The following is a 72,089-nucleotide window of genomic DNA, read 5'->3' on the forward strand; positions in this document are numbered from 1 at the left end:
CCTCATGGCTCGGTCATAGGGTGCACAATATACATAATGTGCACGAAAAGAAAACATCAAGAGACCCCAATCAAGAAACTGGGGCAGAAATAAGAAAAGATTCCAAGAGTTGTAATTTTAAACCCATATCAAAACTGTTTAGCTTTTGATACCTTTCCATTTCCAACCACATACCAAAAAGACCTTTTGATCAATCTCAGAAAAATGCTGAATCAAGCAAATGAAGATGGTTCATAACACTCTGGTACGAACAAGAAAATAAGGTAAAAATGAGAGAGTCTTATAGGTGAAAACCCACGCGGGCACCATAAGATGAGAAGTTGAGAGAAAGTAAAATGAGAGAGTCTTATTGGTGAAAACCTTCGCAGGCACCGTAAGGTGAAAAAGAAGTAAGAAATGAACTAATGAGGAAGGTTTATCGGTGAAAACTCTTTGAGATATTGCAAGTCCAACAGATTTGTAAAATGAAAAATGAAGTTGGATTACGGGAATTTTGGGGAAAACAAAAATAAGACAATTAAAAGGAGATTGATTAAAATACTGGGTTGATTAATCCAAAATGCATACCCTGATCATTGGTGCCAGTAACTCCCATCAGATAAGTTTTTATTCCTTCTCCAACAGTCATCCAAATTTGGATTTTTCTTTTCATTCTATAATTGTCGAAATCAGCGTGTTTTGTCACTAATAATCTTACTTTTCTAAAGTTTTGAGATAAGTTTTATTCCAAACAAATAAGAAGGAATGTCAGGGTATACTACCAAGATTCAGGATTACATGATGCAAAAAACGGCTATGAAAGGCGGGAGATAAAAATAATAAGATATGGGAGGAAGAAAAGTGAAATCAAAAGTGGATCAGCAATGTCAGGAGAGACATATGATTACGGTTAAAAGGGTTTGAAGGAAAACATACAGAGGGGAATCCTATAGTCAAGGATCAATTACAAGGACAAAACAGTCTTTTTCAACCATTCCAAGGCAATAAAACAAGACGAAGAAGAAGCCCCACCATCATCAAGAATACCCCAGTTAACCACCCCGCTTTAAACTAACGAAGTTTTCTTTGATTTAAAACAGGGGCAAAAACAACATTTGTGTCAGGACACTTACAAAGAAAAGAAGAAGTCAGGCGTCCACCTGGAGAATGAGGACAAAGAAAAGAAGAAATCAGGCGTCCACCTGGAGAATGAGGACAAAGAAAAGAAGAAATCAGGCGTCCACCTGGAGAATGAGGATGAGAAATTGAAGAAATCAGGCGTCCACCTGGAGAATGAGGATGAAAAGAAAAGAAGAAATCAGGCGTCCACCTGGAGAATGAGGATGAGAATTAAAGAAATCAGGCGTCCACCTGGAGAACGAGGATGAGAGTTAAAGAAGTTAGGCGTCCACCTGGAGAATGAGGATGAGAAGAAGAAATCAGGCGTCCACCTGGAGAATGAGGATGAAGAATTAAAGAAGAAGTCAGGCGTCCACCTGGAGAATGAGGATGAGAATTGAAGAAATCAGGCGTCCACCTGGAGAATGAGGATAAGAATTGAAGAAGTCAGGCATCCACTTGGAGAACGAGGATGAAGAATTGAAGAAATCAGGCGTCCACCTGGAGAATGAGGATGAGAATTGAAGAAATCAGGCGTCCACCTGGAGAACGAGGATGAGAATTGAAGAAATCAGGCGCCCACCTGGAGAATGAGGATGAGAATTAAAGAAATCAGGCGTCCACCTGGAGAATGAGGATGAGAATTGAAGAAATCAGGCATCCACCTGGAGAATGAGGATAAGAATTGAAGAAGTCAGGCGTCCACCTGGAGAACGAGGATGAAGAATTGAAGAAATCAGGCGTCCACCTGGAGAATGAGGATGAGAATTGAAGAAATCAGGCGTCCACCTAGAGAATAAGGATGAGAATTGAAGAAATCAGGCGTCCACCTGGAGAATGAGGATGAGAATTAAAGAAATCAGGCGTCCACCTGGAGAATGAGGATGAAGAAGTTAAAAGAAGTCAGGCATCCACCTGGAGAATGAGGACAAAGAAAAGAAGAAATCAGGCGTCCACCTGGAGAACGAGGACAAAGAATTGAAGAAGTCAGGCGTCCACCTGGAGAATGAGGACAAAGAATTGAAGAAGTCAGGCATCCACCTGGAGAATGAGGATGAAGAATTTAAGAAGAAATCAGGCGTCCACCTGGAGAATGAGGATGAAAGAATTGTAGAAGTCAGGCATCCACCTGGAGAACGAGGACAAAGAATTGAAGAAGTCAGGCGTCCACCTGGAGAATGAGGATGAATCCGTAGTTAGGCACCCACCTGGAGAACAACGGAATACAATTGAAGTATTGAAGTCAAAAGCCCGCTCATATGAGAAAGGAGCACATTTAGAATCAATAAAGCAGAGTGATCCAACAAAGTCCCCAGCAGGAAACAAGAAGAATCCCAAACAGATAAAGAAAATATGGGACACAATGAAAAGGAATACGGAATAAGCCAAATGCACAAGAGTCACCAAGATATCAAGACAACAAGAAACGCAAGGGCATGATCTAGATAAAATTTTATAATTCATGTACCATAGTCTAGTTTAGCTTTTTGTATTACCTTTGAAGTAAGGTGTAATAAGGAGTTCAGCAAGCAGTAAAAACAGCACAAAGCAGCAGTAACATCACAGTCCCACGGTAGTCCCAGCTACCCAAAACTTCCCGAACTACATAGACCTGATTCCTTTATAGCCAAGGATATGTAGGAAACCTTTGAAGCAGAGGTTTGGTCAAATCTTTCAAAAAATGCTTCCCACGGAGTATTTGAACGGGCAAAAATCGCTCGTATCCGCTCACTTTATCTTTGCACGAAAACTCTTCGAGTTTCCGCACAAAGAGGGGCAACTGTGAGCACGTGATTTTTGCCTTACGAAAACTACTCCAAAATAAATCAAAAATAAAATAAATTTCTTTTACTGTGCAATTTTTGAATTTGCGTTATGTTTGTTAAATATTTGTCTTATATCCGTAAATATTTACGTTGCCATAATAAAATGAAAAATAAAATAAAATACATGTTGCATGCATATCTAGGATTTAATTATGCATTGATTCAAAATAAAATCACAAAAATATGCATTTTGTTCTATTTTAAATATTCCACTATGTGATTAATATTATTTAGAAGTTAAAGTTGTTTTATAATTAAAATTAGAAATTTAAATTAGAAAAATAAAAAATAAATTGAAAAATAAAAAAATATCGGACCTGGATTAAAATCCAGGCCCAAAACCAAGTTACCCCCCCCCTCAGCCCAATCCAGGCAGCCCAGATCCGGTCTTATTCAAACGAGTCAAAACGACAGCGTTTGGTCGTAGTTTATCAGTGACCGTTGGATCAAAGGCAACCAACGACTGAGATCCCACGAACCTAACCCGTAATCATTACCCGATCCGATACCCAGTTCAACCCGTCCCCCCAGCTTAAACCAAACGACATCGTTTGGTTAAGTGGATAAATCCTGACCTTTCATTCTACTAGATCTAACGGTCAGCATCAACCCACCCCGTCCCTATATAAGTCCAAACCCCTACCCCGGCCCCCTAACTTAACACCCCCTCTCTCCACTGTTCATCATCGTCTTCCTCAAACAAACCCCTAACCCTAGCCGCCCTAACATCCCCACCGCCTGAAACCCGGCGGCAACAACGCCGCCGGTCACCAAAATAACACCCCAGAACCCCCTAAACACCCTCTATCCGAATATGTTATCTGCTTGGCTCGAATCTCCCTGAAGGTTCTCGAATCTTCATTTGAAGAATCAAGCCAAGCTCAGATCTAAACCAAACAGCCCCTAGTTAACACCATAGCACCCCCTAGCATGCCTCGTTATGGATCTAGTGTTGGTTTGGTTTGAATCCCCTCAGAACTCTTCGAATCTTCTTTTGAAGGTTCGAATCAAAAATGAATTCACTCAGATCCCGTTCAAATTAACACCAAATCACCCCTAGGCTTCCCTCACCCTTGTGTCATCATTGGTTTGATTCGAATCTACCCAGAAGTGTTCGGATTTAAAATCCAAGATCTGAAACCCTAAATTTTCCAAGATTGGAATCATTTTCAATTCAAACGAAAGATTGAGGTTTAATCGACCTTAGTCAAAGTATTTTCAGTTGAAAATACTTCGACTAAGGTCTGTTTGATTTCAAAAAGCCCGAACCCAAGTTGAGTTTGAGTCCGGTTGAATTTAAAGGTTCAGAGGTAATTTTTCTGTTTCTTATGTGTATTCTACATGTATTCTATGTTTGTTTCATTAGTCTGTTTAATTTTTCATAATTTTCTAGTCAATTTTGTTATACTGTCTCATACTCGTCTATTTGATCAGAATTATACTATTGTTTCTGTTGTTTATGAGTGTTTATAATATGTGTAATCGACTCGATTAAGTTCGTCGATTAGTTGTTTTGTAAATTCTTATTGCCATTAATGCTGTTTGTAATACCCTGTTTATCTGTTTGGAATTGATTATCATTGAAATCAGTCAATTAGTTCTTCCCAATTAATTGATTCTCGTTTAATAAGTCAGAAAGTTTGTCAATGGTGTGTATATGTTGATTTCTGAACATTGAGTTTCAGGGCATTGTCAGTATATTGACAATGCTCCTGTGTTTGTTTGATTTTTGTTCAAAGTTAAAGTTTAGTTTGAATTATTATACTGAATTCAGTGTAATGTTGTTGTGATGTTAAGTTTGAATTCAAGCTTACAAGGGTTAGGTAGATACAATTATCTTAAGAATTTGTCTAGGATTGGTTCTAGTTGTTTAAATCAGAAGGATAATTAAGCCTGGACAGATTTTAAAATCTGTTTTGTAATAGATTCTGAATTTAAGGGCAGTAATAACAGTGATTACAACAAGATTTCAGGGGCATTTCTGGGGTAAAACAGTGAAGGTAATCTGATAATAATAGTGAGCTGAAAGTGGAATGTTAGTGGCTATAGTTTAAGATAATAATGGGGAACAAAGGGTAATGGGGCTGCTTAAAATCAGGATAAGATCATTTAAAGTATTCAAAAGCAGTTTTTAATGGAACTTTCTGATTTTAAAAGAAGAAAAGGGTCCAGCCAGCACTTAAAAAGAAAGGGACAGACCTGTATAAATACAGGAAGCCAACAGATTTTAAGAGGTCAAATTTTGAATACAGATTTTGAAGAAAGATAGAGATCAGATTTTAAGAGGGAATTGAGAGAGAGAAAAATATGATTTAAAAGGCAGATTTTGAAGAGAGAGAAAAATACAGATACATTTGAGAAAAACAGAAAGAAAGGAAGAAATAGAAATAGAATCAGAAACAGAAATCAGATTATTTTGTAAGAAGAGGAAAGAGAGGAAGAAAACAGAAAAAGAAACAAAAAGAGAATATCCACACACACACACAATCTAAAACAGATACAAATGCAGAAACAGAAAATTAGGAATGTGAATTTGAAATAGGAAAGAAACTGAAATCTGAAAAATGTTATTCTAGAATCTGTCCGTTGTTTGTTTGTGGATATTGTTCAGTTTGAATCTGAAATTTTTCCTCAAGTTTCTGTCACTGTTCATCTGGGTTAACGGGTCTTGTTCAGACTTGCTGTATACTGCTATTCTGCTGAATTTGTTACTGCTGCTACTGCTGAAATCTTAACTCCTTCTTCCTTCATTGCCAGGTACATATCTTTTAAAACCTATGTTGTGAAGGGTTTCAACATGACAATAAATAAAGTTTGAATTGTAATACTATCTTCTATTCATTTGAGCTCTTTAGTTAAAAATTCAGCTTTGTTTCATGATTAAATAAGTAGTATATGTTGACGGGATGACTGTAAGTTAAATGTCATTTCTTGAAGTTTGTATAAGTGTTGTAATAAGGTTAATTTCTAAATTTTCATTAAAGGAGGTTATAATTAAGTTGTCAAGGTAGGGAATAGGGCATGAATGTTGGCCATTATTTAAATTTTTTTTGGTGTTGTTAGCTAAGTAAAGAGTAATGTAGAAATATCAAGAAAACTACACTAGTAACATTTATTGTTAAATAAGATTAAAATGGTGTTGGTGGTGTTTTTCATGTATAAGATAATAGATGCGTGTATAACCATTGGCGAAAAGTGATATGATATAGCTTGTTACGATGTTTACGACATACAGTTAGGTTGCATGTAAGGCAATTTTATTGAATCATCTTGTATAATAATTCTTTTCTTATCAACTTGATGCCTATTTACCCTCATAAATAAATTAACCAAACAATTAGGCCTATTAGATTAAAAGCAAGTATATGAGAATGAAATGAGGTGTACAAGCATAAATTGCAATACTTTATATCAATGGTAAGTAGAAATAGAATTTGCACTAAATAAAAATAATAAAAATTCTTCAAAAAATATTTCTTCCCTTCATAAATCATTCTTGTTAGTTTCATATACAATTCATTCTTTGGCATATATATATGTTGTATTTGCTAAAAACAGTATTAATCATATTTTTATTCTTTTCTTTGAATCAGAATAGTGTGGATGAATATAATTTATACTCGGAAATTATAATCGACGGGCAATATTTAATAAATTGTGAATCCTTTAAAAAAAAAAATTAAAGGCATCCTAAAAATGTGAATTCCTCAGGATTTTCATATAAAATGTGTAGATATAACAAACAATTTGTGAAAAATCCATAATACTATTACAAATATTTTGCGCAATTAGGGATGCGTTCGCGTACCCTGATTATATTTTTAAAAGCAAAATCGGATTATGCGTACGCGCAATTTCGAGCGAATATTTAATAAAAGGGATTTCTTCGAGGATGTAAAAAAAAATTTCATATAACCCGGGATGTGCAGTTCACTGTTTAAATATAAGGGTGGTGACGTTCTTAATTTTATTTTAAATCACGAACATATGAATTTGTAATAAAGGATATAATATGGTCAATTATATTGTGTACACGTATGCGTGACATGATCCCCGTAATTATGGAAGGTATATAATACGAATATACGTACGCGTAATTCGTTTATATAATTGTAAATAATAAGTAAAAGCGGTAGTAAAATCATGAAATAAAAAAAACGTATTTAGTAAAATCAAAAAAATAATTAAGCCAATAATAAAAACAGTTAAGTGACCGTGCTAGAACCACGGAATTCGGAAATGCCTAACACCTTCTTCCGGATTAACAGAATTCCTTACTCAGGATTTCTGGTTCGCAGAATAATAAACAGAGTCATATTCTCCTCGATTCAGGGATTAAAACCGGTGACTTGGGACGCCTTAAAATTCCCAGGTGGCGACTCTGAAATAATTAAATAAATCCCGTTTCGACTGTCCTTCAATTGGAGAAAACTCCCCACGCGCCCCGCGGGCGCGGTAAAAAGGAGGTGTGACAGTATGGATGACAATTGTGCTTGGAGTTTCAAATCTTCTGCCGTTTTCAAGGCAAACATATTCAAAGTGAGAAGTTACAATAATAATCACACATGCGGCTATGGTGAAAGATACTTAACACAACGTCAAACTACTTCAGGTGTAATTGCTAGTATAGTCAAGGATAAGTATGTTAATCCAAAAAAGGTTTACACCGCAAATGATATAATAGAGGACATACAAAAGCAACACGGGATTGAAGTGAGCAACATGAAAGCATGGGGAGCTAAAGAGATAGCAATGGCAATGATAAGAGGGAGTCCGAGTGATTCATATAAGGAGTTGCCGAAGTATTTTTATATGTTGGAGCAAACAAATCCAGGAACGGTTACAAAGTTGCACAAATCAGAAGATGGATGCTTTCTTTATGCATATGTTTCGCTATATGCATCTATCAAGGGCTGGGAACATCGCAGACTGATAATGGTTGTTGACGGAAGTTTCCTTAAAGCAGCATATAAGGGTACCATCTTGACTGCTTGCACACAGGATGGAGCTGGTGAGTTGACTGCATCTACCTTGTTTCTGCAGTTTGTATAATATTGTAGTTTCATGTATAAAAGTGTATAGGATTTCACAACTGTTGTTTTTATAAAATTTGCAGTTGGTATAAAGTTGTATAATTGTGTATAACTGTGTATAAGATTTGTATAATTGTCTGAATCCTAATATCTATTTTATATAAACAGGAAAAATCCTTCCACTTGCATATGCAATTGTAGATTCAGAGAATAACAAATCTTGGGAATGGTTCTTTGTCCAGATAAAGGTCACTTTTGGAGTTAGGGAAGGGATGTGTATAGTTTCAGATAGAAATGAAAGCATCTTCAATGCCACAAAAGCTGTGTACCCAGAAGTACCACACTGTATTTGCATTTTCACTTGTGGCAGAATGTAAAGCGCACAATCAAGAAACATCACAAACAATTGAAGGATATCTTCTTTGCTTTGGCTAGAGCTTACACGATAGAGAAGTTTGAGTATCATATGACAGAGATGTGCAAAATTGATCCGAGGGTGCAACCTTACTTGTTCGAAGTTGGCTACGAAAGGTGGTCTAGGGCATATTCCAAAGTGAAAAGGTCATGGTAATGACTTCCAATATTGCAGAGTCAATTAATGCAGCTAACAGGGATGCTAGAGAGTTACTAGTAATGCGATTGCTGGAGTACATGACAAATTTGCTACAACAGTGGAATAACAAAAACAGAAAAAGTGCAATGGAGACATCTACAGAGCTTGGTGAAAAGTATGACAAACTCCTTCGGGAAAATCTGATTGCATCGGAGCAAATGACGGTAAAATTAATCAAATATAATGATGCTTGGCACTGCTGACTTGCATTTTACTGCTTGTATAACTATGTATAACTCTATATATTAATGTATAATGTTCTTTAACTTTTTTTAAAAAAAAATCTTTCCAAGTGAGTCGTGCTGCGGAGCAGTTATATATTGTATTTGAAGGGGTAAGGCGAAACATAGTGTGCCTTGAAGAGGGAACATGCAGTTGCGGAAAATTTCAAATGGATGAACTTCCATGTCCGCATGCTTGGGCGGTTTTGAAGAACCAGCAGCTGAAACCTGGACAGTATTGCTCTTTTTACTATAAGAAGGATAAACTCCTTAGAACTTATGAATTTCCAGTGAATCTGATGCCAGATAAGAGTTTATGGGTAATCCCAATAGAGGTGATGGAAGATGTGATCCTACCACCTAAAGGGAGAAGGAATGCAGGAAGGACAAGAAACGAAAGACTCAGACCTGCTTCAGAAAAAGAGTCTACGAGGGCGTTTTCATGTTCTATGTGTGGACAAGGTGGTCACAATAGAAAAACATGTAAAAATCGACCAAAATAAATAGTTGGAAATATAACACTTCCTATTACAGTTGTTGTCATGTTGAGTAGTTAAGTTTCACAAACAATAGAGTTATAAATGTTGAGTAGTTAAGTTTCACAAGCAATTAAGTATTGAAGGGTGAAGGGGCAGATTCACTATTCGTTAAGATTTTGAACTGGAAACATCAGATTTGTCCATTATTAAATTTCAAAATTTCCTCAAAATTATTCCATAGGTGTAGATAATTTTTGCTATTCCTCATCAAGTGCGTGTGTATTTGTAAGTCTGTCATGCCATATGTTGAATTGTCCATCGCTGGTAACTGGGAAATGGGAGATTTGGTCTCCTTATATGATCTTAAATAATTGTAGCTAGCTTTTGAGGTTGCTTTAGGCCAAGGCACATTCTCTTATGAAAATATTCATTAAAATGTAATTCATTCACAGCCACAACGTGTAATGACTACCACAAATTACACAAAAATAAAAACATCTATAATATCCTTTAAGGTTATCTCACAAGTAGTAGAATAGTACTTAGACAAAACTATGCAACAACTCTTGATACATAGAAAAACTACAGTAAAATGGAAAAAACAGAACTACTTTCTCGGTCGTCCCCTCTTCCTCTTCCTGAAAAGTCTCCCTGTGATTTCATCACCACTAATTGCACCGGACTGCTATTTTTTCCTTCCATAATCCCACAACAGAGATCTCCACCTGGTGCGAAGTGTCTCAATGTCAAAATTATCTTTTCGAATTTCCTTACCAAGGATGAAATACTCAGCAAAGCCAGCAACAAAAGCCCCACAATCACTGTAATTAAAAAGAAACAAATCAGATTCAAATAGGTACACTAATAGTAAAATAGTAAAACAATTGAGATTAACCTACCATTTGATCTGGTGGGGCACATTATTAACCAGATTAATCTACAAAGCATCAGAATGGGATTTATCAGTATATGCACCATTGTTCCAATCAATGCCCTTCTTCTCGACATAAAAATCAGAACTCTTCAAGAAGTAAGGTATCAGAATTGCATAAGGTAATGCAGCATCCAAAACAAGTCTATCATTAATAGCTCCACGGTTAGAGTCATATATGTGGATGCACCTATCTATGAACGTAAACAACCCCAAAACCCAATGGCCCAATTTTGCTCTTCTGCGCTTCACAAAGATAGGGAATAAGACGTGGTCAACAGTGTGTCACGGTACATTTGCATCATAATAATATCCTCTAATGTACTCTTCTATCTCATTCCCTTCAGGAATCACCGAAGGATCTTCATTTACTTTGAAATCTTTATACAGGGAGTTGATTTTGTTACCAAAGGCAAAGTCTGTTTTAGTAAACCGCATGGCGACACTCGGCCCATATTTTCCCCTCTTCCTCAAATAATAAAAGAGGACATCCAAGTGCTGAGACAAGAAATAAAACAGAACAACTATCACTACCAGATTTTTTAAATATAGAAATTTATACACTATTATACAGAGATATACATATTTATACAAGGTTATACAATCTTATACTGTGATTATACAAAGCTATGTATACACTATGGGGGTCTCAAACAATAAAGATATGCAACAAATAAAAAAAGGCATTAGAACAAAAATTGATTAAATATCGTGTCAATCAAAGGTCGACCACAATATGCAAGTGAGTGAAACCAATCCTTCATGGTCACATGACACGAGTCAAAAGTAAAAGCTTCTGCAAGCTTATTTACTTCATCGGGATATATATTTTTGGCACTTCAAATCACAAAAAATAAAAAGTAATCAGAACTACATTCATTGACAAGTATAAAATCAGAACATGAAAGATTAAAGAAAGTGAAGATACTTTCGCCTCGTATCCATCCCATAATCAACAAACGCGCAAAACTCTTTAGCCAATGGTGACAATGGATCAAAATCATCAATTTCGATCGTGAAAGGATGTTTGATATCAAAAATAATCTTGTGCGCCGATCCTGATGCTCCTGAATCAAAACTGGCAAATATGGAGATTTGGCATATTTTTCTGGTATTTTCTGTCGAACTGACTGTTCAGGAGAAATGTAATCATCTTCTACGTCTATGATGGATTGTTTGTGAAGCACAATTTGGGACATCTGTAGCGCAGCTAAATCTTCATCGCCAATGTCATCCCAAAATGTGCCACCCTTGACATCACATGTTGCCCTTTAGACAGAGAAAACAAATAATAAAAAAACTTTAAAAATGAAGAAAAGAAAAATCAGACAAAAAAAGATAAAATGCAGAACAAATACCATGATCAACACCATCAATAACTCCCTCGTCAGCTAGCACGTTATCTTGATTCACTTGATTGACAAAGTCAGCAACAACATCATATTGATAGCCATCAAATTCGCCGAGACCAGATGTATTGTCCTCAGACATGCGCTGAGGAATCTAATAAAAAATAATAGAAAGAAAAGGCATGTTGAGTGATGATTCAGAGAATGCATAACTGTTGAGTGATTTGGTTTTATCAGTAAACAATTACCTTAGAATCAGTAACATCCTCCCTCGTTTGCTTGTTTTCCTTCATATTCAGAAAACTGAACACTTTTTCAAAGGAAGAAGCTACATAATTGTTGAGTGTCGTTACTGTATCAGTCAACTACAAAAAAAAAAAAGCAAATCAACAACCATGTTTATAACCAAAAAATCATGTATATACAAAAAGTACTGATAAACTACAGAAAAGCTAAAGGTCCGGTACCTTTCCAACAGCACTCCTTAACCTCTCAACTTCAGCATTCAACAGATCAATGCGCACCAAAGGATCATAACTCGGGTTAGGCTGTCGATCCATATTATGAGGAAAAGGTCGTTTAGACTGTTGTTCCGTATTCTGAGGATAAGTTCGTTTAGACTGTTGCTCCATATTCTGAGGACAAGGTGGAGATGTAGCGACAGAATCATTAGTGTGAAAGGCAGGCACCACAGGCACCTACCCTGATGCAACATCATCGGCATTAACTTCAAAAAGTGTGTCGATATTCAGAGTTGACATCTCTTTACAAGTAGGGGAAATATTCCTATAGTTCAACTACAAGAAGAAAAACTGGATTACAATAGTAGAAAAAGGAAATTGTGACATATTCATAAATATACATACAGAAAAACTGAAATCATATATGAAGAAGTATTATGGTACAAAATGTTTACCTTGTCGATACTACACATGATCACCCTGCCAGTCAAATCCGTATATGTTGGAGTTTCAATCACTTTCCAATTAAGAATGCGTGGCACATTTGTGCCAACGCGAACAGCTAGATGCTTGTCAACCATAGAGCAACACTCAAAAAACCATATTTATAATGCAAGTGGCAAACCTCCAAGCCTATACATTGTCAAATAGTCACATTGTCTGTCCCTCATTGTCCTTAAAATATCTTCAAATGACTTTTTTCCCCAAGCATACGTCTGATATTGACCACTTTCAATGACATCAAAATCATCTTTGTTGTTTCCATGATTATTGGCATCTGAGAATATGAAATGATGGACAAACACCATCAAGGCCATCTTGAACGCATCTTCGTCCGACTTCCAGTCCTTTTTCTTGAAGCGATCAAGAAGCTGCCCCCTCGTTATAGCCTTTTTTCCATCTCCTGAAAAGTACTCTTTTAGCAACCTATTAACATCTGGTTTGTCATAGAAAGTGGTGTCGTCTTCTACACACTTCAAACCAGTGATAACAGCAAACTCTTCAATGGCAAAATGCAGCAAACAACCATTAATTTTCACCCACAACTCCCTTTCCCGTCCTGGGATGACTTTCCTCAATAATATACAATGAATAAGTTGATTTTGAATTTTAAATTGAGGGAGGTCCAAGAAGTACCCAAAACAACTAGCGCGGAACATTTGAAACTGCGTGTCAGTCAAACATTGCTTCAAAATGCTCACAATATCAGTTTCAGTATGGGAACTAATCCTGTTGTGGAAATAATCAACTGGTTGTATATAGAAGTCCCCAACCTTGCATATGGAAAAAATAACAAGAAATAGATCAGGAACAAAAACTATACTAAAAAGTTTTATAAAAATGTATAAATCAGTGTAGTAGTACTTGTATAAAGATGTATAAACACCTGTATAACTTTGTATAAAATTGTATAAGCATGTATAATTTAATAGCAACACATGGAATACCTTCAACTTAGCTTTTCTCTCATTCAATTTGCAGCGAATAGCAAACCTTTGTTCTTTCGATATGCAATCAAGACCACTCTCACCATCGTCCTTGATTTTTCTCCTTTCCGGTTTAACATTGGGGACTACATCATCTTCATTAACCAAATCAACTTTTAGCTTTTCTTTTGATTTTTCAGGTCTCCCACATTTCTTGCTCCTTATTCTAACGATGTTAACCGGAGTAGGAGTATTACTTGTTTGCGAACGAGTCATTCGACTGCTCTCTTGTTGCAACTTTTTTGTAGGAGCAGGAGACTCAAAATCATCATCGGGAGCCTGGACATGCATATTCGCTTCAGAAGCAGGGGTTGAGGGCAAGTCCCTCGATGATTTAACTAGAGTGGGAGAATTCCTTGTTTGCGAACGAGTCATTCGACTGCTCTCTTGTTGCGAGTTTTTTGGAGGAGCAGGAGACTCAAAATCATTATCATGTGGCGCCTGGACATTTACATTAGCTTTAGAATCAGGGCTTGAGGGCAAGTCCCTCAATCGTTTCGCATAATCGAACTTAACGTCTTTTCCAGCAACCTTCATTTTGCTTTTAGAAGCAGGAATTTTTGAACGCATTGTCTACAATAAACCAAACAAACAAAGTTTTAACAAAAGTGAAGACAACTGAAGGAAAACACAAAAATCAAAATGTAACAAAACTCAAAAGTGAACCAAAAATAAAGGCCATGAACACAAAGCAGAGGCCAATTTTCCCAAATTGTAACAAAAATAAAAAAATAAAAAATTCTACCCTAAAATTCGAAATAACAAAGCATGCAAACTGAAAACATCAAGTTTAAGCCTAGAACTGAGATAGAAGGAACACAAAATCAAACGAATAACACAACAACATTGTAAGAAAATAGGCATAATCAGAAAAGCAAAAAAAAAACTAAAAATAAAACAAAATTCAAAACCAAAACTGTGGTAAAAGCATAAAATGAAACGAAAATTACCTGAAAATAAGATTGAAAGCTCGAAAAAGTACTTGAACCCAACAATGGAGGTCGGTTATCGTCGGCTCTGAGAAAGCGTGAGGAAGAGAAACAGAGAAATTGAAATTTAAAATATTAAAATCGTTGTTTTAAATTGTGGGCTACTGGGTGAAAACTAAATTTCATAACATATACAATCTAGGCTAAGCCAGGTAAGAGCTTCAAATATGGGTTATTTTCGAATGGGTTGTATGGCCCAAGTGATATATAATGTAATTTCTTCTTTATTTATCTATTTGTATTCCTATATTACTTATAAAAGCAATTTTATCACGAGTTTCATACCCGTGAAAACTAAATTATTCTTTTACTATTGATACACAGAGAGAAATAATCTACGCGAACAAGAAAAAATTGTTTTAGCAGCAATTGTTCGCAGACTTTTTTTTTAGAAACGGGGCGAACTTATCAAAGAATAAAAAGCAACAAATTCTACTACTACAAGATTAAAATCAGATGTGAATTAGCAAGGGAATTAGTATGTGAGATAGAGATTTTTCAAACTCTTTTCTTTCCATTATATAAAACCCTTGGTCGAGCGAATGTCTTTGGAATTTGAAAAGTTTTTGATTTTTTTTTTTATAGAAAAGTATGATTGATTTTTAAAGCATGCTTTAATTATAATGTTCATTGGTTTTGAAATCAAATATTATGTTACTGATAAGTAATATCATTGATTTTCAATTTAAAAGATTGTTGTAGTTTTACCAAGGCAACTGTTTTTTTTAATGATTTTTCCTTCTTGTATGTAACTTTTAGTAAATATAATAACTTGTTCTTTCATATATTTATATTAATAAATTTAATTTTTGCTCTCTTATATATAAATAATTGACTAAAGATTTACGTGCGAGGCACGTACATAGAGACTAATATTTATATTAAAAGTGTGAACTCCTTAATGTAAAAATTAAATTACCATTTTACCCCTTTTAAATACCTAATTATGGCAATTAAGAAGGTAAACCTAACGCAACTAATGAAAGGTAAGGTTGCAACGATTGATGACATTATAATGGAATATTAAAGTTGCAACGATTGATGACATACATTATAATGGGTCATTGAAATTGCATAAGTGCCTTTTGGATTACAGAAAAGTCTTTCCATGTAAAACTGACATAATAGAGTCAGGATCAAGCGGTAAACAACAAGACGGAAGGTTACGGTAAACCTGCAAGAATTAGTTTCATTGCTAGATTCTACCACAAGCTATTCCTTTCCTCATTATTACCATTCCTGAAATGATGCATTGTTTTCCTTCCTTTACTCATTTTTATGCAACTTTCTTTTGATTATTTTGCTTTTCAAGTTTTCTATTTTTTTGTTGTCACGTCCCAAACTACCCCATAGACGTGACTGACACTCAGCTAACTCAGCTAACACCACATGTCAGGCGAACCCCTTTCTTAACGTTTAACCATTTACACAACCACTGGAAGAAAAAATACAGACCTAATAATATTATTAATAATTAAAGTGGAGATGATTATCGCCAATACCCTAGTCAATTGATAGAAAAATCAACAATCATTCAATTAATAAAACTCTAGCTCAAATCCCACACTAAAACTCTAGCTCATTCAATCTAACAGAGTAATATGAGGTTTATTGACGGGTTTGCAAACCCCAAAGAAAAAAAGAAATAACTAACACGAACTAGGTAAGTCTGAAACGAAAGCCTCCACGAACAATGTGGTGGCTCACCTCAGCAATAGGATCCACTCGAACAAACTCGTCATTTACTACCTCTATCTCCCGCAACGGTATCTGCATAGAGATGCAGGTAAGGAGTGAGTTATACGTAAATATAACCCCGTAAGATCCTCGATCCGTCACTTTAAATACCTCTGGAACAAGTGTTAGAAAATACAAACACACTGCAAACATGAATAATATAGTAAATATGATAATTATACAATAACTCAATATATGTGTATCAACAGAGTTATTAAGAATTAACCAACAAGGATACCCACTAAGGACTTATCATAATTGCAGCGAAAGAAATTTACCAACACACTTACGAGTCCACAATGACACCACAATGCCTCAAATATGTAACATAGCATACACAATGCTCGGGTGATGTACAAAGGCATACACAATGCTCCAACATCATGGCGCACAACCGTACCAAACTCAACATCATGGCGCACAGCCGTATCAAACTCAACATCATGGCGCACAACCGTATCAAACTCAACATCATGGCGCACAACCGTATCAAACTTAATATCATGGCGCACAGCCGTATCAAACTCAACATCATGGCGCGCAACCGTATCAAACTTAATATCATGGTGCACAGTCGTATCAAACTCAATATCATGGCGCACAACCTTATCAAACTTAATATCATGGCGCATAGCCGTATTACACTATCAAACAACTTATAAAATAATATTTTTTTCATAAAATAATATATTTGCGGCTAGTCTAAGACCACCGACTCTACCAAGCGCACGCTTGTCCCAATACATGGACCAGGCAGAGAAAACACACTTTCAAAACGAGTTTTAGAAAAGCAAGCATCAAAGCTTAAAGTCTCACTTACCTCGCTAAATGGCATGTACCCAGGGGCGGATCTATGTAGAGGTGACGGGGTGGTACGCCACCCGATCGCTCGGATAGAATTTCATGTACGGATTGGTGTTTCACTAGTATTTCACGTAGAAGAGGTATATAAATAATTAGTGGCACTCTAGGTCACAAAATGGCTATAGGTGCCATGGGCAAAGTAGCCCTTCCCAAGCCCAATAATACACAAGATCGATCCTCTTCTCACCCATATTGAGCCATTTTCTTTTTTATGTTCCTTCTTTTCATATTGTTTTCTTTTCTCCTCTTTTTCTTAACTTCTTTTATGTTCATTTTTATATTTTTCCTCCATATACAATCTCATTTTTATTAATTCTTTAGATTATAAAAGTATATTTGCCTATGTTTTCTTGTTCTTGGTCTCAAATTTTTTTATTTGAATATATTTTTAATAATTTTTCTTTTTTATCTAGCTAAAATTATTTTTTTCTTGAAAGGACCAAATATATTTAGTTTTGTTATCATGTACTATTATTTATGCACCAAAAGATTTTGTAAAGCAAACCAAATTAACTCAAAATGGATCGAACCTAACCGAACCGAATTAATTTAAAATATAGCGAACCGGCCAAATGCATGTATACTCAAATTCAACTTTTTTGACTACTGGTAAGTTTATATTAAATACAGTGGCACCCGTAACCATCAAATTCTGGATCCGCCTCTGCATGACCCCGACCTTGCAACGTCCAAAACATCAACTAAATAGCCTTCATGTCCTCTCTCTATCCAAAATACTCAATAACATGTCTGAATTAATTTAGGTGAACCATGTTCATAATATTTGGACAAGTCAAAGTTAAAGTCAATTATAAGTCAACTAATAAAATCCTGAAGTAAATCACAAAAATTTGATTACGTATAATCTTATGAGTTCAAATACATGTTTAAGTTTCAATCTTATTGACAACTGACGGGTCAATTCTCATTTTTCCTAAATTTTAAGCTTGTAATTATACATCATTACTATATACCTCAATGTCATATTCTTAAAAGTATAAACATATCTCAATATCTGACTCTATTCAATATTAAATTACAGTTCCCCACAAAGTAGTACATATAGAGTAGTAATAATACTTCTGGAATAAAAATTAAAATATATTAATACTAAAGATACCAAACAGTATTTTTATGGGTAATGTCCATTTGATCCCTTAATAACGAGTTCTCAGTTTGAACTTTGAACTCATATTCTTACACTTGATTTTAATTGCTCCAATCATTACCATATCATGATTGATATACTATCTCATAATTACTACTTGGCCTAAATAAATTGAAATTGTATTCCAAAGTTTAATAGTACCTGAAGCCTTTGAAAATATTGAGAAATCTCCCCAGAAAATCTCTTTGTGCGCCGCCGCTCTTTTCCCCAAGCTCTTGTGCATGTTTTCTTTCTACTGCTAACACTGTGTTTGGATCATTGTTCCCCAACGTTTTATAATGTATCGTATTGTATTGTACTGTAATGTATTGTATCGTTTTGATGGATACAACGTTTGGATAGACTGTATCGTTTGATGTTGTTAAATAACATCTTTATTGTTTGGCTTGACTGTATTGTATTGTACTGTACTGCTAAGTTTACTAAAATACCCTCAATTATTTTATTAAAGGTTAGAAAGAGGTATAACACTTAGACTAATGGTAGGGTCGAAGCATCTATATCTATGATTATTTTTTGCTATTTACATATTAAATGGCATGTACTTGTCAAAATATGTAGTACTAAATGCTATTCTTTGAAAAATGATATATCAGATCTAATACGGACACAAGTAGAAGATAACTAAACAACCACAATATAGAGAAAACACATGAAGTGGAATGATATTGTTCCATATCTCAAATAATTCCGAACTTAAAGTGCATAATATAATAAAAATTTCTAGCAACATGACATATAAAATTCATATCGATCTAGTCAAAGTCTATAAAATCCTCAATAGCTAAAGCACAAAAAATATTTAGTCTAACTCAATTGTCAGGTGACGACATCAAGGTTAGTAAAAGAAATTTGCGGTCTTCCAATGGACACCCAATCAGTGTGCAGCACAAGTCTGCATGTTTGCAAAGAAATATATAAGCTTTCATGTGCATACTAGGCTCTAAATCCAACACTTGTACCATTTGCCATATCTCACTCTCAGGAATAGGTGACATAGTTGAAAGGCGATTAATTGTATTAGCCAAATTATTCATCCCACCTCTCAACATATCAGTCATGCATTCAAGATGATCATGTTTAGATTTTTTATTCCTGCTAGAAGTCGGTACCTCTGAATATGCATTAGATTTACGTGCTTCCTGAGTTGATTGATATTGCTCATGTTGTCCATGTTCCTCGATATTTTCCAAAGAGGCAACATTCATGGAAATTAGCTCATCTACCCCATCAATAGTCAATGGATTATCACGTAATTTTCTCAAATTATTACAAGCACCCCTTTTTACCATATCTGCTCCAGTCTCAGCTTGCTTTCCAGTAGCTCTATCCCTTCCATATAGCTCAATTAGCTTATCATAATTTCTAATCGGCTTGTTTCTCCATTCAGCAGCTTCAGGCTTAGCCTGCACAAAAGAAAAAGTACAATATAATAATGCAAAAAATGAGACTGGATACCCAACAAGGATTTTTCCATAACTATTTAGAACAGTCTCATTCTTGTACATTTCAAACAGAGCAAGCACATCTTCTCGACTAGTAGTTGAGCATGAACACAATGCATTTATCCTCTATATCTTGATAAAACAGTTAAGCTGACCATATATTATCTTTTTGAGGATATATCCATCTTTTCTATTAGCAACTTATAGAATGATATGAGAGTATCCTTACCTCCCATGCACCACCCCAAAATAAACATGTTTTATTGCATAAACATAGATCAGAATCCAGTTTGTTAATGATAATACAAGAACTGAAGTTATCATCGTGGATTATGCGAAAGAACAAAACTGCTAAAAATTAATGTACCTGTATCAATTGATCCCATACTTCAGATTCAGTATTCCACATATTTGTGTTGGAATCCCATGCAAACCCGCTCATCCCATTTTGAAAGGTGTCATAACACTTGCTAAATTTTGTTTTAATATTTCTCATTCGGTTGTGAACTCTCTCCTTCTTAAAAACTTTATCTGGAAATTTTGATTGCATCTCTTTCACTATATTATCAATCGCGTGTGGAGTAAAAGTTCCACCAACCCTGTTTCCAAGTGTGTGCTCATGATAGAATGTATCAATTAAGGCATCATCCATAACATTTGACCAAATACAAACAGTGTTATCTGAAAGATTTTTGTCGCTTGAGGATGCCTTTGACTTTTTCGGCATATTGATAACTACATAATTAAGAGATATTCATAAGACTTAATGAAAAATTAAGCAGACATAAAATAAAATAAATGCCCAAATGAAATAAAATAAATGCATAGTACATAATACATTTTATTTAAACAATAGCCGAAATTAATTTCAAACAACATCAAATAAATAAACACGAAAAAATTTGTTGACTTTTTTTCTCCTAGAAGATTAAACTTGATAATTAGCCCACATGTCAGCTGTTATGCCATCTCTAATCAACTCCCCCTTTCTAAACTCCTCACTACTTTCCCTAGGATTTGGTGGTTCTTCATGCACATCATTATCATTCATAAGCTTCGTATCAACTTGTGCAAGTAACTCATCATTTGGATCTGCACCTCTTAAGTAGTTGTGCAAAATACAACATGAAAATATAATAAGCTTTTGGGTTTCAACACCATATGACGGTTCAGTTGAACTAGAAATTATAGGAAATCTCTTTTTAAGAACTCCAAAAGCTCGTTCAATAGCATTATGCAAAGATGCGTGTCGCAGATTAAATAATTCACGAGGATTTCGAGGTGGATTTCTTGAATACTCTTTCAAGTGATATCGCTCCCCACGATAAGGCATAATAAGTCCACTTCTCAACATCAATCCAGCATCAACAAGGTAGTATTTTCCTAAAGATAAAAAGTAAAAGCTTTAATTATTTATTCATCACATCTAACTTTCCTTATATAAATATATAAAATATTTACCTTCTGGAAGTTTTAGCGGGGCTTGTCTATTTAACGCTTCTTTCATGATTCTTGAATCAGATGCCGTCCCTTCCCAACCAGCTAACACATATGTGAATTTTAAATCAAATGTGCATGCAGCCAATACATTTTGTGTTGGATAATCTTTTCTTCCACGATATCTAGGTGCTTCACGTTGTGAAACTTTAACACGTATATGTGTTCCATCAATTGTACCAATACAATCCTGACATTATTATAATAAATTATATGCAATCAACCTTGAATTTAGCTAAAAGTTCAATAAAATTGTATTTGTGTTCACCTTAAAATATGGGTAGAATCTTGGGCTGCTGACAATTTCAGAAGGAACTTGAGAGCCATCAGGTTGTTTAATAAATTTTTCATATAACCCCAAGATCGCTCGTAGGACAATATGAAAATGACGACTAACCGACTCCCCAGATCGTCGAAAGATAAAAGCTAACTCGCGATTTGTCGTATTATGCGCTAACAGGTAAAGTGTTTTTGCAACTTGCTCTTCAACTGTAGCTTGAAGTGTTGGTCTAAGATCACCCTCTCTAACTAACATCTCACATAAATCGGTAAAAGCTAAAGGGGTCATTCTAATAATATTACGACAAAGTTCAGTTGAGAATAAATGACTCAATAATTCATGTCTAACTTGTTCACTTTCCAGTCGTATATCATGTGTGATCGTACGTCGGTCATTTTCAATTTCACGTACATAAGTCCAAAACCAAATAGCTACTAAGCAAGCAACATATGTAGCTAAAGAGCTCACTTGTTCCAATATCTGTCTATTATTTTGATTATTCTGATCAGCCATCTATAATAAAATTAAGTGAGATATATTAACCAATATCATAGATGAACTAACCAGAAAAAATACTGAAAAGATTCAACAAAGTGACAGCAGTAATACCAAATAATTGACAGAAAAAACAAGCAGACAAATACACCCCATTAGCAATCTGAAGTAGTTCAACATAAAACGCTATGAAAGTGATGTAAATTATACAAATACATAATGATATGAAAGTGATAACAAACAGACAAATACATAAAGTAGTTCAATGTAAGGAAAGTGACGTAATAAGAGCAATGATGCAACAGAAATAATACTATAATTCATAGTCGTCGATATTTATATTTCATATGTTTACAAAAGTGAATTGACTACAACGACTCCACTCACGAAAATAGATGAAAGAGAGGATACCGTCGTTGGAAAGAGACCTAACCTGTAAAAAGTTGGTTGGAAACTGGAAAGAGACGATACCGTCTGTTGACTTGCACGACAGAAACAAGATGAGACAAAGTACTTATTATGGTGAATATAAAATAAATAATAGGGTAAAGGGTAAAATTGAAATATAGAATAATAAGTGTGGGCATAATTGGAAAGGAAAATACGAAATAATCCCACCACACGGATTTGGTTGTTTCATAAAATGGGGTTATTCATTGTTTCGGAACAATGGATTAAACAATACGATACAATCAGTTTTATATAAACAATCAAAACAAACATTGTATGTGAGGTAACAATCCAATACAATACAACCGGAAACAACCGTCCAAACACAGTGTAAAAGCAACAATTATCATCTCTACACCCTAAGTTATTTTACACGAAAAAAAAAAGGAAAAGGTGGGTTCGGCCCATGTGTTATCCTTTTCGATCTAAAGCTACTTACCTCAAAATTTTAATTTTTAATATGTAATTAGTAACTATTTGTTTAATACACTATTTTATATCTATATCTATCTATATTATTATAAAAGTACGAATATTTTATGCTAAATGTTGGATGACTAAAATATCCTTGTAGCATTGACTTTAATACCCTTAAATATTTGTATAATTTAAGATTATAATTGTAAATCACTCAAGGGTGCAATTCTTTACTGATTTAAACTATACCTATGACGATCCTATAAATTTGATATTAGGTATAATTCTTTGTCGACTTAGTGGTTTTGGACTGCTCATCACCGACACATCAAATTAACCTTATTTTACAGAGTTGTACAAGATCGAGGAATCTTTCTTATTCGTTCACTTGGCAATAGAAGTTTTACTGTTTGAGAATGGTAAGGAAATACTAAGTTTTAATTTATTTAGAATAGGCTCTACATATATGGAATTTCTCATTAAATCAAAGAGAACATGGATCCTAAGAAATCTAAAAAATTCAACACCTTTTTGTTCCATAAAATTATATAGCACAAAAGTTTTCACTTATTTCAACCTTCATTATGTGTTTGCAGATTTACATAGATACAGAGACTATTGCATCTTCATTGGTGATCATGCATGTTGTTCCTACTTATATATTTTTTTCTTTGATTCGACTAACTTTGATATGCTATTATTTAATTTTTAAGGCTTTTTAATAATGCAGATAGACTCATGAACGTTCTTGCAGTCACGTCAAGCAGCACACATTCTTGGAATGTTGGAATACAAAATTAAAAAAATATTTTTGTTCCTTTTGGAGAAAATAAGCTATATTAAAGAACTATTTTTTACGTTGTTGTAAATTTTTTATCTTTAATAGAGAAAAAGATACGGAAGGGTATTCTAAAATCTTTGGAGATCAACGTAAAAAAATGAATTGATTTGTAATTTTTGGCTTCTTTCTTGCTTTTAATTATATGTTGATTATCTTTAGTTTCTTATGTATTAGATGCCAACCGAAGGCGGTTTTCTTTTCTTTTGTTCTTTTGATTTTGTCTATTTAATCTTTTGTTTAGTTCTTTTCTAAATGGTCATTATGTTGTCTTTGTGTAGGTGCATCTCACTTTGGTTATAAGATTTTGCACGCTTGGGGTTAACTTCGGGTATAAAAGTGTAAAAATAGCTATATTATTTTATTCACATATTTTGTTTTTCAAATAAAATATCCATCCAATAAATTAATTAGATGTATTTAAGCTTTCCATTGCTCAAAGACTAGTGTCGTATATAACAAGGCTAAAAGGATATTTTATGATTATTTGCCTGCCCAAATATTAGGTTTATGCCCGAATAATGAATTCCTTCAATAATTCAAATTTTTCTTTAGTAGTTTAAGTTTGCTTGAGTTCATGTCTCTATAATCTTTTAAATAACACATTGAAATTATTAGATTTTGTCACATGAAAGTTTACATTTCTTTTAACATAAAAAGTTTTACTTGATACACTTGAAGAGAAGTGATTAAAGGTTTGAGTTAATCATTCAATCCAACTAAAATAAAGGTGATAAGTTACAACTTCGACTATAAAATTTGAATCATGCACATGTATAGCTCAATCCTTATACGTGATATCTGATACTGGCTTAATGTTAAAATTTCACTAACTACCATGCTTAAGAATCATGACATATAAGCTTCGTAATACTTGCTATAGGATAACAGGAGGGTAAGAACGGCTATCTCTATATTTTTCGTTATTAATGTATCTTAATTTAAAGACATATGACTTTGATATCCTCATTGTTAAATATTATAATTACATGGCAAGACTATACGTTTTGAATACTTGTTCTGTTATGAAGTATTGTTGCATTGTTTAAGTGATTTTACAACTTTTAGCATAAATTTCAAAATGTTTAGTTCCATTGTTATTAGATTATTATCAAAAATTTATTATTGAGTTGGTTTGAAATATTTTTTTTAGGAATTGATTATTGAAGTTCATACATATTTAGTAACAAATAATTTTAGAATATTTACGCAATTGATTGTTTAATACTTTTGGTAAGATATTTTGTGCATCACATTTACAAAAATAACCTTATAATATTAAGCATAATAACTCATAATAAAAGGGCACAACCGGAATTCTAGATATTAGCCTTCTAATCCTATTAGTTTTAGGACAATACTACACGTTAGGAATCTTACATGATTAACTTTAGGAATCCTATTAGTATAATTACTTTCGGATGTCTAATTCATATAAAATTGAACAATCAAAATCCTTTCATTGACCTAAATTTCTGAATCTCTTTTCATGCATTAGGTCATATAGATGGCACATGATGTTTTTGCATGTATGACGTAATATAGGTCAATTATACAATTAAATATTTTTAGTCATGTAATCCTATTACTTTTAGGATATACTTCTTAAAAATTTCTATTAGTAATTTAATTTAAAAACATATTATAATGTCCTATTACTAATTTAGTTTGATAATGTATTGTATTGTCCAAATTTATTTAGAAAAAAGAGAAACTGTATTATTTTAAAAGCATAAATACAATATCAATATACCAAAATAGCCCTAAAATATTAAGCTAAAGAACTCATAAGGAAATGACATAAGTGTAATAACCTATTTTTTGGACTACAATACCTTCTATGCTAATTTTTAATATTTAAACTTTTAAAATGAATAAAATTTTATCTATTATATTCTTATTAAAAATATGTAGAAAAGTTTTATAAAATTAATTTCATAAGAATCCTCCGTATTGACAATACATTACCACTCCATAATGTCCAATACCAAGAAAAAATAAAAGTAATATTAAATGGACTGCATAAAGAGTTGAAATTGGGAAAAAGATACCCCCACGTTAATATATTTTTATTTTATATTTAAAGTATTTTTCTACTCAGATAATATATTTTAATCAATTTTTCGTGTAATATTGAAAAATATCAAATTATTAAAAATAATTAAAAAAATATTTAAGAATATAAATGTGTGATAAAGAGAAAAAATAATGATTGGTAAGAGTCAACACCACTAATGATTCTACAAGCATAACGATCTAAAAGTGAAATGTCATATCAATCTTTTACTCTTTGAAAATAAAATTTATGGTGGATAAAATTATAATTAAGGTTAAATAGTCAAACCAAGAGATGAACTAATATTAACATCTGAATCAACATAAAATAAATTATTTTTTATATTAAAGCAAAATAATTAAATTTTAAAATTAATATTTAGCAAGAGAATCTAATTCAATTATTTTTTAAATTCATCATATGAGTAAAATTCTTATTCAAATTTAAAAAAAAATCTTAGGGTACATAAATTTATTCCATAAAAGAGCGTTAGAACACAAAGTAAAAAAGAATAGTACATTATTAAGAATCAAAATGATATACGTGTCTGAGGAAGCACAATCAAAGCTAAATACTAATCAAGAACAGGATTTTCAAACTATATTATAAAGAGTCGACTCTGGTATAACATGATTATTCTTTGTAGATGCCTCCGGCGGAATTGAAATAATATTTCTATGTCATGTATTACTTGCAAATATCATATTAAGAGGCATGGTACTATTAACAATAATAGCAAGTGGTGTACCAATAACAATTTTATTGTGAGGACTTTAGATTTGATATACCTTTTTAAACAACTTAAATAATCATCACAAATATATCAAATCAGAGCAATGATGCTAAATTTATAAGGAAACCAAAATTGATAATATGGGATGAAGCACTTATGGCTAAGTGTCAAACGATCGAAATAATTGCCTAGAGTTCTAGAGATATATTAGATATTAATGAACCGTTTGGTGAAAAATTAATGGTTTGGGAGGTAATTTCTATCAAGTACTACCAGTAGTTTCAAAATCGACAAAAGTTGAGACGGTAAAAGCTATCTTCTCAAAGTTATACTTCTGGCCTCAAATGAAAAAGATTCAACTGACAAAAAATATAAAAGCAAGAATAGAATATGCCCATCATGCTACTGAAAAACTTAGATACGCCGAATAACTTATGTAATAGCACACATATGGTATATAGAAGTTTTGACAATAATATCATACATGCAAAAATTATGATACGGGTCAATGTATTTCTAAGTATATTCTTATCACTGAATTCAACTTTTATCTTCCGAAACTAAGGAATATTCTTTTAAATTTGTGTGGAAATAATTTTTAGTATGTTTATGTTTTGCAAATATAATAAATAAAGCGCAAGGGCATACATCCTAAATATTGGACTATATTTATCGCAGTATGTTTTCTTGCACGAACAATTGTATGTTGCACTTTCAAGAGGGATATCAAGATCGGCAACAAGAGTTATGGTTAAGGCAGAGCAACCAAAGCATTAGGATGAAACATATACGGGGAAAAAAAATTATCCACAAAGAAGTATTCGTTAATATGCCATCACATTAAAAACTTTTAAACTATAATACATAATTATCTAACTAACGTGACAATATTGATTATTTGTGTAAGTTTTGATGATGGTCTTTTATTATAAATTCATATATTATGCTAATGTAATAATATTTTTTGGCATTTGATGATTGTTGTGTTATTAAACATAAAATTTCTCTCATTATTAAATTTTATTATTCCTTCATATAAATAAATGTTTAAATCATCACGTGCCATTATTAATTAACGTGCAACGCACGTTCATAAATACTAGTATATTATAATAAATTTCCTCCCATTAGTTTACTAATTGAACCAATAGTTATAAATAAAACTGATTCTCAAATTTCATAATTTATTAGAATAAAAAAATATTCGAGTTATTACATTTGTGCTCTACATTCTCGATTTAGAACCTGAAGTTAAAAGCGTACAAACAATTCTTCACATTGCTCTCTGCGTAGGATGTACTGTGGGAGTACGAAAAGATGAGTGTAGGAGTACTATATCAATAATAGACATACGCCAAACATATTGTGTCGATAGAGATTAATTTATCTTACTATATATTACATGTGGTGAGATGGATAAGATCCCTCCACCCTTAACAGACGTCACGGCTTTGAGTCATGGGTATGGAAAAAATTCTGTTACGAAGTGTTTCCCCCTTGAATGAACCTTAACCGACGCGAATCCAAATATAATCAAGCTCCAATATAATACAAGTATGGACACCGGGTGAATAAGACCCCACAAAAAAACGAGAGTTGTATTTCTCATTTTACGAGTCACATAATCATATTCTTTGACAATAGACTTCTCGAAAAGAATTTATCGAAGAAATTTTTAGTCCAATCGACATATAGCAAAGAAATTTTGTCCATAGAGTTCTGCTTTACTTTTTTATGAGTTAAATAAAGTTACAGTACATCTTTATGCAGTTTTAATAAATATATTGAACCCAAAAACTATGTATTTAAAACCTTTATTTTAAATGCTATGTTTATTTTCCAACGTGGAGAAGTTAGGTATTTAGACATATGTAACGCGGTTGGATTTCTGTCATCTACTTTCATATTGAATATGGCTTGACCAAAGCAAAAATTCAAGACTGAAAGTCTCAAACAACTGCTTATAAAAACAAAATTGTTCGTGTAAGTTCATGAGTAGTAACTTTAACTATCTATCCTTTTTTCTCATTGGCGTATGACTATTTTTTTAGCTATCTTTCTATTGTATTAAGCTTCTTTATGTGAAACAAATTTATAAGTTATCTAATGAAGAATCGAAAAAAATTTGTTGTACAAATTTTGTAATTGTATTAATAGATGTATCAATTCTTTTAATATACTTTTTGTAGGCATGTAAATTTTATTAAAATTAAATCCATGAAATTCAAGATATATTGGTCCAAATAAATATATGGGCTACTATAATTGAATTAATTATATAAGTTCAATATATATGGATTAAATAAATAAGTCTTAATCCATTGGGCTAGTCCATTTAATCTTCATTAAGCCCAAGATGACATCTTCTAGAGGCCCAGTTTGGTGTCACGTGTCGAATGACATGGCGCGCCAAGTCAAGTGGAAGAGACAATAGGATCATGCCACGTGTCAAAATGACAAGGCATGCCAAGTCACGCTAAAAGGCCAATGAAATCGTGCCACGTGTGCAAGTGACATGTTATGGCCAATCAAATGCGGCCATGTCACACTTCAATTTGATTGGTCGGAAAGAGTTTGTTGATTGGTCGGAAAGAGTTTGTTTTTATCATAACTCTTCCCTTCCACAACTATAAATAGGGGTCTTCATAACTCAGAAAAAAGACCAAAGGTTATAACAAGAAGCAAGAAAGAGCTCGTGGATCAAACACCGCAAATTTTTCTACAAGTTTCAAGCTTCAAGCAATCAAGTTCAAGAAGAACAAATCAAGTTCAAGCTCAAGAACGAAGAACGAATCAAGATCAAGTTCATGCAATCAAGCTCAAGCTCAAGAACAAGATCATCGTTCGTGGAAACAAATATAGATTCAAGATCAAGCTCAAAGTCCCTTGAATTTATTTACTATTGAAAAGAAGAATCAGAGGAATCATAGAGATTGTAACACTCAAATATTCGAAATAAAATACTACGATTGTTGCGATATTTTTCGGTCTTGATTTTATTTTCTTGACGCAAATTTATTGTCTACAAATTCTGGTACACTCGGTGGGACAATCTCTACCTCTCATCTCAACTTTTCAATCACTAAAGTCCAAGAACATTGAAATGGCTTCAAAGAAAATCAACTCCGGTTCAACTTCCACCAAAGCTGCTAACTCCAAGTTCTATGCTGATGTGGAAAGCATCCTCGATGTTACCTTTGGAAGCTTCGGACCAGTTACGAGGAGCAAAGTAAGCTCTTTAGGACAACAAACACCCCAAGTGTCATCCGCGTCAACCCCTGTTTTCGGATCTTCATCCTCAAAAGGAGCAAGATCTTCCACAAACGCATCTGAAAGAGGAAGCGATATTGCTGAAAAGATCAATAAAACTCTTGCTCTGCTTGACCTCTCCGGATCCAAGCACTCTGTTATGAAGGAAGATGATGATGCTTCAAGTAATGGATCCTCCCCACTTACACCACATAGCGTGAGCCAATCAAGGATCAACCTGTGTAAAAATTCATGCTACTCTCCGTCGTCCACGACAATCATGCAAGCCATAGTGACAAACACTTCATCTATGGAGGAGTAGTTGACAAACTTGATGGAAGCAATCGCTGGCTTGACCAAATGCATGCAATATCAAGAGGCTAGAATTGACAAGCTAACAGACACGGTGGGAACCTTGATGGAAGAAGAATCCACCCATACACCTGGCAAGCTCTCAGAAGTTCTAGAGAGTGACTCTCCCCCAAGACAAGCAACATCCACTAAGGCTATCCCTGTCTCATCTGAAGGGATGATTCCAATCGATCAACTGAAGGAGTTCATTGAAGGAACCATTAAGAACAAATATGAAGTTGCCGTCAAATCCTCCCTTACATATGCAAAACAGTACACTACAAGGGTCGATATGTTGAAGATGCATGCTAGATATCAACCTCCAAAGTTTTAATAGTTTGCGCACTTCGTGGAGACGTGCAACAAGCAGTTTGTCCGCTCGCTAAACGGAAATACTTTTGACTGGTACACAGACCTCGAGGTTGGATCTATCGATAGCTGGGATCAACTAGAGCAAGACTTTCTCAATCGCTTTTATAGTACGAGATGCACTATGAGTATGATAGAACCTACAAATACTCGTCAACGAAAGGGGAACCAGTTATCGACTTTATCAATCGTTGGAGGAATGCAAGCCTCAACTGCAAAGACAGGCTTAGTGAAGCTTCAGGCATAGAGATGTGCATCCAAGGCATGCATTGGGTATTGTGCTACATCTTGCAAGGTATCAAGCCTGACACATTTGAAGAACTTGCAACTCGTGACCATGACATGGAATTGAGCATGGCCTCCGCTGGAAATGAAAGGCTACCCATCTATGAACCTCGCAAAGGGAGTGACAAGCAAGAAGTCAGGAAGTGGGGCAAGTTCGTACCCAAGTCTGAAAGCAAAGAAGCTATGAATGTCAACACGTCACCTATGAAGTTCACGACGAAGGTGAGTAAGAAGCAGAGTATGAAATCCACTTCTTTTCAAGATAAGTCAAGTGGAAAGTTGACTCTAAAAGAAATGCAGGAGAAAGAGTACCCATTCCTGGATTCTGATGTGCCAGGCATTTTCGAAGAACTCCTCGAGTTAAATCTCATTGAGCTTCCGGAGATGAAGCGACCAAATGAAGTTGGGAAAACAAATGACCCAAATTACTGCAAATATCACCGACTTGTAAGCCACCCTCTGGACAAGTGCTTTGTCTTCAAGGACAAAGTTATGGACTTGGCCCGTGAAAAGAAGATCGTGCTTGAAGATAAGAAGGCAAGCGCAAACCAAGTCTCTATCACCTTTGGCTCATTCAGTCTAGATGAGTTATGTAGTTTAAAAGGAATCAAAAATGAAGAATTACTGGTGAACAACAAAGTTGAAGATGATCAACCTGATGATGATGAAGGTTGGACGTTGGTGACTCGTCGTAGGTGCCACACAAGGAGCCCACAAAAAGAATCAATAGAACAACCAACAAGAAAGATGATGGTAAAAAAACCAACGAAAAAGAATCCAGTTAGGCATTTGAAGAAAGCAAAAGTGGAGATGCACCATTCTCAAAAGCCACGAAATCCAGTGACCTTGGAGGAGTTTTTACCAAGTTGGTTCCGCACGAAGATTTCCCATGAGGGCATTGATGCCTCTTGTTGCCATGCTGACAAAGGGGAAGAAAATAATGATGACCTACCATTGGAACCATCTTCGGAAAATTTCACTGAGTCCACTCCTCAGAAGTTAATGTTTGTGAGGAAAAAGTCACGTTCACAAATGACAATGTTTTGCTAGGTGACACTCTTCATAACCGCCCATTGTATCTTGTTGGCTATATACGTGATGAAAGGGTAAATCAAATTTTGGTTGATGGAGGATCCTCAGTGAACATTTTGCCAATTCGTACTGTGAAAGAACTTGGTATTCCCATGAGCGAACTCTCAGAAAGTCATGTGATGACCCAAAAATTCAACCAATGGGGGCAAAGAGCCATAGGCGCGGTCAAGTTGGAAATCACTATTGAAGATATGCAATCAAGTGCATGGCTACATGTGATCGATGCAAAGACTTCATACAACGTCTTGCTTGGAAGGCCTTGGATACATGAGAACAAAGTGGTTCCATCTACCTACCATCATTGTTTGAAATACTATGAGGGCGAAGTCGAGAAGAAGATACTTGCTGGCGATGAGCCATTCACCGAGGCTGAGTCACACTTCGCCGATGCAAAGTTCTACTTGAAGAACCGCATTGTGAAGGAGATAAAAGTTGATGGTGGCATGAAAAGCAAGAATGACGAGCCCATAACTAAAAGAGCTGATGTGACTATTGGTAAGGCCAAAGCTGTTAATGAGGAGGTACCTACCAACATGAATAAATCTCATAAATGGGGGTATTACGTCTTATGGAAATAAAGTAAGACTCACGCTCCAATATGTCCCTAAAAGGAAGAAAGACGATGGCGAATCATATAATCTCCAAACCAAGACGCTAAGGAAGTTAACTCTTCCGGTAAAATGAATTGAGACAGTAAAGTTGTCCTTAAATCCGCCTGCAGGATTTGTAACCCAAAATTATTTGCAGAATGTGGCACTCCCTACAAAGCGAACAGATGAAGGTTTTGATCCTAACGCTTCCAAGGTATTTGCAAAAGATGGATACAATCCCATTGAGCCATCAAAGTTAGGGAAGCTCCCATCAGAAGTTGCAATGAGGCAACCACGTGAAAGTCTGGGATACAAGCAACCGTCACCAGTGCGCATCTCAATAAAAAGGGCGAGTAGCAATTATATCAGTGTAGAAGACGAATCTGCCGCTTCTAACATGCCTTCTGTCTTTGATCGACTTGGAAAATCAACTGTGAGAACTTCCGTATTTGAGAGATTGGGTCCATTAAAGAAGGGGAATAAGTTCCAGAGAAATTATCAAAATACAAGAACACCCGATTTACCTAAAATTCACAAGATCTCTAAAGATTTCCAAAGTTTGGTTCCTTCTAGAATGAAGCGACAAACAAAAGTCATGGTTTCGTGTGATGAAGTACTGAAGGTGAAGCCATACACTGTGGTCTACACTAAAAAACATGATGAAGACGAAGAAAGTGTGGGTTCTTCGTATCATGTTACTGCACAAGGCGAGCATGGTATTTTATCTCTAATGGAGGATGACGAGAAATTGGATGATGTTTCACCATGTTATCATATATCCTTCGATGATGGGGACCCTCAAGAAGATGAAGTTGCAAATGATGTTCCTCCAGAACTTGAAGAAGGGGTGAAGGCAACGATTGATGCCTTAAAAGAAGTTAACCTTGGCACTGATGAAGAACCAAGACCCACCTACCTAAGTGCTTTACTAGAAGTTGATGAAGAAAGTACTTATATTGAGTTACTCATGGAGTTCGGGGATGTCTTCGCTTGGAGTTACAAAGAGATGCCTGGCTTGGACCTGAAAGTAGCAGTCCATCACCTTGCAGTCAAAAATGGTGCTCGCCCTGTTAAACAAGCTCAAAGGCGTTTTAGGCCGGACTTGGTTCCCTTGATTGAAATAGAAGTTAACAAACTCATCGAAACTGGCTTTATTCGTGAAGTTAAATACCCAACATGGGTTTCAAGTATTGTCCCTGTAAGGAAAAAAATGGCCAGATTCGAGTGTGTGTTGACTTTAGGGATCTTAACAATGCATGTCCAAAAGATGAGTTCCCGCTTCCCATTCCAGAACTGATGATCGATGCTACTACTGGGTACGAGGCCATGTCATTTATGGACGGTTCATCAGGCTATAACCAAATTTGCATGGCACCAAAAGATGAAGAGCTTACTGCGTTCCGCACCCCCAAGGGTATTTATTGCTACAAGGTAATGCCTTTTGGCTTGAAGAACGTTGGTGCTACTTACCAAAGGGATATGCAAAATATTTTTGACGATCTTTTCCATAAGAATGTCGAATGCTATGTTGATGACTTGGTGGTAAAATCAAGAGAGAAGGGCGACCACTTGAAAGACTTGAGAATGATGTTTGAGTTGCTCCGGAGGTACCAACTTAGGATGAATCCATTGAAATGTGCCTTTGGAGTTACTTCTGGGAAGTTCCTTGGTTTCATTGTTCGACATCGAGTGATTGAAATTAATCAATCCAAAATAGATGCAATCTTAAAAATGCATGAGCCTCGGAATATTCATGAATTGAAAAGTCTGCAAGGAAAACTAGTATACCTTAGGAAATTCATCTCAAACCTAGATGGGAGGTGCTAACCATTCAGTCGCCTTATGAAGAAAGGTGTCCCTTTCAAATGGGACCAAGCATGTAGCAATGCCTTTGAGAGCATTAAATCCTACTTGATGAAGCCTTCGGTGTTGGCAGCTCCTATACTTGGAAAGCCGTTGATACTATACATTTCAGCATAAGAAAGGTCTGTTAGAGTGTTGTTGGCCCAAGAAAATAGTGAAGGGAAAGAAAACTCCCTTTACTACTTGAGCAGGATGATGACACCAAATGAGCTGAATTATTCGCCAATTGAAAAGTTATGTTTGGCGCTAGTCTTCTCATTCAAAAGTTGAAGCACTACTTTTAAGCTCATGTCGTTCATTTGGTTTCTAGAGCAAAGCTCATCAAGTTCGTGATGTCAAAACCTGTCCTTAGTGATCGACTAGCTAGGTGGTACCTCCAGTTTCAACAATTTGAAATCGCGTACATCCCTCAAAAGTCTATAAAAGGACAAGCGTTAGCGGACCTTTTGGCAGATCACCCTATACTTGATGATTGGGAGCTAACTAACGAACTACCTGGTGAGGACGCCATGGTCATCGAAGTTCAGCCTCCCTGGAAGATGTACTTTGATGGTGTTGCACATCGCGGATGAGCTGGTGCTGGTGTAGTATATGTCACCTCTCAAGGTGAAGTTCTGCCCTACTCTTTTACATTGACGCAACTCTGCTCTAACAACGTTGCTGAGTGTCAAGCACTAATACTTGGGCAAGAAATGGCTATCGAAATGAAGCGGTTGCAATTGCAAGTCTTTGGTGACTCTCAGTTAGTAGTCAATCAACTTTTAGGTAGTTACGAGGTCAAGAGCCTGAACTACGCCCATATCATGATTACGCTAAAAATTTAATGGGGTGCCTCGGTGATGTGACTATTCAGCATGTGCCAAGGAAAGAAAATAAGAAGGCGAATGCTTTAGCTGCCCTAGCTTCATCTTTAACCCTGCCTGATCAAGCGCAAGTTACTGTCTGCCAAAAATGGGTAGTACCGCTGCCAAATAAGGTCGAAGGTGAAGAAAATGAACTAAGCATTTTGTTGCTATTTCTGAAGTCAAGAAAGAAGAATGGATATAACCCATTATCGACTACTTGTGCTATGGGATACTTCCAGAAAATCCGCAGAGAAGAACTGAAAGCTGTCGTCGTGCACCTCGCTTCCTTTACTACAAAGATACCCTATACAGAAGATCATCCGAAGGAGTACTCTTGTGATGCTTATGGGAAGATGAAGCACTCCAAGCTTTGCAAGAAGCGCATTATGGGGTATGTGGGTCACACCAGTCTGGACCAAAGCTCCACTTCCATATAAAAAGGATGGGATACTATTGGCCAACGATGGTAAAAGATTGCTTGGACTATGCTCGAAGATTCAAGACTTGTTAATTCCATGCGAATTTTATTCATCAACCTCCTGAAGTGTTGCACCCGACTATTGCATCCTGGCCATTTGACGCTTGGGGATTGGATATTGTTGGACCACTACCAAAGTCACCTGGTGGGCACGTATACATCTTGGCTGCAACTAACTACTTCTCAAAATGGGCTGAAGTTGTTGCTCTTAAGGAAGTAAAGAAGGAAAATGTTGCAAGTTTCATCCGAGTAAACATTATTTATCGCTTTGGCATTCCTCGTTACATAATAACGAATAATGGAAAGCCATTCGACAATAGGCTGATGAACAAGATTTGTTATCTCTTTGGCTTCAAGCAACGTAACTCTTCGATGTACAATGTTGCCGCCAATGGTCTAGCTGAGGCATTCAACAAGACTCTATGCAACTTGTTAAAGAAAGTCATCTCCAAATCCAAACGAGATTGGAATGACCATATGGAAGAAGCTCTATGGGCATATAGGATGACTCACCGCACGCCAACACAGGCGACTCCTTATTCACTCATTTATGGAGTCGAAGCCGTCTTGCCACTTGAGCGTCAAATACCTTCGTTACGACTGGCTATTCAAGAAGGGATCACTGATGAAGAAAATGCTCGACTTCGATTGGCAGAGTTGGAATCTCTTGATGAAAAGAGATTGGAAGCTCAACAGAGTCTTGAATGTTATCAAGCTCGATTATCTTGTGGCTTCAATAAAAGAGTTCGCCCGAGATCCTTTCAAGTAGGAGATCAAGTCCTTGCCGTACGAAGACCCATAATTACTTCCCATAAACCTGTAGGGAAGTTCACTTCAAAATGGGATGGGCCATATGTCGTACAAGAAGCTTACTCAAGTGGGGCTTACAAGCTGGTTGATGCAGATGGTATGAGAATCTGCCCTATCAATGGCAAGTTTTTGAAGAAGTATTATCCTTGAAGTTGCAACGCTCCTTGATGCACGAGCCTAAACTGCATGTTTCTACACTCCTGGCTCGCATGAGTCTAAACTGTGTACTACCCCCTATAAAAAAAAGTTCGCTAGGTTGAAAATCTCGAAAGAGGCGGCCTAGGCAAAAGTTAGGACGTAAAAATTAAAAAAAAAGAGTCCGCTAGGTTGAAAACTTTGAAAGAGGGGCCTGGGAAAAAGTTAGGACATATAAAAAAAATCACCCATCTGAACTACGGTATGACTTGATCCTCTTCGCCGAGGTAAGTAGGCAGCTTAGAGTTTCATTATAAGTTCAGCCGCATAAGTTCAAAAGATACATATTGCCCTAATTGTTGTTCGAATAAAGTATGAAGGAATATAAAATCAAGTTGAAACGTCATCCTCCTGTTGAACTTTGATCTCATTTGATTTAAATGGGGCAACCCTCCATGGTAAATTGAAATCTTCAATGGGCCGATTTTAGGAGGATGTTAAGTATTTGCATTGAAGTCTAGGGATTTGTGAGAATATAGTTCTTAAATTTTGATTGATGGCAAGTAAGACATCTTCCGATCTCGAGGCTTCCATACCAAGATATGATTTTTTTTTGTGAGACTGCGCAAATCTGGAATTGATAGCATGGTGCAATATAAAGTTGATTTCAAAATATTATCTGGGACAATTCTGAAGTTGTTTGATTGACAATTCTGGATATGTTCTATATCTTGAAGTATAGTTTTCAAAAAATCAAACGGTTCATAATTTCGACGTTCCTACACCAAGATAGCGTGGTGCAATATAAAGTTGATTTCAAAATATTATCTGGGACAATTATGAAGTTGTTTGTTTAAGAATTTTGTATATGTTCTATATCTTGAAGTCTAGTTTTCAAGAAATAAAACGGTTCATAATTTCGACGTCTCTACACCGAGATATGAATTTTTTGGAAAGACTGCGCAAATCTAGAATTGATAGCATGTTGCAATATAAAGTTGATTTCAAAATATTATTTGGGACAATTCTGAAGTTTTTTGATTGAGAATTTTGAATATATTCTAGATTTTGAAGTCTAGTTTTCAATAAATGAATTGCAATTTCGATATTTCTACACCAAGATATGATTTGTTTGGTGAGGCTGCGCAAATCTAAAATTTTCAACGTGGTGGAATCTAAAGTTGGTTTCAAAATACTATCTACGGTGATTCTGAAGGTGTTTGATTCTAAATTTTGGATATATTTTAGATATTGAAGTCTAATTTTTGAGAAATTAAATGGTTCATTATTTAGACTCTCCCACGACAAAATATGAATCTTTTATTTCAAGCGCTTAAAGCTGAAATTATGCGACTAAGATAAAAGTCAGACAATGTAAAGCAAAAGATAAGCTGAAACATTCAAGCCCTCAAAGTCTCCAAGTTGAAATCTTCAAGTGGAAGTCTTCACGTTCGCCACCCTTCAAGTTGAGATATCTAAGCCCTCTAGGTCTCCAAGCTGAAGTCTTTAAGTGGAGGTCCTCAAACTCGTCGGTCTTCAAGTGGAAGTATTTGAGCCCTCAAATATTTCATATTGAAACATCAAAGTCCGCCGAATCTTTAGGTGTCGGTCTTCAAGTTGAAGTCTGCAAAGTCCGCTGAATCTTCAAAGTTTTCCAAGTGTTCAAGTCGACGTCATCAAGTCCATGAAGTCTTCGAGTTGAAGCTTTATAACTTTCCAATCTTAAGGTGGACATATAAGTCCCTTTGCACCTTAAGTCGGCCTCTTTGTGGGTTTGTCCTTAAAAAAGAACTATAACTTTCCAATCTTAAGGTGGACATATGAGTCCCTTTGCACCTTAAGTTGGCCTCTCCGATAGTCGGATTATTTTGAGAGTAATCTCTCCGATAGTCGGGCCGCCTTGAGAGTAATCTCTCTGATAGTCGGGTCATTTTGAGAGTAATCTCTCCGATAGTCGGGCCATATTGAAAGTAATCTCTCCGATAGTCGAGGCACATTGAGAGTAATCTCTCCGATAGTTGGGGCACATTGAGAGTAATCTCTCCGATAGTAGGCCATATTGAGAGTAATCTCTCCGATAGTCAGGGCACATTGAGAGTAATCTCTCCGATAGTTGGGCCATATTGTGAGTAAATCTCTCCGATAGTCGGGGCACATTGAGAGTAATATCTTCGATATTCGGGCAAAGATGAGTATTCATCACCTCACACCCCAAAATTGTCTTCTTCATACGTGGTTTATCTCGTTTAACAAGAACACATCCCTCTTATTTGACCTACAAAAAAGAAGAAGGAAAAAAACGATGGAAAATACACAGAAGAAAAATTACCTTGGGATTGCCTCCTACTAGTGAAAACGCGTAGCCAAGGCAGCTTGTGGATGCTACAATTTGATGCTTAATAAATACATGGGCATGGGGTTTATATAGATCTTCAATGTAGCTGGTTGGGAGGTGAGGTCTCGGTGTGGGATCACCTGAAATCAATTACCAAAAGAGATTTGGAATTGCTTAGGCGGCCGAAATAATTAGTGTTGGAGATGGAGTCAAAGTGAGTCTTCAAAATGTCTCATTGTTTCAATCCTAAAGAGATTCGAATACATGTACTTGCCGAAATAAGTAGTGTTGGAGATGGAATCAAAGTGTAGTGTTCATTTAATATTCATTGTCTCAATCCTAAAGAAATTTGGATACATGTACTGCACTAATACTACACATAAGACAATAATGATTTTCAATTAAAATAGAGGTTTATTTTACCAAAAGGCAAAATGGAATGTTAGAGGGCAACTACACTGTTCAACGTGATTGAAATTTGGAACTTTGGTATTTCGTTTTATGTGAAAATAAAGAGAAAAAGATGTTGCTCCATAATACTTCAAGCCTAGTCTTAAAGCTTATACCTGACAAGTCTTGAAGTAGGGGGCATTTGTAGGCATGTAAATTTTATTAAAATTAAATCCATAAAATAATTTGGACTATATTTTATATTCAAGATATATTAGTCCAAATAAATATATGGGCTACTATAATTGAATTAATTATATAAGTCCAATATATATGGATTAAATAAATAAGTCTTAATCCATTAGGCTAGTCCATTTAATTGGGCTAAAGTGATGAGCCCACTTCATTAAGCCCAAGATGACATCTTCCTAGAGGCCTAGTTTGGTGTCACGTGTCAAATGACGTGACGCGCCAAGTCAAGCGGAAGAGCCAATAGGATCATGCCACGTGTCAAAATGACAAGGCATGCCAAGTCACGCTAAAAGGCCAATGAAATCGCGCCACGTGTGCAAGTGACATGTTTTGGCCAATCAAATGCGGTCATGTCACACTTCAATTTGATTGGTCGGAAAGAGTTTGTTTTTTATCATAACTGTTCCCTTCCACAACTATAAATAGGGGTCTTCATAACTCAGAAAAAAGACCAGAAGTTATAATAAGAAGCAAGAAAGAGCTCGTGGATCAAACGCCATAAATTTCTCTATAAGTTTCAAGCTTCAAGCAATCAAGTTCAAGCTCAAGAACGAAGAACGAATCAAGATCAAGTTCAAGCAATCAAGCTCAAGCTCAAGCTCAAGAACAAGATCATCGTTCGTGGAAACAAATATAAATTCAAGATCAAGCTCAAAGGCCCTTGAATTTATTTGCTATTGAAAAGAAGAATCAGAGGATTCATAGAGATTGTAACCCTCAAATATTCGAAATAAAATACTACGATTGTTGCGATATTTTTCGATATTGATTTTATTTTTTTGACGCAAATTTATTGTCTACACTTTCATCTTATCTAAGTACCATTTTATTTTTATTTAGCAACTTATAAATATTTCATTGTTGAATTTATATTGCCTTTATTATCCGAGTCTCAATTAATTAAATGAAAAGAGAAGGAAATATCCTTACAAGTTTAGTCACCCGAGAAAGATATCAGTCTCTAATAAGAGTTTATTGAAGAATAAGAAATCGAATAATTTCAAATCCAACAAATTTAAAATCGTCTATTGGAGCAATCGATTTTAAAAGGCGAGATATATCGAAGTATAAGTGATACCATGATGCCTAGCTAGAAGAATAGAAATTAGAGATAGAGTTGGTCGAGGAGAATAATTTTGACTTTAATCATAAAAGATCATAAGGTTACACTACACTAGCTTTTGGTGCATTTAACTTTGTAATTTACAATTAAATCAAATATTTTAAATATATATATGCATTCTTATTTAGTATATGTGATATATATATATATATATATATATATATATATATATATATGTCTATATGTGATATATATATTATATAAAAATAATGTAATACGTACGTGTAGAGAAACTAGTAAATAGCTAAAAGACTGAAAAATGGATAGAATTGACATCTGAATTACTCTTTATAATAACAATGTAACTTTTAGGTAGGAGTGTTCATAAAAATCGGAAAACTTGAACCAAACCGAAAACCAAACCAAATCGAGCAAAAAAACCGATACTTTTTGGTTTGGTTTGGTTTTGGTTTTGAAATTTAAAAACCAATCAAATTTGGTTTGGTTTTGGTTTTAATTAAAAAAACCCGAACCAAACCGAATATAGGAGTAGCTATTTTAAATTTATTATTACACCTATATATATGTATATTTTTATACAAAGTTTTAAAATTTTTATAGTAAATATTAATCGTTTGCACTTTTAGTACAGTTCTTTACCTTTACATTCTAGTTTAATTGGTAGTTTTCTTTTGTTAAGTGTAAGAATCTATTTCATGTTAAAAATAATATATTTTTAATTGAGTCCTTAATTATTCATCACTATTTGATTCAATTATCATCAATATATCTTGGTAAATAATAGATTTCTCAAAGGGCAATTGATTTGATAGTGTTACGTTGAAAATATGGTCGCCGAAATGTGTGTTTTGTAGTGTATGTCTTATATTTAAGAAAAAAAAGACAAATAACCGGAAAAACCAAAAAAATAATTTAAATCGAATCGAGAAAAAAACGACTTAATTGATTTGGCTTGGTTCTAATATTTGAAAAACCGACTTACTTGGTTTAGAAAAAACGATTCAAATGGAAGGAACCCCCCTATTTTCACGTGAGATCATAGGGAAATGGAAACGGGGCACAAAAACGGGTCGGAGCTTCCTTTGTGGTGAAATTCATCGGTTTAGAGCTTCTGTGAAGAAATCCAGATTCAAATGTCAATTCACGGTAGATACAACCCAAATCTAGCGCAAAAAGGAATCGAAAATTCGACCTATCTATGGCTCGAAGACTTCAAGTGCAGCACTATATAGAACAATTCACCTTACTGAGCAGCAAAGCATTGTGGAATTGTAAGAACCCTATTTCTACTCCACAATTATTAAATTACTTTACCCTAGCTTTGCACATTTATGTTGTCTTTCAGTTTCATAGATTGTAAAAAATCAACAATACATTGTATTATCGTATAATACATGATTCATGATTTTAGAATGCAACTAGAATTGAATCAACATTTTAAGTTAATAGCTGCAAATTATAACTGTATTCATCGTTCATCTATAGTATATGTGCACATTTTGTATAAATACATCTAAAGTTTCTTAGTATTTTTTTTAATGTAGATTTATATACTTCGAGTTTAAGGCAGTGAAAGTGTCCTGGTAAATAGATAATATGACTCAAAAGGCCAGTAATCACTTTGGGTAACTGTTAAATAGAATTGAACTTAAAACTGAATAAAGTGAGTTGAAAACCTCACCAAAGAAATGGAAGTTCTGAGACAGATCCATAGTCTATAACGCAGCACCTATTTGACCCGTACGCGTTCAGCCGGCTCACCACCGGTTCACCACCATGGTCCTGAATCGCAACCTCTCAACTCTTCTCTCCTGCGATTTCTCTGATCAGGTTATTCTTCACTTTCCGACTTCATTTCTTTCTCGATTACCAATTCCCTTCCTAAACGTTGATCCAATACCTCACAATGCCCTATTATTTTACATCTGGTATCTCCCTTCCGCTTCGCAATTTCTATTTCTCTTATTTATATAGTTATCTCAATTTCTGCATTGCTCAATTTCACAATGGGGTTATTTTGGGAGTTTTTCTCAATTTCGATGGAAAGAAAGTAATGACGGAAAATGTGGGCTTGAAATTGATTCTGGATGTTCTTAGAGATTACCTAGAGCTGGAAGCTTTGCACATTACAGCTGCGACAATTTTCTAATGGAGGTTTGAATTGGAATGGTGCAGACCCAAGGGTGAGAAAAAAATATATAGTGCAGCTTGAGGTGTTGGTTTGGAATGGTGAAAAAATATGTGCAGTTCAAGGTTTTGGTTTGGAATGGTGCAGAGCCACCTTTCTTTATTTGCAATGTAGAAGTCTTTTTTTTTTTTGAAAGGAGAGGGAGAGGCAGGTTGGGAATGAGGAAGAAGATGGAGTATTGAAAGAGAAAAAGAGCGGATATGTGCGAAAAAAGATCACTTCTAGCTAACCAGTCAAGTGAAAGGAGCCTGCTTACCCAGAGCCCGCTTACCCAATTCCTGAGGAAATTTTATGAATTTCTTTTTGAAAGTTTTCTTACTTGGAGACTGACCTGGAGTGTGTATTTCACTTCCCAGCTTATGGCTGGTTTTGGGTCCGACAGGGGGGTAATAGTTCCACATTGAACAAGAATGAACGGGTGAGAGGTCGCACGTAAAGTCTGAGTTTAAAACTGGCTTTTTCGTAGGTGTCACTTATGTATTTTCCCTTGTTCTTTCATTGTTGTGTGAATGGTTGCCTCTGATGCAGGAGTGTCTGTAGTGGTCTGCTGTCATGGGTGAACCGGGAAAGCATAGAATCTTAATGGTCTCTGATTTTTTCTACCCCAATTTTGGTGGAGTGGAGAATCACATATACTATCTATCACAATGCTTGATTAAGGAAGGCCACAAGGTCAGTAAGCACCGTCCCCTCTCTTAAATTGCTCTTGATTGAATATTATTAGCAAGAGATTAATTTTGTCATAATGAGATACTTTTTATGAATTCAGTAAGAGATTAACTTTGTCATAATGAGATACTTTTTATGAATTCATTCTTTTTGTTGTTCTTTTGTGTAAATTTCAGGTGGTAGTTATGACTCATGCTTATCAGAATCGTTCTGGTGTAAGATATATGACAAATGGCCTGAAAGTTTATTATGTCCCGTGGAAGCCATTTCTCATGCAAAACACATTGCCAACCTTCTTTGGGACACTTCCAATTACTAGGACAATTCTGATTAGGGAAAACATATCGCTGGTACATGGACATCAAGCCTTCTCAACCTTATGTCACGAAGCTCTAATGCACGCTCGCACCATGGGTTACAAAGTTGTATTTACTGATCATTCTCTCTATGGTTTCGCGGATGTTGGAAGCATTCACATGAATAAGGTACTACAATTTACGCTCGCCGATGTGACTCAGGCTATTTGTGTTTCTCATACAAGCAAAGAGAATACAGTTTTAAGGTCTGGTTTGCGCCCTGAAAAGGTTTATGTTATTCCAAATGCTGTGGACACGGCCATGTTTAAGCCTGCTCCTGAGCGACTCAACAGGGATGAAATTGTTATAGTTGTGTTAAGTAGGTTAGTTTATAGGAAAGGAGCGGATTTACTTGTTGAAGTTATCCCTGAAGTATGCCGTTTGCATCCCAATGTAAGTGTTCTCCATCATCATCATGGGATCCGTTAAAAAAACTAGTCTATGGATTTTGACCTTGTTTGTGCATTCTGAACTTTTGGCAACTCATTTGGCTGCATTTGCTAAGGTTCGGTTCATTGTTGGAGGAGATGGACCCAAACGAGTGCGTTTGGAAGAAATGAGAGAAAAACACTCTCTTCAAGACCGAGTTGATATGTTGGGTGCTGTCCCTCATGCTAAAGTACGGTCTGTACTAATAACTGGCCATATATTTTTGAACAGGTACGCGACCTTCAAGTGTTATTTATTTATTTTTTTCACATTGTTGATTAGTTTTATATTTGATAGCAAATTTGAGACTGAAGTATGAAAACCATGAACACTATGTGGCCATTTAAAACTTGTCCCAGATGACAAGCTAAATCAGATTCATTGGTTTCAATCTATCCTTCCAGAATCATCAAAAAGAAAATGAAAATATTGAAGTGTTACGCTACCTCGTTGGTTAAGGCCAAACGCAGTCTAGTAGACAAGATAGGTTCGTATTGAGCTTCTGCTGCTCACGGCGTTGTAATATATAACTGCTGACAAATACTCCCTGTTCCACCATTCATTCTTCTCCGAAAGCAAAAGAATAACATCTGAAGCATATTTAAATATGTTTGGTTTGTGGTTGACCAACAGTCAGTTTCCGCCTTCCCCATTTCTAATCCGACATTTATGCTCCTGTTTCTTGCATTACTGGTGCCAGTTCTTTAACAGAAGCATTTTGCATAGCTATATTGGAAGCTGCAAGTTGCGGATTATTAACAGTCAGTACACGTGTCGGAGGTGTTCCCGAGGCATGTCCATGATTCATTTTTCTTTGCTTGACTAGTTTATATCTCCTTGCTTCTACTTTGTTAATTGTTCGTTCTTCTATTTTATCATATTTTTTTTTTACTTCTCTGTCAGGTGCTTCCAGATGATATGGTTGTTCTGGCTGCGCCAGATCCTACGACTATGGTGCACGCAATCACAAGGGCTATACATATGCTTCCCCGGATTGATCCACAAGATATGCACAATCGTGTTAGTATCACATTGCCTTTTGCTTATCCTTTTCTTCGTTTTTCCTTTTGGGGCAAGGTAGCAAGGGCAGTTTGGTATCTGCTCTCTTAAGATGTAACAATAGTCTTGTAATCTTAGCCTCTTGGGTGATATCTGAAGGAAATTGAGGTTAAGCCCAAATCTTTCATGGAAATCTTCCAACTCAATCTCTTGATCCAAAAAAAAAAAAGGATTCCAATTCAATCCCCCCCAACCCCCCCCCCCCCCCAAAAAAAAAAAAAAAAAAAAGAAGAAGGAAGAAATGGTGCTTGATTAGTTGATTGGGACAGTAGTTTGTTTTATTGGTTTTCCAGAGGTTCTTCATCTTCTGCTTCTTTGATGAAACTTTTCATGCTTAGTAAATATCTAAGATGTATTCCTTGTAATTACTCCCTCCATTTCATTTTATATAGTGGTGTTTGACTGGGCATAGAGTTTAAGAAAGAAAGAAAAACTTTTACCACATGCCAAAAGCATCTTTAGAACTTGTGGTCTAAAGCATACCATGAATTTCAGTGGCTATAAAAACATGTCGTTAAGTGTAAAATGAGAAAGTTTAAGGTTAAAGACTTTCCAAATATATAAAGGTGTTGTATCTTACTTTACGTTCTTATTAAAAATATATATATATAAAGGTGTTATTCTTTTTTAGCAGAATAAAAAGGAAAGAGTGCATATAAAAAGGAATAGAGGGAGTTGAATCTGTTGCAAAGAAAGGTTCATGTTGTGTCAATGGCGAGCTGCAAAATCTATGCAGGACAGTTTATGAGATTTATATGCAACTCTCAAGAAGAGGAATCCAGTTTGTGGAGTTGTAGCGATGGTGCACAAGAATATTTTAGTCAGCAGTTTCAAGTCTGTTAAACTTAATAGGCATGGCTAAGAAGTTTAAGAGAAAAGGAGAGGGGATGAGACATGACATCTGCAGCATCAATTCCAAATATCTAGAAGCTTAAATAACAACGTGCTCTTCTTTTGTGGGAAGGAAAAGAGGGTGACCAAACACATAGGACGTCTGAGAAAGAATGGAAAGTTGAGGATTAAACAATCTCTTTGCCTGAATCTTTAGAGAACACATGCATCTGTGTTGGAGATGGTAGAAAGACTTTCTTTTGGCATGACAATTTGATCTATGGCCCTTTGCAAGATCAGTTTCCAGGCCTGTTTACATTGGCACAGTGCCCAAAATGCACCTCAGCTGACTGCAGATTTAATGAAGCTTGGAGGTTAACATTTAGGAGAAACTTAAATGACTGGGAGATGACAGGAGTTGCTGAATTTTGCAGTACACTAGATCCATTTCAAGGTTTCTCTAGCAGTAATGCCAGGATAATATGAAAAGTGCATAGTAGTTGGTATTTTCTCATAGAGTCCCTCCAAGAATAGTAGAGGGATATGTATTTTGTTTTTTGCTCACCTCTCATTGTGAGCACCTTCTTTGTGCTGAAATTGTGAACAATAATACTTAACCTTTCAAAAAATTTAATTGTTGAAAGGCACGATTTGTTTGTGATTTCACTGTATGGCATTGCGATTGAAAAATTGCAGGGAATTGGTTTGAAGTACAGTTTTAAACTATAATGCGATAGTGTTTCTATGAGTTTGTTATATCTGAAAGGTATGCGATCATATTATTTTCTGACAATCAATTCTACTGCTAGATGAAAAAGCTTTACAGTTGGCCTGATGTAGCCAGGAGGACAGAAATTGTTTACAACCGTGCTTTGAAATGCTCCAATCCACCTTTGCTAGATCGATTATCAAGGTATGCCACTACACTGAAGGTAAATAATTGTTTGTCAACGCATGCTATCACCCTAGAGAAATAAGTTGAGAATGGATAAAAATCAAATAATTATATGCTATTTCTCTTTTGGTAGTGAAAGACCCTCTTGTCATTATTGTATAGAATCTTAAATGAATAATTACTTGAGCAGAAAACTGTTGGTTTTGAGGTTTTTTGAGGGCCTAATTTGTGTGTTCAAGTAAGATCAGATAATTGAGTTGCAGCATAAAGTTTTCTGGATTCTTTTTCCTCCTTTTGATGTTCTAGACTGTGCATAAAAGAGTACACTAAGTTTATATGTCAACTTGTAGGCCATCAGGCAATTGAAATGACTGTTTGGTCCTCTGCTGTCCTCGGACTGTGGGGAGTAGATTCAATAATCAACTTGTAGGCCTTTAGGCAGTTGAATATTCATTTCGGGTTGTCCTCTTAACCATTTACTGAGCAATGATTGTCCAACTTGAGTCAGATCTGTAACAATTTAATAATTTTCACATGAATAAATGTCTCTTCCAGTTGATTAAATTTCCAGGTTAATTTTCCTGGCAACCTTTTGCTAGGTACCTCACATGTGGCACTTGGGCAGGGAAAATATTTTGCATAGTTATGATAGTAGATTTTTTGCTCTGGCGTCTCTTGCAACTATGGCAGGTAAGTTCCTCACTCGAGTGTACTGGTGAATTCATTTGGTTCCTATCGCAGAGTTTTTTTGTTTCCTTTATAAGCCTATCGTGGTTCTTTTTGTAATCTTCTTAAGCCTGACAAGGATGTCGAGGTGGTACCTGATATTCAACTTCAAAATTCTCAACACGAGGAGACACCATTTGGTTCCAGTACGGAAGAAAGCTTATGATTTCCGGTGCTTTACCCATTGGTGCAGCTCAAGGTCATATACTATTCAAAGAGTGTGGGATTAGGATTTAGGTGTAAAGATTTTCTTAGTAATTAGAAGCAGCAGAAGTTTTAGGAGTCTATTGTCAAGACGAAAGGAAGAGAACAAATGCAAACTATCAAAACATAATATATCCATCTTGAATTACTTTTCTTGTCAATTCCTTTCCTCTGATTCATATTCCTTCGAACTAACTGACACTTCCCATCACTAACGATTCTGAATCTTGAAGTTTAAATCTGTGATTCTTATTACTTCTCATTTTTCTTGGCTTTTCAGGGGCCTAGCAAAGATGTTAAATGGTGAGTACCTGCTTTTGGAACGGTTCTGTTACTCCAGATTTTAGTCAATTGGTACTGATATTATTCCTTTGACATCAGATGAAGCTATGCTTTGAAGTAAAAACAAATACGGGACATATATTCTTCATTTGTTCTTTTGCCATGAGATAGGAGTATATTTACAATAGTTACATGACTACGTCAAGTAGGGAGAACCTACTCTCTCTGATACACCCTAGTAAAGAGATCATCCGCCTATGAGTTGGACATAAGATCATACTTCAATGGGATTTGAACATGTCTCTTCATCTTAATACCTATAACCATTGTGCCAACTGCCACATACTTCATTGTAGCAGACTATTAGAACCCCCCCCCCCCCCCTTTTTTTTTCGGGTTGAAAGTTTTGGCGTCTGGCAGAAAATAATAACCGGCATCATTGGTATTATTCTGTTGTCATTCAAATTTAATTTGCTTCAGCTGGAAGGGCTCATCTTCAGAAAGTAAGTGTAATACCAAATGGCAGTTGTTGCCTACTGTTGGTGTGCGAACTTGGATGACCTAATTCAATTTGGCCAAAGTATCTTAGAGGAAGGAAGAGTAGAGTTCAAGCATAGCTGGAGGTCGAGGCTCGAGAACAAGTTGCCTCACTTTTTTTTTTAACGACGGTAGACGGTAGTGTTCGAGTCAGCTTGTGCACACCTCCATTATTTCATTATCTCATATCAAGATACAACAGAGCTCAGAGTCGCTACTCTAGAATCGGCCTCTTAGCATGTGCACTTCCTGTAGGGATATCAATCCCCTCTGACCTCTATGGCATAAATGTTGATTGGCAATCCATCGCAAGTTACACAGAATATGTACTAGAGTATTATTACTTTCGAAGAACGGTAATAATTGACAATACTGTCTAAATTGACCAAGCAGAAGCCAAAGAAGCCCTGGACAGTCTTGCGCAGTGTACAAATGAACATTTGCATGATAAAAGGAAAGCAAAGAAAAACCTGAATATTACTGACTTGAGTGTTGGAATGCATTCTAATTCGTGAATTCAACATTCCTTCCTTTCTTTTAAGAGGGTCATTAACTCATTATATGTTTTTTCCTCTTTTTCCAACTTCCCAAATTCAGATTATCCACTTTTTAAGTAAAATACACCAACAATGTTTAAAAAATAAATTTACAATCTCAATGAATTTTAACATGTGATAGCATGTTGGTTATCATTTTTACCAAATTATCAATTAATGTTTAGCATAATATTTACCTGTAATTATCAAATAAGGGACTTGATTTTTGAAACATTACAACCATTTTGATGAATTTGGACGTTTTAAGTAGAGAAATCTCACTAGTAGACAATTTAGATTTAGGACAAGCAAACAGAAGGGACATATCAAAGTTTTAACAATTATTATGCTAATTTGAAAAGCTTCACTGTCAGATTATGACTTACGATCAGCCAAAGACGAGTGAATAATTCTTCAAATCGAAGCTTACACTGTTGCTGACTTTTCAGAATTGGAGTTCCCCTACTTTTAAGGTTGCAAACAGTTTTAGAAATTTAGAGGAAATTTCTATTATTTTTTTGTCGTCGCAACTTGCCTAATATGGTTTATACATACATTTAACAACATGTTAGAATCGAGTCTCTTCTAGTTGGTAGAAGAATACAAAGAGACAATGCAAGAAGTTTGTTAAGCTAGCAGCGACAACCCATCCATCCAGTTACTATATAACAAAGAAACCACAAAATAATTATAATGTTGGCATCCACCACGAACTTGCACACACTTCGACTATTTCATACTGCTATTTCTCACGAGCATATGTATGTACAAGATAACATTTCCCACCAAAACTTATACAGATAAGAAGAAATTACCAATTATTTTTAGGGTAAGTTCAAATTTACTTAACTCTCTGGATCTCACTTTATTGACCAATTTGGTTTTTCCTTCCATGAGATGATTCTAATTTATTGGTTCGATGGACAAGAGAATTGAGCTAACCACGAAAGAGCTTGTATTGAATTCCATATATTAAATAAAACTAATGAAACTTTTTCAGATTAAAAAGACATTCTAGTAAGGGCATGGTAGGTCTTTCATCAATCAATATAAATAGATAATAAAAGAAAATAAAAGACATAAAATAGAAACAGAAGATCTCCTTTGGAAAATTTCATTATGAGAGTCAAATGGCGTAACTGGTAAAGTTGATGTTATGTGCCTAGGATGTTACGAGTTCGAACCGTGAAAACAGCCTCTTGCAGAAATGTAGGGTAAAATCGCGTACGATAGACCCTTGTGATCCAGCCCTTTCCCGAACCCCGCGCATAGCGGGAGCTTAGTGCACCGGACTGCCCTTTTAGCCAAATGATTTGTTCCTCTTGGAAATTTGAAATATTAATATACATTGCCGACGGAGAGTTTGGAAACTAATCAATTCTTAAACATTAATAAATATCCACTCGAGAATAAAACAAGAAATTAAGGGCCGAAAAAGGATTTGGGACATCTGCCCGCGCCAACAACAGAGGGGGTTCCATTTGGCGAAAAAGACCGATTCAACGAGATGTGTGAACTATCTTTCAATACGAGTAAGACATATTTTAGACAAGAAGAGAATCAGGAAAAGGATCGAGTGATAATTTGTAGGGAACAGTGACTCTCAGAGATCAAAGGTTGACATATAGGGTCCACCTGATTTATTGATAGGACAGTTTATTTTGGTTCACATTTTCACATTTCATCTTGATTTATACTCTCTCGGTTCCAATTTATGTGAACCTATTTCATTTGTGGTCCTAAACAAGTTAAAAAGGGGCCCAAAGTATGTGTGTAATTATAAAAGCTTCTCATTAAAGGTAGAATTGTAAGTTTAAGCAAAATTGTTTCTAAATTTAGAAAGGGGTCATTTATTTTGGAACAGACCAAAAAGGAAATAGGTTCACATAAACTGGAACGGAAGGAGTATTATTAACAGAATAATAATATAAACCGAACCGAAAAACCGTACTAAACCGAAAAACCAAACCAAACCGATTAAAAAATCCGACTAGATTTGATTTGGTATTGAGTAAAAGAACTCGAATCAAACCGACATATAAATATATAAATTTATATATACTTTTAATACTTCATACAATTTTTTTTTTTAAAATGTCAAAATATTTGAGATTCCTCTCATGGGATGTAATATTTAATAGAACTATGAAGTTCATTCATCTTTATTTACCTTAAATAATAGGGTGTATCACTTTCTTATCAAGTGTTATTGAAATGCGTCAATCATCTCTTTGTTCTTCCATATTCATACGTCAATATTTCTTATATTTTTTCGAATTTGAAAATGATATTTTAATAATTTAAATTAAATAGGACATATCATTATTTAGGTATCATATTGATTTTTATGTTTAATTATTAAATTCTGTTAACCTTGAAAACATACGTCAACAAAAAATTATTGTTAGACGACAAAGAAAATAACTATCAACAACAACAACAACAACGACCCAGTATAATCCCACAAGTGGGGTCTGGGGAGGGTACTATGTACGCAGACCTTACCCCTACCCCGAAGGGTAGAGAGGCTGTTTCCAGGAGATAGTTATTTTAATAGATCATATATTTGTCGTTTTTTTTTTAATTTTTACTTAACATATACTCACTTATCAAAACTTTATCTACAACTTTAACAAAGAAAGATTGAAATAATATTCATGTAACAAAAAAATCCGAAAAATCCGACAAAACCGAACCAATCCAAATCGATATAGTTGGTTTGGTTTGATTTTGATAAAAATCGAACCAACCTAATCCATGTACACCCCTACCATTCACATCCTATCAAATGGACATGCTCTAGTATCCTATAGAGTTCATTATTTAAATTGTTACTCATATATCACAAATTATCAAGTAAAGTCTTCTTTCTTTTGTTTGTAGCAGAAAAATCATTTAACTATACATACAACACTCAGAAGGTCAGTCAACTAGGTTCCTTAAAATTTTGATTGTCAAATAACTATCTTACCACCTAATTATTAACTTTTGTCTTCTTCTTTCTTTACTTTTTCAATATTACAATTTTTTTTCTCTTTTTAATTTACATTATGGACTTGCCTATAGAATAAATAAATTTTATTTATAAAATAAAAAAATTAATTTTTTAGCATATATAGTGCCAGAATAATAAAATAATTGAGCATAACTTTTAAGAATATATCATGTATATCATAAAATATATCTCTATTTTTCATATTATGTGCATGAAATATATATTTTGAAAACTTTTAATTTCTTCATTCTCAATTGTGTAATTAATTGTTTGAGTTTTTATTGTTAATATCAAAATTATTATTACAAAAAATTGCTCTAATTAATATGTTTACTTTGCGCAATATTTTTTATTCCAACACTTTATATGCTTAAATACTATTTTTGTTTTTTCGCTTTATAAATAAAATTAATTTTTTCTATAGGTAAGTCCATAATATAAATTAAAAAAATAACAAAACTTGATATATAATTTAGAGGGTAAAATAGTTATTTAACAATCAAAAGTTTGAGAAATCTTGAGTGACCTTCCGAGTGCTATAAGCATAGTTAAGTGACTTTTCTGTTATAAACGAAAGAAAGATGACTTTAATAGGTAATTTCGGATAGTTGAGTGACCATTTGAGTAATGGACTCGTATCCTATATACGTGATCACTTCAAGCAAACTATTTCTAAGGTTTCAGAACTTTTTTAAATAATAGTTGGTTGAAATTGAAAACAAATATTTGAAGTTGAAGTAGAAAAAGATTATTTAGAAGTTGAATTTCTATTTGTATATGAACTTTAATACTCCCTAGAGAAGTACTTCAATTTGCAAATGCCGAAATTCAGTATTTGCCTATAATGAAATGTTATTTATGGCAATATACTGTTAAGCAATATCAAAGTTGAAGTAATTTAAACATGTAAATGAAATTAATTATTTAATCTCCGATCCTTCTTGGGTGTAAAAGAAAATGTTGTGTACCTTTTCTGCTGTAGTGCAATTCAAGTGTAAATTAATTCCATTCATTTCTCATAGTTCAGTATGGTTAATTATTTTGAAATATCGGACACATGATACAGCTAAGTTGTTGTACGTTGAAAATACAATTAAATAAATAAAAACATGCTCTTTCTACCGTTAAACTTATATATAACACAATTCAACAGCTGCACACATTGCTCATAAAACCTTAATAAATTGGGGGGGGGGGGGAGGATACCACGATATTAGATGATAAAAATATCTTGAATACTTATATACTTAACAAATTAAGGCTGAGATCAAACTAGCACCAGCTTTTAAAATGGATGGATACAACAATACAACATCAGTAAATTAAAAACTACTCTAATATATAAAACAAATTGGCAAATCTATGTAGATAAAGGGGCGTCTCTCTTATTTTAAATCTATATATGTGACATAGCTTGCTAATGCTAGCTAGTCTAAGCACAACGAATCCGAATTAATCAGGCCCAAAACAGGCACTCGACATCGGATGGAAATTATAAAAAAAAAAAAAGGGAGAAAAAACCCCTTGGAATGGAGCCAAGTACATGGTCCCTCTCCTACTTTGACCTAGTGGCCAAAACCCTAATTAATAAATAATAACTGCTGCATCTTAATAGAAATTTTAATTAAGTAGAATTTGAGCTAATATATAGCTACTAATTGAAGTTGCTATCATCACATAAGTAAGCTTCTAATAATAGAAGCTTGAACACTGTCACTTTCAGTTGATTCCAAAAGCTGTGATAATCTATCACTTAGCCCATCCACTTCTCTGTGTAAATTCCTTATATAGTTGCAAGTTTCTTGCAACACTTTTGAAGCTGTAACCTGTTTAATTTAATAAAATAAAGCCATAAAAAATGTTAGAAACCTAGCTAAATTTGATCACCCTTTTTCTTACTCTAACACAAAAGAACTTAAATGTAGGGAAAATGGTGCATATATAGGTGACTTTCAACCAAGAATCTATATTGAGGTAACAGTTAATTCCATTTTGATACTTAAAAAGAATGAAACTAAGGATATTATGTAGTTATCACGTACTAAGGATGTCAGCTTTTGTAAAATTCTTTTACGAGGAAGCAACATCTTATTCTTAAAAAAATATAGTTGCTTATATATGAGGTCTACATCTTATTCTTTTCGCGAGAACTTTGGAATCGTAAACCAATTCAAAAGGGGCTCCATATCATCTTGTTGGCAGTAAAAACCCTATATTGGTAATTCAATAGGTCAAGCAAGCCTGTCGGCTATTGGCTTCTTTCTATATCCCTATTCAAGAAAGCTATTGTTGTATTATTGAACACAATACAGGCTCAATTCCTTGCTTTACGTCATTGGAGTTAATTACTTCATGTTAGGCCGCGACTTTGCGCTCTTTCTTTTTATATGAAATGTTATTGAGGGAAAAAAAAGGAATGTGTCGAGGCAGCAAACAAGACAACTACGTTTTGGCTTGATATTAATGAGGACTTGTGGGCTAACTAGTGGGCATGAAAATGTCACCCTCAAACTTATCTCTAAAAGGAAAAGAAAGGCCACACAAAATATGGGAAGTTTCTTGGAAATGCGTCTCATATATTTGCACCCACACACATATACATATGGTGAAGTAATAAATTAAAAGAAGACAAGGAAAAAAAGACCAAAGATATAGTAAAAAATAAATTTATGTTATGTACGCTGACGGTGTAAATAATTTTTCATGGTTACCTTGTCAGAACGCCTATTACGGATTTCAGGAATAAGTTGTTGTAACTTAGAAACGAGATCGGCGATTTGATCATCACTTATTCTGGAAACTCCTGAAGATTGTCTAGAACGTGATCTTCTGCTTGACATTGTCAGGGAAACTAAGAAAAGGGAAATTATCAAAAAAGAAATTAAGACAAAAGGCAAGAAAATGGGAGTTGTCAGATAAAATCTTGAAATGAATTATGTGTAGTGAGTTCTGTGGAGTGATGAGGGGGGAATGGAAAATATATATAAGGGGAGTTTAATAAGAAGAAGAGATCAAGAATTGAAGATAAACTGTGTTAAAGAGACAAGTTATGGACAGAGAGATAAGGGAGGTATGAACAAGAAATTAAAAAAAAAAAAAAACACTAAGGTAGGAGTGTTGGAAGTGAAGAAGACAAGTGCATGGGATAAAGCAGTGGGCTATTCTTGTTTTTAAATAGAGAGTTTGAAATATAGAGAAAGAGAGTTAATCAATCAGATGATTTTTTTTGGGGGTGGGGGTGGGTGGGTGAGTTTAGGATATGGGTCCTTTTGTGATGTGAGCATAAGCGAAGTATGTGGAGGATCCAAGATTTTAATTCTATGAGTTCAGCCTTTACGGTTCTTAATTCTTAATATTGAACCTATTATATTTTTAAAGTTATGATTTCAGACTCACTATATGTTAAAATTTTAATGATTTTTACATTAAGTTTATACTCCGTGTCGAAAGTTCTGAGTTCAGATGAACCCGGTACTACAACACTAGATACTCCTTTGAGTGAATTTAAGATTTTTAATTAACGAGTATGAAGCATCACAACAATATTTCACTATTTTTCTATCATCACAAATATGTTAACTTTATTTAAATATACATATAATTCGAGTCGAAAGTAATATACATATTTGTATCGACTGTCAAAATTCTATATTGCCACTATGTGATAAAGGACTAACGATTAATGAAGTTGGCAAAAATTATGAAAAACCAATGTTTACATTTCAATAGATACAAAAGCATTAGGTGTAAGAATTTTTTTTTCATTTGAACCATGAAGGGAGCCATGAAACAACGCTAAAATTGTTTCTGTGTAACCTAGCAGACATTAATACTTGCATTAGAGGAGGTTGCTTGAACATCACATCCCTTAAGGTGTAGCCCTTCCTCAAACCCTGTGTGAACGCGAAATATTTTGTGTACCGTAGTTGTCATGTCCTTTTGCCTAAATTGTCATTGACAAAGTTATACAGTAACTGCAGTGATGAAAATTAACCAACATTCAATCGAATAATAAAATTGTGATGTTATTGAAGAAATAAAATGGAAAGGGGTAAACCATAGCATCCTTCTCCATATGTCTCCCAAACTGGGGTTAAGATTACAAAGTCAAGTGGGAGTGGACACACGAGATAATTTAGCCTTAGTTTATCAGCCAACTTAGCTTTGGGGCCTCTTTTGTGTCAGTAGTAGCACGCAAGCCCATGTTATCTTTATATTATCTCTTTTTCATTTTAATATTAACATCTTTCCTCAACTCTTACTTATACACCCCTAAAGTACCCCACCTCATTCCACATCAACATGACAAATACTCAAATAGTGTCTATGTTGAAAATTTAAGTCAATTTCACGGTTTTCGTGAAGATCTTAGATCTTCATCACTATTTTTTACTCTACCTAGAGGTAGCTAGATACTAGAGGCTACTAGCTTGACATAGCATTGTATTGTTGACCGGAAAGTATAGATGCTCAAAAATAAGCTAAAGAATAAACTGACGAGAGATCAAGGTTTCAATTCTAGTGACATAAAAAATAGTTGATGATTTTTTCTTATATATATGGTAGAATTATCTACTATATGTTCTAGTAAAAGATAGAAAATTTATATGGTGTAGCTAACTTATATGTTGTATTTGAAAATTATTGTATGTTCTATTTGTCATTCATAACTATACTTTTAGAAAACTATCATTCGTAGTTATATTTGATTTTTATGACAAATCCATCTATATTTCTGTATTCCGAGGAAAGAATTTCAGGCAAATCTTCGTATTTATGTATTTCGCCTTGATTTTACACAATGTATGTAATTTTTGTATTTGTTTTGCGCCATGTATGTTTGATTGTATTTTTGTTGTTTGTATGCTTGTACACACCCCTATATTTTTGTATTTTGCCTTGGTTGTATTTGTTACATGAACGTCGAATGAATGCAGGTGATACATATTGCATTAGTTGTGCGAACGAATACAATTGATACATGTTGTATTCGTTGCGCGAATAAATACAGATGCATGACAGAGAAGATTTGCTACCGAATTATAAATATTAAAATACTAATTACAAATTGTAATTAGGTATGAAATTGTAGTGCTTTTCGAAATTTTCTCAAAAAAATACTAGTTGGTTCTTGGTAAATTAACTGAGGTGCACACAATGTAACTCGCATGATAAAGAATGAGTTGAACATTAATATCTAAAAGAAAACAAACTTGGCCAAGATCCAACACGTTATTTGAGCAATAAAATAATACTACATGATTAAGAGAGAAGTGAGATACGTTAACAGTTAAATTATTAGTCATAGCTAAGGACCTAGTCGTCATGGAAGTGAATATACAAAAGATTTTATTTTTGTTTTGTAGTAAGAAAGCTTAATATATTAATGTTGAGATGAGGTGAGATGACATTGGAAGAAATGAAACTAACGTACTACATTACTATGAAATTTGTGTTAAATTTCATAGACCGCACGTGATGGGGATATGCTCTACCTTTTCCCGGCGAGATTCCTGCTATTGTTTGGTATTGAACGGCCAATCCCATAACTCTTCGTAAATTTTATAACACAGATCACTGAATTTGAAGTCGAAAAAATATAATTGTTTAATTTTTGGATTTAAGTAGTTCTACCTATCTCGAAAATCCCGTAAACTCTTGATATATTCACAAAGATATAATCTCGAAAATCTTATAAACTTTCGGAATATTTATAAAGAAATCAGCACATAAAATAATAGTGTGATCAGGGGACGTTCTTCTTGGTAATCATATATTTCAAGAAAAAGATCCACTCAATGCTTGGCTTTCATGGAGAATAAATACATTCAAATGAGGTTTGCAACATCCTTTGGCACTCACATTCCGGATGAAGAATATAGGGAACAAACACAACTATACCCATAAAAGCTCACATATCAATCAATTATTTTTATTCGAGAAAAAAGCATAGTTTTACTGAGGCGGAGATGGCGGAAATAATAAGTGATGTTAGGTGTGCGAACAATATTTCACATTAACAATTAATATATATAAAATACCTCTAAATTAATCATCTAGAGTTGACCAAATTAAGGTAATAGTACTACTACGTTATGTTAAAACTGTCTTTATGTCGAATTAACCCAACAAGTTTTGAACAACATCTCAAAACCTCAGGACCCAAGATTTTCTTTTTATTTTCTCTTTTCTATGTGGGCAGAGAATAGATTGTAACTATATGCTACTATTATGGATAAGCAGGGGCAGATTCACTGTTCTATCTACGTGTTCAATTGAACCCATAACTTTCGATGCAGAGTAAAAATTTATATGTAAAAATTCATTAAAATTGCAAAAATAATAGATATAAACTCATAACTTTACAACTGTAATAGGTTCAATATTAAAAACCTTAAAAATTAAACCCATAAGGTTTATATCTTGGATCTGCCTCTGTGTATTAGTCCATCGTATCTTTAATTTGTGATAGAATATAAGGGTCCACCAAACTCTATAAAGAACCAGGTTCTCTACCAGGTTCAACAGAACACACACACACACATCAGTAAATAAATGACAGGAGGAATTTTACGTGGAAAATTCCCAGCTCAACGGGATTAAAAACCACGACCTATCCTTGTAGGATTTTAACTTCACTACTGAGCAACTTTTAGATTACAACCTATGCAACATAGGAATTAACCTCTTAATCCCTCACTAACTTGTAATACTCTATTACAAGCCACTTTGTAATAACTCTATTATAAAGACTTTACAACTCGACTAACTCTAGCTAAGACTCAAACACACAGGGGTTTAAGATTTACAAAGAGTTCCTACAGAATGCTTCTAAACAAGCTAAGTAGGAGATACAATTTAAGAACTATTACAAAGTTACAACTCAACTAAGGACATACAATGACTTGATGTGAGAACTGGTCCGTAGTTGTTTTGTTCTTTGTTCTTGAGCCACTTGAGAGTTGCTTGCTAGATGATCACGTGAGAGAGCTTGAGTGAAATCTCTAAGTGTTCAAGTTATTAGTTTTACCTTCCTTGATTGTATTAATACATGTGTGACATCACTTACAATGATGTAAGCAAGGTAGATAAAAAGCTTTCCACAGAAAGTTGACTGATGCACTGTTCCAGTATTGTAGCGTGTGCAGGCAGCAACTTTTCAGGTAGAGAGTTGACTTCGTACAGTCACCTCAAGAACTGGTAGGGATCTGTTCCCTCAGATGCTCCTTCGACTCTGAGGAGTTGAGCCATCTGAACTTGGAACCTTGTGAACTTAAGGTCATGTGAATGTGTAACAGGTTCCTTATCTGGTTCTGGATAGTAAGTTTGTTAAATCATCAAAACATAAAATAAAGTACTTATGGCCTATCAATTTTCCCCTTTTGATGATGACAAACTCATAATTGAAAATCCCATAAAGAGCCCACATAGAACCAGACAACGAACCAGAAAGACCTTAAGTTTTCCCCTGAATCTCTGCATTCCCCCTTAATCAGTGCACATCAAGGAACCTCAAAGAGAGTTCCCCCTGAATCTGTATTTTCCCCTTTACTCAGTGCAAGTCATATTGCAATTATTCTTCCCCAGTTGGCATCATAAAAAGAGTAGTAACAAGCATTTAAGCAAGAAGGAAGTCTAGCTTTAAGTTAACTCATGCCACCTATGTGCACATAGTCATGATTAAAAACAGAGCATAAAAGCAAGGGATAAATAGCAAAATGGGAAAAATCTTGCATTAACATAATTTGAATTTTACAGCAGGAGCAGAGTCAATGTTACTAACACATCCTCAATTTAGAACAATCAACAAAAATACTACAAATTTTCATCATAAGAACTGACACTAAGGGATGTGACCACAAACTAGATTATAGACTTGACACGGAGGGGACAGTATTTAAGGAGCACTGGAAGGAGAAGGCTTGGAGGCAGAGGAAATGGTTTGGAGGACTAAATCCATTCGAGCATTGGCTGATATTTGCTCATTGAGCAGTCTCTCTTTCAGGTCCTCCACTTGTTTCCTGAGCTCAGCGTTCTCCTTTGTCAGGCAAGCAACCTCTTCGCTTTGAAAGCTATGGGAACCAGGTTCCTCTTGTAGCTGACTAAAATGAGTCTCAAGGATAGTATTCCTTGCTTTCAATTGCCTTATCTCAGAAGTAGCAATGTTTTGAGCATTTATCAAGTGAAATATGGTAGAAGTGCTTCCAACCCCTCCAACTTTCTCTATACCCTCACATTCTTCAAGCGTGACTTTGGAAATAGTTTACTTCTTGGTGCCCACTTTAGGTGGTCTGATACGAACCTTGAAGTGCTCAAATACCTTGGTGAGAAGGAACCCATATGGCAGGCCATGATTTCCATCTTTAAATTCTGCTACTTTATTCATGTGCTCTATCATGATCGCATGCAAATTGATGGTAGTGAATTTGTCCAGTTCTTCCATGAGGAACAGGTCTGCGCGAGAAGTGATGAATCTTCTCTCAGCTTGAGGCAACAATACTTTGTTCACCATCTCAAATAGTAGTTGGTATACAGGAAAGAGGACCTTCTTCCGAACCTGTTCCCCCTGCTGAACTGCTCTATTCTTCAAGATTGTGTTTCTGAAATTTTGGTTACAAGCTCCCTGAACACTAGATAGCCCTCCAACGGGCACACCAAGAATAGATCCCAACAAGGCAGAGTCCTTTTACCATATCAACTGCATTCACCAAGGCATAAATATGGTCATCCTCAACCTTGAACATGTCGACATAAAAACTTTGAACTTCCTCCTCATATACCTTAGTAGCATCACTTGTGAATAAGTGTGTCCACTGTAGGAACTTACAGAGATCAACCAACTATCTCATACCAGCCTCCTCCAAGACATCTGGGGAAAATGTGCATCCCCACAACACCTTTTGACTTCTCAATCTCTATTTTCCAGCACTCCCCGGATCACCAACTCTAGCCTTCTTTAAGGAACCGGGTTCCTGCACTGACTTGGGGTTCGTGAGAGAAACCCTGAGTTGGATCTTCCGAAGAAGGATCAAGTCCTCCTACAGGTTCCCTAGTAGCACCTTTCTGTGCCAAAGGTTCAATAGGCACAAGCTCATTACCCTCTCTAACGGACTCAGACTCTTCCCCCTGAGTCTTAAGACCATCCTCACTTCCTCCGATAAAATCCCCTTTATTGGCGATGGAAAGCATATTTTCCATGGCTTCTTTTCTTGTAGGTCCATGAGAAACTCAGGAGAAGTTGGAATGTTACCTGTGGACACGTGATCGGGAGCAGTCTTTGTTGAGTCAATGATTTCGTTCCCCTCAGTTTGGTCTACCTTTGACCTTTCTTCTAAAGGAGCACTCAAGATTTCCCGATTTTCTTCATTCTCAGCAATACTTGTTTCATCCCCCTTTTCTGGCGAGGTAAGAGAAGAACTCTGGGTAACACCTCTTTTGAGAGTTGATGCTTTGTGACTCTTTTGAGAATTGGAACTCGAATGGGTAAGAGAGAAGACAGAATGTGGGGGTGACCCTGTTCTAGGGTTTTGGTTATCAGTAGTGTGAGGAGGGGAGTCTGGCGTTGTTGTTTCAACTGGTGAGGACTCGGTGGGGATATTGCTTGGAACACTAGAAATTATTTGATTTTCAGCCATGGTGAGAAGAAAAGAGAGGATTTGTTGAACTAAAAAGAGAAGGAAGAGGAAACAGGTTTTGAAGTGTTGATGATAGTGATAGATGTATTTACGATGAAAGAGGGATCAGTTAGAAACGACGACAGTTTTTAGAGAGTTGGGTCGATTAATAGCGGGTGAGATGTTTGGGTTCAAAAGACACAAAACTAAAAACGGACATGTTGATAATGTAGCACTTGTTTTAATCATTCAGAATTGTGCATGAGAGAACAGAGAAACTACTAACCTGTGTCAGGAGAACCAGGTTCCCTGGCTGATCTTTTATCTGTAAGCTTTGCCCTTTTTTACTAGTGTATACGACCTTAACTGCTTATTTGCTCTTTAATCATCAAATGTGTCTACCTGTAACGGTATAAAGATGAGTTAGACTTTGCTAGAAAATACCTTTTAGCTAATTTTACCTGAACATATTTTTCATAACCAATCATTGAGGGACCAAGTTCTCAATTGGGTTTTATTAACCCCAGTGTCAGACGCTTTTTTCTCAAAGTGTTCTCTACTCCGGGTTTTGGTAAATATATCTGCAATTTTCAGTGCTGCAGAATTTCATGCATATAAGCCCCTTTTTCAACATTGTCTCTGAGGAAGTGATGACGTACATCAATGTGTTTGGTCATCTTATGTTGAACTGGATTTTTTGCAATGTTGAGTGCAGTTGTATTATCACATAAGAGAGGCACACAGTCTGAGAACACTCTAAAATCTTCCAACTATTGCTTGATCCACAGAAGTTGAGCACAACAAGAGGCAGCTGCTACATATTCAGCTTCTGCAGTTGAGAGTGCCATTGAGTTCTGCTTCCTTGTACCCCATGAGATTAAGCAGGAGCCCAGGAAATGTGCCATTCCAGAAATGATTTTCCTGTCCACCAGATATCCTGCTTAATCAGCGTCAGCATACCCAATAAGATCAAATCTATCACCTGAGGGATAATAGAGAACTAGGTCCTGCGTTCCTTTGAGATATCTCAGTATTCTCTTGGCAGCCTTCAGATGAGATTCCTTTGGATTGGATTGAAACCTTGCACAAAGACCCACGTTGAAAGCAATGTCTGGTCTGCTTGCAGTGTGATACAGGAGTGACCCTATGATCCCTCTCTACATCGTCTGATTTATAGGAGAACCAGTTTCATCCATGTCTAGACAGGTGGTTGTGGCAATGGGAGTGTCGGTGACTTTTGATGCTTCCATATCAAACCTTTTCAGTAGCTCCTTAATGTACTTCCGCTGACTTATCAATGTTCCCTTCTAAGATTGCTTCACTTGAAGTCCTAGGAAGAAATTTAGTTCTCCCATCATATTTATCTCGAATTCACTCCCCATGAGTTTTGCAAATTCTTCACAGAGAGAATCAGTTGTGGCCCCAAAGATGATATTATCAACATACACCTACACAATGAGCAGGTTCCTCCCACATTTCTTTAGAAAAATAGTGTTGTCAATTTTCCCTCTTATAAAGCCATTTTCTAGAAGGAATTTTGATAACCTTGCATACTAAGCTCTGGGAGCCTGTTTTAACCCGTACAATGCCTTGTCTAGTTTGAACAAATGCTCAGGATGCTCGTGACACTCAAAACCAGGAGGCTACTTGACATAGACTTCTTCTTTCAGATAGACATTAAGGAATGCACTTTTGACATCTATTTGGAATAGTGTGAACTCCATATGAGATGCAAAGGCAATTAGAATTCTAATGGCTTCCATTCGAGCTGCTGGAGCAAATGTTTCATCATAATCGATCCCTTTTTCCTGATTATAGCCTTGAACTACAAGTCTTGCCTTGTTTCTCGTTGTATTTCCAAAATCATCAAGTTTGTTCCTGAATACCTACCTGGTTCCTATAATAGTTCGATCTGCAGGTCGAGGAACCAAGTGCCATAACTTGTTCCTTTCAAATTGATGCAGCTCCTCTTGCATGGCTGTGATCCAATCAACATCTTTCAACGCTTCTATGATATTTTTGGGCTCTATTTCGGAAAGAAAGGCTTAAAAGGCAACTGAGTTTCTTGCTTTTGATCTGGTTTGAACTCCTGAGTCAAGAGGAGTGATTATGTTGTCAAGAGGATGTGAGCTTTTGTGCTTCCAATTTGGTACCTGAATCTTATTGATAGAGGAACAGGGTAAGTATGATTGAGGTTCTTGGGCGCTTCTTACTTCAGCAAGTGGAGTACTTTGGATTGCATCAACAACTTTGTTTTTAGCTTCAGTTGTTATAATCTAGGGACCAGGTTCCTCTCCAATAGATGGAGATGTATTTTCATCATCTTCACTGGATTCCTTAACATGGATCATCATATCTGCCTTTCCATTTGCCATGTCAAGTGCTTCACCTGGAACAGATAGGGGCTCTCCATCTTGATCAACACATCTGTCCTTCTCACAGAAGAGGTGAGCTTCATCAAAGATCACATGTATACTTTCCTCAACACATTGAGTCCTTTTGTTGTACACTTTGTAAGTTTTGCTTTGAGATAAGTATCCCATAAAAATTCCCTCATCACTTTTGGCATCGAATTTTCCAAGAGCTTCCTTTCCATTGTTGTGAACAAAAATTTACACCAAAAAGTCCTTAGATGTGTCAGCTTGGGCTTCCTTCCATTTAGTAGTTCATATGGCATTTTGTTCAGAAGGGACCTGATCATGCACCTGTTCAACAAGTAACAAACAATATTGACAGCTTCTACCCAGAAATACTTTGCGATCCCACTGTCAATTAGCATTGTTCTTGCCATGTCTTCAAGGGTTCTGTTGGCCCAAGTGAAAGTTAGCTTTGAAGATTGACAAAGGAAGTTCAGGCATGAACCAGGTCCATCCCTCAGGTTCATAAAAATGGGCAGACTCAAGCATATGGGATGCACGTAAAAGAGATATACTTAACTTGATATATTTGATATATCTCCTAATCAAAAAGGTTGCATAATTGATAAGGAGAAGGACTTCTTACTCAAAGAGAACATTATCCAATATAGGGAAGGAGTTAGAAGTTGAGATCAACTAGAACTCTTCCACCAAGGAAGAGTAGCATTAGAACTCTAGCTATTTCTTCATCTACTAACTCTATATATGACAGAATGTTCTCATTTTACAAGTACACATATAAGCAGAAGTTAAACGTGAATTGAGAGCAAAATAGCAAGGCAATTTTGCAAGCAGTTCGTGTATGATTCAAGTGTGCAAACCTGAAGCTACATGAACCAGATAGAAGAACCAACTCCAAGTGTCTGTCTTTTATTCTAGTTCAATTGTAGTAGGTGTTTTCATATTGTACTTTACAACTTTATCTAGAGGAAATTGTAATAGGTACTCAGAGTATTCAAGTTAGAGTTATTATGAAGTTGTCGCAATAGTTAGAGGCTGTTTGCCATAACAGGATTAGAGTTAATCCTAGGTTTACAAAAGTATTTTGTAAATGCAGTTTTTGGCTCAGTGATTTTAGTGGAGAGTTTAGGAAAATCCTACTGGAAAGTAGGAAATACTTCTATTCTTTACTTTCCGCATTTACTATTTCTGCAATAGTAGGTTAAGGAACACTTAGAAGAACCAGGTCCTTCCATAATCAGTTTAAGCGAAAAATTGGACACCACACAAATCCTCTTCCCTTTTGTGTGGTATTGAAGTTAAATCATCAATTGGTATCAGAGCGGGTTATCCTTGAAGAGGCTAACACCTTAGGAACAGATCAAGAAGAGTGTACCACCTGAAAACTAGGAAGGACAATCTACTGCTAGACTTCCACTCTTTAATGGCCAATACTACTCTTGGTGAAAAAATAGGATAAGAGACCACACCATCGGAGAAGACTATGATCTATGAGATATTGTCACTAATGGTTCCCTGACTACCATGAAGAAGAATGCTGAAAGAGTAGATGTGCCAAAAACAAGAGCTTACTGCAATGCCGAAGACTTGAAGAAATGGGAGAAGAATGCTAGGCCAAGAAATGGCTTGTGTGTGAACTTGGTCTAGAAGAGTACAGTAGAATTCAAAGCTGTACAACTGCTAAGGAAATCTGGGAGTAAATGCAAGAGCCACTTAATTCATCCATTAAGTCATTCACTAGTGGAATAGGAAATTTGTCTTTAACTGTCAATTTATTCAATTCCTTGTATTCTATGCAAAACCTCTAACTACCATCTTTTTTCTTAACCAATAAAACTGGAGATGAAAAAGGAGAATGACTAGGTTGTGTTATATTATTTTTCAGCATTTCACTAACTTGCTTCTCTATTTCATTCTTTTGAAAATAGTTGAACCTGTAAGACCTTAGGCCAACTTTTGTATTGCTTTTCAGGGAAATTTGATGATCATGGTTTCTATTTAGTAGTAATCCTTTGGGTTCAACAAACACATCTGAGAACTCAGCAAGTACTTCAACAGTTTCTGCGGCTAGTCCTCCTTCTTCTGGTAATGACTGAGCTGAAATGGTAAATAAATGTGCCCAAATAGCTTGTCCTTTTCTCAGTAATTATTTGACTCCTATTGCTGAAATGCTCTTCAATTCAGCCTGACTGTAGATTCCCTGTAGCTTTACCTTTTTCCCTTATGAGTAACCTGCACCTTATATTCCATAAAATCCAGAAGAACATGGTTATATGCCCTCATCCAATCCCCACCAAATATCATGTCATTACCTCTCAACCTAACAAGCCTGACAGACTCCTCAAACTCCACCTTTTGAATCTTCCATTTAAATCTTGGATACGAGTGTAAGCTGAATATATGACTTCCATTAGCCACAGTTAGCCTCATGGGATGTGCTTCATTGATGGTGCATCATATTTTCTTAGCAGTTTCTAGATCCAAAAAATTATAAGTGCTCTCTGAATCCAACAAGATAGTAATCTTATTCTTTTTGGATTCCCCCTCAATATAATGGTATTTGGAAATTCTGTCCCAGAAAGAGCATTTAGACAAATTGCTTCATCTATTATTTCTTCCCCTAGTGCCTCTTCAAGACTTCCACCATTTTCCTTTATCCTTTCAGTTTACTCTGATTCATGTTGATCAATTGTGGCAAATATGGCATTCAGTCTTTGTTTGAACTGGTGACCATGATGATACTTTTTCCCCCATCTATAATATAGTCCCTTAGCTTTTCATATCTAAAATAGTCTGTTCTCTTGGTACCCATGGATGAACCTGCTCCCTTAGCACCCCCACAAGCATTCTAGTTGTAGCCTGTAGTAGTGGCCTTATCCAACTATCCTTTTTCTTTTCTGCTCACTGTATTGAATAAATGCTCCTGGTGTCTAGCTTTCTCTACAACTTGGCTCAATAAAAAAGGATTAAGTATTTTAATAGTATGCCTAATTTATTCTTTCAGTCATTCCACAAAGAATTCTAAGAAAAAATCTTTCAGGAATAGTGGGGTTTCTAATCAATATCCATGCTTTTAGGTCTTTAAATTTCTCTAGGTATTTATCAACTGTCCCTTTTTGTTCAACTTTCTTATATTCTTCCACTAGGTTGAATTTACTGTTACTAGCCCCCTTAAATCTTTTATAAATTTCTTCAGTAAATTTTATGCTATTTAACTGTGCCTTGACTAATGTGATAGGAGAAAAACCAAGACTCAACCTTACCAGTCAAGTAGAGAGCTGCAATCACCAGCTTTCTGGGTCAAAAATGTTGTTGTAATGGAAATAACTTTCACCTTTTCTCAGCGACGAACAAGGGTCCATACCATCAAAGAAGGAAAACTCATATCTGTTGTGGTTGTTACTCTTATGGGCTCTTCCCATATCAGAGTGCTCTCCTTTTCATGGCCTACTGATTGGATTCTCCAATTGAAGGTCATCCCTTGGTGCACTTTCCAAAATTTCATCATGGTTGGGCAACAATTTCTCCATCAATAGATCCAGCTTTTTTCCCAATTCTTCCATTCTAAAATCATTGGACTCGATGTAATTTTGTAACTGGGTCTCAACTTTTTTCACTGTTTCCTCTGTAACTTTCGAACGAGTTTCTGAATTGTCATTTTGTGCCAGGATTAAGCTCTGATACCAAGTTGTAATATACTTGTATATAAATAATTCGAATAAGGTAATTTTGGATTTTTATTATCTCAATCGAATGGTTCAATTACAATAGAGTAAGAATTGAAAAGGAAAATGAGAACTAAATCCTTCAACTTGATTGGTCTTCAATGGTGGAATTGACCTATGAGAAAGAGTGACGAGAAGAAGAAGAAGAAGAAGAAGAAGAAGAAGAAGAAGAAGAAGAAGAAGAAGAGAGACAAATAGAGGAGAGGAATGCAGATGAAGAGAGTAGGGAGTTAGGAATTACCACAATCATAATTGCCTAGCTTCCCAGCTCAACGAACTATTTAGTTAGTTGTATCATTGTTAAGAGGCATTTGATTCTGCTTAATATCTAACTTATAATCTCCACCGTCCAAATACTAAGCTGTGCGATGTCGTATGGCTTTTAGCTAATGACCATAACAAAAACCCCAAATACACACCACTTTCCTAATCTGTCTCCCAATTTCTATTTTCAGCTGCCCGGATCGTAACAGTTAATTATGCATAAACATAGATTTGGTTTAGAATCTTTACCTTGGTCCTATATGATATTCGAGAAGCTGTTTTTTTTGTTTCGATGACATCCCTATTTGCAATCTCGTGCACCAGTACTGTGTATGCACTAGATTTTCAAGTTCGCTTTTATTCCATAAAAGCATTCCCAAACCCCTCAAGATCCAATTCGAACTATACCAATAGAAATTATAATTATTAGCATATTCAAAATACTATCTAAAACATAAATACAATCAGATATTTTTATATAATAGTCATTCACTATAAAAGTCAAATTTTTCTCGGAACCGATTTTTGTGTAATGCTATAATATATGTCCTTTATAACAACACTTTATTATAGCAGCCAAAAATTATCATAACAGATGATGGTTATAGAGAAGTTTGATTGAACTAAGAAGAAGAGTAAGATTGTTACAACCTAAAGTGACAAGTAGTATAAGTAGTGGTAGATGTTACAAATGACATTGACCTATACAAAATGCATTAAGTCATCTTTGCTTTGCTTCTCCTATACAGATTTAGTACCTTAGGAGCTCTCTCCCGTTAGTCCCGATAGTAATAAGTAATACTTAACTTTTACTCCTATACATCTAGGAGCTCTTTCTCCTATACAGATTTAGTACCTAGATGTTAACATTTAACTATGCGTTGTCTAATTGCCTATATATTGTCCAAGACAATTGGCGAGTGAATTATTAATATTTCCAATCGAATGCTACTGGAAAATCTCAATTTTCAGTTTCCACTAAGTTGTGCTGTTTGTCTAATCATGTACTTTATCGAGGGAGAAAATGAGTTAAAATTGTTCCATTTTATGTGATCTTCTTGCCTAAAGCACTTGTCCTTTTTGGTGGATTTGTCTGTTCTTTGTCAACTCTTTTTGATGAATTCCCACTTCTATTTTTTTGTTTTCAACCTGGTTGAGGCGACGATTAATTTGAATTTACAAATGCTCTCTATCAGAGTCTTTTCATATTTAGGATTCGAATTCGAGACCTTTCATCGGAGGAATTCGATATCCCATTTTTTGAGCTCTCTAAATCTATTTTGATTTTTTTTTAAAAAGTGATTTGTGACTAGAGGAATGCAAAATTTCTCAGTAAGATTTTAATCCGATACTTAAATAATGTAAAGAAGAATTAAATTATGAGTTTTTTTACTTTTAGATCACGCCAGAAACTATTTACATTCAGTAGCCGAAAAAGTGTATAAAATTTGTATAAAATTTTGTATACAACATACATTATGTTGTGTGCGTACAAAAAAATATACAAAACATATACTCCATTTTTTCGGCTATTATTTTGAGAGCGGCTATACAGTATCATTTTTCCAAAAATGAATATAATATAATATGAATTATATCCGTCTTTGGCAAGAAAAATTGACAGGGTCATCTTATAATAATTTTATTCTTCTTTTGCCTTGTAAATATTAATTAACTTTTAGTTATTGTTTGTGTTGCTAAACGAACTAAATCTCAACTTCTGACTAGGGGTGTATATAGGTCGGTTGGTTCGGATTTTGCAATTACTAAACTAAACCAATTGTGTCGGGTTATTAAATCTAAAGACCAAACCAAACCAATAAAACTCGAATTTTTCATCTCGGTTTTTCTTGGGTTTTCGGGTTATTCGGGTTTTTTCGGTTTTTTTTTTTGGTAAAATCTTCGTAGCACAAAACATATAAGTTGTGCTCAAAATATTTCTTTAATCCTAGTAAGATACAATTATATAAATTATTTTCCAAGAAAATAATACAAAATATGAGATGTGTCATGGCATTATCCTAAAATATTTAACAATAAAGAAAATAAAATTATGTAATATAAATATTGCTAATTAAAAATTTATAATAAAAATAAACATAATCTAAAAGTACTAAGTCATACTAAAATAAGTAGACTAATAAAGGAGTATTAATTACATGACTAAACACTAAAGAAAAAATAAAAATAAGTTACGCATTTTTATCTAAATTATTGCAAAAAAAAAAAAAGATATTCAATACATTGCCGTTCGTAGTATTGAATTGAATATCTTTTGCTAGCATTAGTATTGATTTGATTTTGGTTTGGGCTTTTGTTAATATTCTTTAAGTTACTAATATTAATGGCTATAAAACTTATTGGAACATTCAAAAGTTCTAAGTCAAACCTTGAAATAATACCTTAAAAGATAAAATTATGAAAAAGTTTAAGAAATATTTATAAATTACATCACAATAAGTATATTTATATATTAAATATATCTAAAAATTTTATATATGTAATGTCGGGTTGTTTGGTTTCGGTTTGACTTTCTTAATTTAAAACCGAACCAAACCAATTATGGTCGATTTTTTTTTCCATCACCAAACCAAATCAAACCAAACTATAATCGGATTTTTTTTCTCGATTTGACTCGAATTATCGAGTTGGTGTAATTTGTCGTTTTTTTTTTTGCACACCAGTACTTCTGAGACTTTTCTGCTTTAATAAAAAAAACCCGTTTTTAGAAGGTTATATGTAATTATTGCATCACCGACAATATAAGGCAGAGCCTCGTGCATGAATATAAATTAGAGGAATAAACATGTACTAAAAAGGAAGTTTTCCTAGTTTATGCATCAAATGGTCTTAACTGTATTTAAGTTTTATATATTAATCGTGGAAAGTATTTATATATTTGGCAGGAGTATAACTAAATATTTTCAACAAGTACATGTTCGGTGGAACTCAATTGTATTTGTCTAAACTCCGTATTTATTTTAAAAATATATTAATTATGTACGCATTATTAATTTAAAACTCAGTAGTTTAAAATGACTAAAATTTCGAACACATAAACTTTAAATCTCCACTCCGATCCGATCGCTCTATGGCAACACATTTCCTATTTTTTACAAGTTAACAACATACGTAGTTTAAATATATACACATATAATAGATGAAAAAATTTATATTCACCTTTTATTTTAAATTAAATGTATATTAGCAGCTAATTAAGATACTGGACCAGCAAGTTGTGTTTGTACATAAAGATTCCTTTCTAGTTGTGAATAGTACGGAAATTAAAGCGAATTAATCAAGTTGTTAATTAATTGGATACCTTTTTCCACAAAACAAAAGGTCAAAATTAAGCTTCGAAATCTAATATTTATGCGGAGAGTCAGTTGGCCAACTAGCTCTTGAGTCTTCATCTATCTCCTCAAGTTGGTGATGAGTCAAATTTTTAGATGCCCACTTAAATCTATCGAGCGAGTTTATAATTTTATATTTGTAACATATAAAAAAATGTTTATGATATTTTTCTCTTGATTTTTCACCTAATGTCCAGTATACACTTTGCGGCTTAACTAATTCGGATTCGTACTAAGAATATTATTTTGGAGGGTAAAGTGTTTTTTCCCAAATGCGACTCCATACTCATTGCTCGAACCGAGATCTCTAGTTAAAAATAAAAAAGTACTTTATACACACACCAAAAAAAATATTCTCTTCACATACCTAGATAAATTACTTTAATAATGTAAAATAGTTACATCGTCAATGCCTAGAACTTAAATGGTTATAAAAAAGTTGACGATATACTT

General features: G+C 35.1%; 5 protein-coding genes across 12 annotated transcripts; 3 read left to right on the forward strand and 2 right to left on the reverse strand.

Moving 5' to 3' along the window:
• The first annotated feature begins 7,400 nt into the window (after positions 1 to 7,400).
• LOC138880063 (uncharacterized) lies at positions 7,401 to 8,528 on the forward strand. Its single transcript, XM_070159714.1, has 4 exons — positions 7,401 to 7,935; positions 8,041 to 8,043; positions 8,126 to 8,205; positions 8,328 to 8,528. Exons 1-4 carry the CDS (start codon positions 7,401 to 7,403, stop codon positions 8,526 to 8,528), a joined length of 819 nt encoding a protein of 272 aa, XP_070015815.1.
• Positions 8,529 to 20,629: 12,101 nt separating this feature from the next.
• On the reverse strand, positions 20,630 to 21,991 carry LOC104244499 (protein ALP1-like). The gene is made up of 3 exons (XM_070159715.1): positions 21,596 to 21,991; positions 21,163 to 21,388; positions 20,630 to 21,084 (listed from the first exon to the last, which is right to left on the reverse strand). Exons 1-3 carry the CDS (start codon positions 21,989 to 21,991, stop codon positions 20,630 to 20,632), a joined length of 1,077 nt encoding a protein of 358 aa, XP_070015816.1.
• Positions 21,992 to 30,050: 8,059 nt separating this feature from the next.
• Positions 30,051 to 34,838, forward strand: LOC138880064 (uncharacterized). Its single transcript, XM_070159716.1, has 4 exons — positions 30,051 to 30,186; positions 31,772 to 32,334; positions 32,561 to 33,461; positions 34,552 to 34,838. The coding sequence occupies exons 1-4, from the start codon at positions 30,051 to 30,053 to the stop codon at positions 34,836 to 34,838; spliced, it is 1,887 nt and encodes a 628-aa protein (XP_070015817.1).
• Positions 34,839 to 41,627: 6,789 nt separating this feature from the next.
• LOC104226862 (phosphatidylinositol N-acetylglucosaminyltransferase subunit A) lies at positions 41,628 to 48,569 on the forward strand. 8 transcript variants are annotated; one of them, XR_011402923.1, is made up of 11 exons: positions 41,628 to 41,866; positions 43,324 to 43,455; positions 43,629 to 44,201; positions 44,314 to 44,468; positions 44,938 to 45,028; positions 45,141 to 45,257; positions 46,937 to 47,040; positions 47,622 to 47,712; positions 47,819 to 47,947; positions 48,233 to 48,255; positions 48,334 to 48,569. XR_011402923.1 is itself a non-coding variant. In XM_009778944.2 (10 exons), the coding sequence occupies exons 2-9, from the start codon at positions 43,336 to 43,338 to the stop codon at positions 47,912 to 47,914; spliced, it is 1,347 nt and encodes a 448-aa protein (XP_009777246.1). In that variant the 5' UTR covers positions 41,643 to 41,866; positions 43,312 to 43,335; the 3' UTR covers positions 47,915 to 47,947; positions 48,233 to 48,569. The 8 variants fall into 8 exon arrangements, 5 of the variants coding, with proteins under 5 accessions (XP_009777246.1, XP_009777251.1, XP_009777250.1 ...); XR_710951.2 differs by having other exon boundaries at positions 41,643 to 41,866; positions 43,312 to 43,455; XR_011402924.1 differs by having other exon boundaries at positions 41,643 to 41,866; positions 43,312 to 43,455; positions 47,828 to 47,947.
• A 4,962-nt stretch (positions 48,570 to 53,531) lies between these two features.
• LOC104226861 (transcription factor PRE6-like) lies at positions 53,532 to 55,450 on the reverse strand. Its single transcript, XM_009778942.2, has 2 exons — positions 55,014 to 55,450; positions 53,532 to 54,128 (listed from the first exon to the last, which is right to left on the reverse strand). Exons 1-2 carry the CDS (start codon positions 55,140 to 55,142, stop codon positions 53,976 to 53,978), a joined length of 282 nt encoding a protein of 93 aa, XP_009777244.1. The 5' UTR covers positions 55,143 to 55,450; the 3' UTR covers positions 53,532 to 53,975.
• Between the last annotated feature and the right edge of the window lie 16,639 nt (positions 55,451 to 72,089).

The sequence above is a fragment of the Nicotiana sylvestris genome, chromosome 10 (assembly GCF_000393655.2).
Source record: "Nicotiana sylvestris chromosome 10, ASM39365v2, whole genome shotgun sequence".
In the NCBI taxonomy this organism is placed as follows: domain Eukaryota; kingdom Viridiplantae; phylum Streptophyta; class Magnoliopsida; order Solanales; family Solanaceae; genus Nicotiana; species Nicotiana sylvestris.

Coding starts and splice junctions, on each gene's coding strand:
- LOC104226861 (XM_009778942.2), bottom strand. CDS start 55,142: ATGTCAAGCAGAAGATCACGTTCTAGACAATCTTCAGGAGTTTCCAGA. Junction 54,129..55,013: donor GTAATAGGCGTTCTGACAAG/GTAACCATGAAA, acceptor TAAATTAAACAG/GTTACAGCTTCAAAAGTGTT.
- LOC138880063 (XM_070159714.1), top strand. CDS start 7,401: ATGGATGACAATTGTGCTTGGAGTTTCAAATCTTCTGCCGTTTTCAAG. Junction 8,206..8,327: donor GGTTCTTTGTCCAGATAAAG/GTCACTTTTGGA, acceptor CACTTGTGGCAG/AATGTAAAGCGCACAATCAA.
- LOC104226862 (XM_009778944.2), top strand. CDS start 43,336: ATGGGTGAACCGGGAAAGCATAGAATCTTAATGGTCTCTGATTTTTTC. Junction 44,469..44,937: donor GGCCATATATTTTTGAACAG/GTACGCGACCTT, acceptor TACTGGTGCCAG/TTCTTTAACAGAAGCATTTT. Junction 47,041..47,621: donor TTGCTAGATCGATTATCAAG/GTATGCCACTAC, acceptor ACCTTTTGCTAG/GTACCTCACATGTGGCACTT.
- LOC138880064 (XM_070159716.1), top strand. CDS start 30,051: ATGGAAGCAATCGCTGGCTTGACCAAATGCATGCAATATCAAGAGGCT. Junction 30,187..31,771: donor GCTCTCAGAAGTTCTAGAGA/GTGACTCTCCCC, acceptor ATGTTTTGCTAG/GTGACACTCTTCATAACCGC. Junction 32,335..32,560: donor CCAAAGCTGTTAATGAGGAG/GTACCTACCAAC, acceptor AATTATTTGCAG/AATGTGGCACTCCCTACAAA.
- LOC104244499 (XM_070159715.1), bottom strand. CDS start 21,991: ATGGCTGATCAGAATAATCAAAATAATAGACAGATATTGGAACAAGTG. Junction 21,389..21,595: donor TTCGACGATCTGGGGAGTCG/GTTAGTCGTCAT, acceptor TAATAATGTCAG/GATTGTATTGGTACAATTGA. Junction 21,085..21,162: donor CCCGCTAAAACTTCCAGAAG/GTAAATATTTTA, acceptor TTTTATCTTTAG/GAAAATACTACCTTGTTGAT.